Source organism: Sylvia atricapilla, chromosome 16 (genome assembly GCF_009819655.1).
Source record: "Sylvia atricapilla isolate bSylAtr1 chromosome 16, bSylAtr1.pri, whole genome shotgun sequence".
NCBI lineage: Eukaryota > Metazoa > Chordata > Aves > Passeriformes > Sylviidae > Sylvia > Sylvia atricapilla.
Window position 1 is genome coordinate 9,760,532 of NC_089155.1, and position 72,089 is coordinate 9,832,620.

At 46.0% G+C, this 72,089-nt stretch overlaps 1 long non-coding RNA gene across 1 annotated transcript; it reads right to left on the reverse strand.

Moving 5' to 3' along the window:
- Positions 1 to 5,141: 5,141 nt before the first annotated feature.
- LOC136368571 (uncharacterized) lies at positions 5,142 to 25,347 on the reverse strand. The gene is made up of 3 exons (XR_010744866.1): positions 25,310 to 25,347; positions 24,826 to 25,035; positions 5,142 to 5,367 (listed from the first exon to the last, which is right to left on the reverse strand). It is a non-coding gene; the product is annotated as an uncharacterized lncRNA (long non-coding RNA).
- Positions 25,348 to 72,089: the final 46,742 nt, after the last annotated feature.

A 72,089-nucleotide genomic window follows, 5' to 3' on the forward strand; every position in this document is an offset into this window, starting at 1 on the left:
TAACTTCCACCATTTGTGGGACAATTATAGGGAAAACAATACTGTGATCTGTAAAGCAGTTCCTGGAGTGGTTTTATTCACTAACTCAATGCTATGCATAATCATTGCCAGCAACATCACCAGAGGTGTGTGCATAATAGAGAGACATCAAGTCAATGAGTCAAAACATCAGAAAATAAAATTCAGATGAACCTCACATTCAAAAAATTGTATTATCTGTCATTTAACACTGTCTGAAGACCTCCTTATTGAAATAATACGTCTAAACTAAAAGCTACCCCAGACAGTAATACCATATTGCACTGCTGTGTTCAGGAGCTACCAGGGACTGGGGTTTTCTGCACCTTGAGCTGGCTGCTAAAGAAGGGGAGTTAGGGTTATAAGATCTGTGGGGATCTTCAAGCTGAAGCATCCAAATGACTCGTAGAGGGGAAACAGAGGGCACTGGCAGGGTCTTTTCCTCTCCTGTACCCATGTCAAAGCCTGCTAAAGTGAGGAGTGCCCCCCCAGCATCACCCAGGTCCTTTTCTGTGTAGATGTGTACAATAATTTTCCTTTCAACAGCCAAATTTGCCTCTAAAAGAGAGCTTGTATCCAAATGCAAACTTAATTTGCCCTCACTGACATTACACTTCACTGGATTAGATCCTTCATGCCTCCCATTCCAAAACACCCATTGAGATAAGAAGTTACCCTTTTTGAAAATGCAGCCTTGGAAGACCTTTAACTCCCCTAACTAAATTCTTATCGTGCTGTTTTCCCAAAGCACCATGTACAGCATTGTCTCTGCACTGCAGCTTGAAAGCAACAATTCCCTGCAGATGCAGGTGCCTGCAGCCAGGAAAATCTGCTCTGGGATGCTTTGGCAGGGCTATCACAGCATGGGCCGTAAGGCAAGGATATATACATGGATATATAAAATGTATATGGCCGTGTATAAGCTGCACACCGGCAGGTGCAGGCAGCAAGCACCAGTGCTGGATAATGAGTCTGAGCTGCTCCAGGGTGTGAGAATGAGCAATGAGCATCTCTGCTGGAAGCAAAATCAGGAACTTGGGTGAGCTTTGCTACTTAGACAACAAATCACTGGGTGTGCTCGAGGGTTCATTTTTCATTGGGAAACACCAGTGAAACGAGTACTTTGCTGCTTATCTCTTTATTGCTTATCAGTGCTTCTTTGCCCTTCATTTCTTGGAAAAGGCATGGTGCTTAAATGGGTTGAAGGGTGGATGCTGTGAAAGCACTAAGCCACCTCTTTAATCCCAGAGGCTTCATCAAGGGTTCATTTTGCTCTCTGGGAAAATCTCTGTCTTCCCAGATCACTCGCCTCCCTCTCTCTGCCATCCATCTAGGTTGCTTCGTCTGTATCTGAAGTCATGCTTGCCATCCTTTGAAGAGGTAGTCTCCTTTAAAAAATCAATAGTTAACATTGTCTTTAAATAGTCTGACATTTACCTTTACTGCAGTTTTCATTTCTTTCTGGGATTGCTCAGACATTTGTATTACCTATGTACATTCCTTATTTCTCTGCTTGTAGCCATGGACCGGGAGATTGTCAGGGATGGCAATCCTGGTGGGGTAGCTCCCAGCTAAGGAGACTTTTGCAAGATAATTGAGAGGACTGGAGCTTGCTAATAGAAGCCTCTTTAATTTATGGAAGGCATCAACTGAGAATAATTACAAGCAAAAGGGTATCGTAAATCCCTGAAGAAAATACATGCTGAATGCAGTTTTCCCAACAAGCAAATTTGAATGCTAGCCCAAAGGTCAAAATAAAAGACTCTGAGCTTTAACCTCCTGAGCCATCCACCTTTCCTTTGGCTCTTGTCAGGAACTTGTCTGGGGGTTCATTTAGAAAGCTGCCTGTTCAGAGCAGGGCCATTTGCAATCTGGGAAAGTTAAGCAAATTAGCAGAATTATTAGGTAAGAGGCAATTCTCCACAGCCTGCAAAGCAACTGCTTGTTAAATTAGCTCACACGGGAGAATTGCACTGATCGAATGATGGTTGCAGTGTTTGCAGAGGGAAGACTGTGCAGGCATTTCCTTTGAAATAACGCTGCTGTACTCCAGCTAAAGAATAAAAAAAGGAGAGTTTGTGCACATTCCCTTGGCAGGCTCCCTGCACAAATATACCAGAAGATGCCTTTGTCTTTTAAACACAATTCTTCCACCCAGTTCCTTCTGCAACAATCATATTAATAATAATAATAACAAAACTAATAAAGAAGAAAAACCTAACCCCTTCAAACTATCTACTTCTAAATAAAGGGAGGTTTGCAGGAGAACTGATGCCATCAGACCCCTGGAAGCAGGTGGCTCGATGCTCCTGGTCCCCTCTGGGACTTGCAAGGACACCTGGGGTTTTGCAGCCTTGCAGTCCTGGGAAGATTGTGAGAATGTGGCTTTCAGCAGCAGAAACAGAGTCCCCCAAGGAGACAAGGAGAGGGTGGCTCACCCATGGTTTCTCATCTGTCAGTCTCATTTTTATATACTCTTTGGTTATCGATTTAGTATTTTTATACCCTGTATAGTGCACTTAGTACAGGAAAAAATGGATTCACCAAGTAAATGTGCTTTATTAGCAGGTCTCTGATGGAAAATTATGTCAGTTTTCCATTTAAAAGATGCATCAGATTAATTCACTCATGAATCAATCTGTCTATGCTTGAAAATCTGCTCACACCCCACATTAAATCGTCCGGTGTGACACTGCAGGCTGAAGATCACAATGGAAGTTTTTAAATGATGAAAAGGTATTATTGTGAAGTTTTTGGCACTTCCAAGGCAGCTGGGAATGAAATGCTCATCCCCAAAATGAAGTGAGGATGTTACACCAGCTTCCCTCGCAGGAGATGAAGCTACATCAGTTAAAGTCATTTGGTGTTTTGTTCTTTCTTTTTTTTCTTCCTTTCTTTTCCTGCTTGTTTCTCTGACCAACGGATGTCCCAGCTCAAAGGGTTGTCACAGGTTTTGTCCTTCACAGGCTTTTTTTGGCTCACAGAGCCATGATCCTGGCCATGGAAAGATGGATTATGCCTGCACTTTCCAGGTGATCCACAAAAGGGGGATAGAAATTAATTCCTTTCCGTGTGCTGAGCAGAGGCTGCAGAATCATTCATTATTTGTTCCTCTTACTCCTGGCAGGATATCAGCTCATGGCTGGACACTGGAATATTTGGGAAACAGTTTCAAATCTCTCCCTCTGTCATGTTTTTCCTACTACTGTTCCTGTATGCAGGAGAAAGCAGGAATCATCTGTCAGGCATTGCACAAAATGATTTATAGGATGGGAGGGCAGAAGGAGCTGGAGGCAGATTTTATCAGAGATGCTGAGAGATGTGAAGTAACTATCCCATGTGGAACTGGAAAACAAGCCCTCAGTGTTGAGTTTCTTCAAGAGAAAGACTGGCCATGCTCTGCCCCATCACTTGATTACTCAGCTCCTTGTAGCCCCCCTGTAGCAGGTGCTGCTTCTCCTCAGCCCCAGCTCTGTGGTGCAATCCCACCTTTCAGCCCCAGGGCTACATGCAGCATCTCAGTGTTTATTTTCAGTGTTGTAGAATAAAAGACAAGTGCTTAGAGCCAGCTGAGATCCCTGGGTGCACATCAGTACCACAAGCATAAGGCAAGAGCGGTTGAACATTAAAAGAGGGAGTCTCTCTTGGAATCATTCAGGTTGGAAGGGGCTCCTAAGATCATCATCAAGTCCAACCATTAAATCCATATCCAATCCAGGCAGGCCAATTGCCTAATATAATTTACATGGACCAGCGAGCGACAAGCTCTTTTCTGTTGCCCCTCTGCTTGCTGAATACTCCCAAATGAGGGATTTTAGACCTTGGGAGGAAAAGGAGGATGAATCCACACCCCAGGCTGGGTGCTACTACAGCTCAGCACTGCTGCAGGAGCTGAGGTAATGCATGAGGCTGCTATGCCCAGCCACGTGCCTGCTGTCTGGCCACGTCAGACACAAAGGGAAGGACGTCTGCTCCAACCTCAGCCAAAAAAAAGGGCACGTGGACCTGGTTCATCTTCTGGCTGCAAACAGCTCAGGTTGTGCAGGCAGCCCCTATTGTGCAGCTCAGAGGGAAGGGAGGCAAAGGAGCAGCCCACGAGTAGGAGCTGAGGGATCCTTCCTCTGCTCCTGCTTGAGTGTGCAGGAGATCCCATCATCCAACCCTCCCTTGCTTTGGAAAACATGTGCAGCACATCCCACTGTTTGTGTTCAATCCAAACTAATGTCCTACGGCTGTGATACGCGTGATTATGGCAGTCATTTTTAATTAGGGGTTGTGTCAATGTATTGACATTTTTATCGCTTTTGGGGGAAGTAGAGGATATTTTCCTGCAGGTGAACTCCTCTCTTCGTGGTTCTCTATCCCTCCAGCTGCACTGCTTGCTTATTAAAAAATGCAATGTTATTAAGCCCATTGTCTGTGCAAGTTAATTAAGCAACTTTACACAACACCAAATCCAAGGAATGCAGAATTCAAATTCCCTCCATCCTATGGCAAGACTTACGACCTTATCCTCAGTGCAATATTTATCATTAACAAAAGCCCTGAAGAGATGAAGAGAATGCATTCAATGTCTTGCTGGGAAGTGGAGTTAGACAGGAATGGCTCAAGCCACTCAATGCCCTGCAGAAGATATTGTTCACCCAGAAAGAAATGGGAAGGCAGATCATTACATTTATTGGTCATAGCTATTCAAGAGTCAATAGGAACTATTGGAAAAGACATGGTTAGTAGCAGGAATATATTATTTTTTGTCTATCTCAAAAATACCTTTGGCTCAACAGCTTTATGTAACACCAAAAGAGGATCTGACTTCTGCCTGATATGTCAGGATGAATCTTCCTCCTAGATGATAGTCCTGGTGTAGATGGTGCTCACATTGTACAGTTTTTAATGTCTTTAACCATCTTTAGCTTTGCATCCTGATAGCCCCTTCAGGCTATATGTCAATGCCATCTGGGAGGAAAAGAAGAGACTTCTGCTCACTCGCCGCTGTAACGCAGATCTCTTGACTAAAATTGTGCTTCCATCACCTGACAAACTGTCAGCACAAAACAATTATCTGCCTGTTGGCTTGATTGTCCTTTCTTTTCTCCCCTCTCAGAAAAAAAAAACCCAAAAAACAAATAAGTAAAAGAAAAGCAGGTGAAGGGAAAGGATGCACAGATAAAAACTCCACTGGCAGAATCCAGCTGATCTGATCACACCACCTGTGACAATTGAAGATGTATCAAAAGCAGAAGTGGGTCCCTTCTTTGCCACCTCTTTTGCCTCCTCCTCTTCCTATGCTGGTGAGTGCTCTCAGGTCTTTGGGACAGAGAATGTGCCTGGTTTTGTCTGTCTTAAGTCCTGTACAAATATGGATATTAGAATATTAGTGTATTTAGGCTGATGTGTTCAGCAGCTCTAGATTATGAATTGCTCCTCAAAATAACGTTTGCATTTGCCGACAAAGGTCTTTATTACAGAAGAGGGTCAAGCAAAAAGGATTATTCTTGCTAATTATTCGCTGTTATTTAATATTTGCACAAAAGGTTTGCAGGACTGAGTCCTCAGGATTGCCTTGTTTGAGAAGTTAATAGGGTTTCCAGGAAACCAGCAGTGTCTGGTGAGCCATCAGAGCAGCCTCTTAGAGAGTATGGGAAACAATTAGATTTGATGTAGTTAAGGATGATTGGCTAAAGGTTTCTAATGCCTTAGCCAGGACCTGATCCTGAGATTTTTCAAAGTCAGTGGTAAGACTTCCACTCAGAGCTGTGCTTTATGGGAAATGGACTGAAGCAGATCCAGTTTTCAGACCATGGGCAGGTTCAGGATCTGGGCAGCTCCTGGCTGCAAAGGGCAGATATCAGGGAGCTCCAAACCCTGCTGTTGCCTCAGGAAGGATTTGGGAGCGAGCAGGGCTGAAACACAAACTGTTGGGAAGGATATTTACAATGTGTTGGCCCATGCCTTACGTTTGTTCTGACACATTATCAGTCCTGGGAGAGCTCTCCTGAAGTCTACCTGCTGCCTTCTTCTTGGGCCTCATATTTCCTTGACTAGACCATAATGGCTGTATTGTTATAGAAATTCCATGCTAAGTGAACTGAATTTCTCATTCCATAAAGATATAATTAGGCAATAAAAACACAGCCAGAAATCTTCAAGCATGGGTGCCTGAAGGTGGGATCCACATTTAGGCATTTAAATGCATGGCCCAACTTTTGGGATTCCTGTGTATTCATATCTTCTCTTGCTTTCAGAGGACTGGAAGCTTTCCTGCTATTCAAGGTGGCTTTGGGGGTACCAAACTTCTTTAGGGGAAAAATAAATTCATTTACATTCCCTGGTTTTGTTCAAGTTGCAATGCCTCCAGCTTCCCCATTTGACATTTTTTAGTAACTTAATTATCATTACCAAGGAAGAATGTTAATAATGGTGTTGTTTACATTGGATGCAGCCCTGGGGAACATGAGAAAATAACCCAGATTGTGGGAGCAGGCGAGAGGAGCGTGGTATTTTGGAAACCCAGGCCACAACCTGCTGGAAGCATCTGTTTCTATTCAACCTTTTCCTCTAGAGTCCCAACATCATTCACAGCCCAGACTGCCAGCAATTAGGATTTCCCTTCACTTGTGCTTTCATCCCAAGGATGTTCAGGAATCTCAGGACTGGCAGTGACAGTGTTGAGGTGGTTCATGTGGACAGTCATTTCTGCCTCAGCAGATGCCTTTGCTTGATGCTCCTGAGATGGGAATTAGGAACTGGGATTGAGTAGTGCACAGAAACCAGCATGGATAACTACAAAGCAATTAATCACCCAGGGCAGATAATGTGTCAAGGGGTGACTCAGAGTAACAGAGGTGGTGTCACTTGGCTGCTTTGCCAAGGGCAGAGCTGTGCTGTGAGGCTCCAACTGAAAGCATCCTCACTACCCACAACTGCAAACTGGCTCCATGCTAATACAGGGATTTGTTGGAGCTATTCCTTTTCCTCTGTTTGCAGGCAAAAATGTCAACAAATGCATTTTGCATTCACTCGAGTCTTCTATCAGGCCAGGCCAAAGCCCTTTTGGGTGCGCCATTGGATGCTTAGGAAGATGCTGCAGTTACGAAGATAAATAAATTTAAAAATAGAACCTGTAATTTTTTACATGTTCCTAAGAAATTAGTTGATGGCAAAAAGGAAAATGTGCCTGATCTGACTGAAGTATATGGGGGAAAAAAAACCACATGTAGACTTCACTGGGATATCGACATGGATGTTTAGGCACTGTTAAACTACAGAAAAATGAGCCAGCAGGATCGAGTAAGCACTATTTCCCTTTTAGCTGATGAAAGGCAGTCCTGCAGTAACATTGCTCCTCATGTCTTTACCTTTTAAATACCCAGTGGCATAAATATTAGATGCATGTTAAGCCTCAGATCCATCAAACAACTCCTTATCTCGAAGCACATGAATACTCTTGGCCCTAGTAAGAACACTTAAACAGTACCTGAAGGACCATGGATGTGAAATGAAGTAAACCTAATTTCTAGCGTGTGAAAAGAGACAAATCTCTGCACACCCTCATGCCAGGGGTTAACTTAGGCCAGGTGTTGTTAAGAAGTAAAGACATGAATAATCTCCCATCAGACTTTTGCATCCAAATGGCTCATTAAAGCTGCAATATTCATAGCTCGTGAGAGTCCTATAGATTTACGATGGCTAGGAAAGGATGACGCCCAGCTTACTTTCCCACCAATCATTATTACACGGGAAAGTGAGCGATTTTCTTTAACTCCATTAGCATAACATTAGTGCTTATAAGGACCAGACCGGGGTAGAGACTTTACAAGTCTTTTAGGTCAACAAAGCCAAACAGGGAACTCTTTTTTAGGAGCACAGCTTTTATCTCATTAATAAAAAAGCATTGTTGGCTAGTGCAGACCGTGTATATTTGCAGTTTGGGATGGTGAGGAAGCAGTTGGTATTCCCAACCCCTTCCCAGCTCTGATAGCCCTGTAACAGCTCATTTCTTCACTAGAGCTGCTGAAGGAGCATCTCGGTGCGTGGTACAAAACACAAGGAGGGAACTTCAGATCAAAACCTTTATTCTTCCTTGCAGTAGATGAGACACTGAGGCTCGGGGCTCCTGGGTGGACACGAGCAAACACACATGAAAACGCACAGCATTCGCAGGGGGAACACACCGGGTTACAGCTGAGATCAATGGAGGAGGGTGATTCCCATTATCAATCTTGAGTGGTCTCCGTTAGGCAGAATTGACTGGCAACCACATAATGACTCAGGCTCAGCCCACCAGTTTAGAGCCCGAGTGATAGATCTGTAGATGCCAATCATCATCATTTCCTTATCAGCAGTGTTCAAGTGGCCATTTGTCTTCTACCTGAGCCGCCCTGGTCGGGTTCAAGTGTTCCATCCTCCAAGGTCCGTCTGAGAGATCAATGCACAGCTACAGCTGGTTGAAGGGGACCAAATCCATTGAACAGTTGATTTGGTTCCATTTTACCAGCTTTAGCAAAGCATTTGGCCTCATGGGCTGTGGCAGCAGAGAAGAGAATTCCTCGGGGTCTTTTCTTTCCCAGCTGCCTGGACCTCTTCTGAACTTGCTGCCTGATTCCGCACTGGTTCAAATGGCTTCACTTTCAGGCAGTCAGGATTTATTTAAGCTTCTTAGAGGCTATGGCTGAAGAGCGGGTCTGAATTAAAGAGGCAGGTTGAACAACAGTGGAATAGTCTGCAGTGGTAACCATCAGCCTGAAGCATTTTTAAAGTTGATATTTGGCTCTGTCTGTTTTGAGAGCCACGTTGCTATTACAGTGTGACATAAGTAAAGGCTATTGTTTTCATCCAGATGCTTTAATTATCACCTCCTATCGCCTCCTTTCCTTTCAGTATTTTATGGTGTGCTGTCCTCCCCCATGCCCTGTGTTTCGGTGTCTGAAGTGACACCTAACACACATAAGCAGAGTTGTCCTTCTGTCACAACCAGCCCAGCCCACAGCCAAGGAACTCAGGCTGCAGAACTCTTCTCCCCTCAGGGCTCTCCTTGAAAAATGGGAGGGAAAAGGCTGGAACACCTGAAATCTTTTTTTAGAGGTCAGCAAACTTTGCTTCCCTACTGTGAAGCCTCCTGTGTTTTCTCATCTGGCATTAAAATCAGCATTTTCAGGAGGTTTAAGACCTGCTCAAGCAATGGTTGTATTTGCCATCACCAGAAACCAATAGGAAAGTGGTGAAAAGGAACCAAAAGGGAGGAATGAAAGAAAAAAAAAATTAAAAGCTTTCTTTCTTGCAATCTCATAATCTGGCAATTTGTCCCCAAATGGGGAAAGTGAGTCCCTGCTGTCCAAGTCACTCCCGTGATGGTTCCCATCTCAGCACTGGGGTGTTGATTCCTCCTGGAGAGAGCCCTGCAGCATGAACACCCCACTGCTAAAAATAACCCGGTAAATCAAATTTAAAAATCACAGCAGCTCCGATCCTTTCTGCAGTGGGAGCCAATAAAGTCAGGCCTTTCCTTCTTAACCCGGAGCCACGCGCAGATATTGCACATTGCCATGTGCATAACCTATTTAAAGAATTTATATGCGTCATAAGGCAAAGGTGACTTTTCCCCCTTCTCCCTCGCAGCCCACCATGCTGCAAGATGATACCAGGGAAAAGCACCTGTGCTTGGAACCTCTGCACACAGAAAATATTGCAAGTGGGCCACTATTTTATCTCCTGAAGAATTACAGGCTTCGCATTGTCGCGGTAAGCACTGCAGATCACTTAACTGCCCAAACCCGTTACTCTCAGCTGCCTATAAATAAATGGAGAGAGAGATGGAGTGAGAAAGGGAGAGAGAATAGTTTTTCAAAAAGAGCTCTACAATTAATTTGATCAAGTTATCTCATGGTACCTTTTCAAGAGATAATCAAGCCAAGGAACTAAATGGAAACTTAGACAGTGAGGACCTGGAAGTATGAAATTCATCCTTTGGTAACTTATGGGAGGCAAAGGAAAGTAATTATTTACTGGTGATTTGGTACAGGTGGAAGTGCCATAAGTGACTGAGACTGTACAGAGCTAAACCCTGATGGGCACATGAATTTTGGGATAGAATGCATCAGACTGCCTGAGCATCACCACCTCAAACACAGTCTGCTCCCCAGGGATGTGTGCACTGTCCCAGCCCTGCTGATTTGGGGCCAGTACTTTGAAAGTCTGTGGGAGAGATGTGGGGTTACACTGAGCATCTTCTGCTGAGGACCAGAGCACTCCTCCCTGCTTTGCTTTTTGCTTTGGGGAGTGCCTTGGAACATATTTGAAATCAATGTGAGTCGGTGTGGATGTTCTATAGCATTTTGTTTAAATTCTCTGCGGTGAGTTATGGGTAAGGTTTTCCTTTTTAGAAAATTAGGTTTTCTCTTCTGGATGCCATTAATCAAAACTAATGATGTCTCTCTGGTGGTGAGGCTTTCCCAGCAGCTGAGAAAGAGCAACACACGTTATAAAGCTGGAGAGGGCTGCAACCCATGGAGACTTGTAGCCTCCCAGCAGGGAGGGCCCAGGTCTCTGCCAGCCCAGACACTGCCAGGCTGGGCTCTGGGGCTGTACCAGCCATCCTAATAAGATGGATTACAGATGTGGTCAGAGGTCTGAGCTGTGCTGAAGCCCCTGATGCCTTCAGTGAGGCAGTGCTCATTTCCTGTGGGCCCCCTCCACTATGAAATAGGAGGGACAGGTTCACCTCTGCTGAGCACTGCCACATTCAGCAGGCAGGATCTGGCAGCAGAGTTTGCCAATCCTAACAGCCAGGCATGGATTAGTGCTGCTCTCCCTTCCTGCCTGTCCCAATGTTGCAAGTTCAGCCTGCAACAGCACCCCAAACCATGCCCAAAACCTCAACCACCCAACACCAGTGTGGTCAGGTTTGTGTCCAAAGCAAAGCCAGGTCTAATCATCTCCTCGTGAAATAGGGTCTTGCATTGCAAAGGTGTGGAAGGAGCAGGTGTTGGTGCCTCCCTGCACATGGCCCTGCTCCTGCCTCTGCCATCCTGAGCTGGGCAAAGCCTGCAGGAGCTGTGGGATGGCACTGGAGAGCCATGGGCACCCTGAGTGAGAGCCAGGGGCGAGAGATGAGTCAAAGCCTAAAGAGCAGAACAAACAGATGCCTGGCTTTCCCCTCTCTGGTGACCCTTGTGTGGTGCCTGTGCCTGCTGCTGGCTGTGCTGTCCATGGTTATATCCAGGAAAATGGGCAAAAGCCCCCAGTGCTGTGGCGAGTAGGGTCAGTGGTACCCAACACAAGAATCTCCTCTACTGCAGATCTTTCCGCTTCAGCCTCAATATTGTAATAAAGACGTGTTATAGACAGTAGAGAAAAGCCAAAGAATTTATCAGCATTTGTCGATATTCCTAATGAAGCAGAAGATTCAACATGCAATAGAATTAGCCTACAACGAACCCTTGCATGGGGCCCATCCTTCTGAGTCCAGAAATCTCCTGCCTCTTCCAGTCCAATACACTTTTGAGAAATGAGCAGCCCTCCAAGCCATTATCATTATAAGCTAAAAGGCCAAATGAGACAAAGTACTGTTGCTCTTCATCTGAATAAACAAATCATTTTTAGATCAAATGCATGAACAATTTATCATTCTAAAATCCAATCAAAAGGAAAAAACAACAATACAGAACATTGATTTCCTACAGCTTTATCTTAATGAAGTGCACATTCCCTTTGTAATTAGCTTTGGAAGGTTTTTTTTCCCCTTTCTCAAAGCTAATGTGTTATTTGATTTCCATCCAAACATTACTAAATTGGAGGAAATTTCCTCAAAATGAAGTGGCTTTTGATAATTCAGGAAAATGTCTACTCTCTCACATTGCTATTTTTTCCCCCAAACAGCCATACTTATACTGCAGATGATTCAACTTTATTGCATGGTGTCTTTGTGAGGATGTTTAAATCAATGCCACAGTTGCAGGATTCTGCCCAATGTGCCATTTGTAAACCAGAAAATACAAGCTTGCTGCTTTTATCCTTTTCCTTACAGACATGAAATATTAATTGAACTTATATTATTACAGGGGAAAAAGTAGACTGTGTTTTATTAACATTTCTAAAATTAAAGATGTTCAACCCAAAAAGTAGACTCCAGACAAGGCTCAAGAGCCTTCTGCTTGGATTTTATTTGACTTAATTAAAAAGCATTCAGTTCCTTTGTGCACTAAAGCAGTTGCTGACATTGCAGTAGCCACTCAGTCTTTCAAACCAAAACTATTACCTGAACTTAATAAAGTGTCTATTTAATTTATACACCCTCATGAACTCACCTGTCTCCAACAAACACAACGTGGTTCTTGCTAACGAGCAGCAAAGGCAGCAACTTGACAGCAAAAACTCACCAGCACCCTGGGGTAACTCAGCTGCCCCAAAACATTATTTCCATCTCCTTTAATCTGCCTTCTCCACAATTTCCCCTGCTATCCAATATCCCTGATGCATTACTGGGAATGCTCTTTGCCAGGCCACCTCTCCCTTCCTCCCCTAAATCTCTCCTTTAGATCTCTTCTTTAAATGGTGCTGACCAGAGGACTGTTGCTTTCACCCTGCTTCAATGAGTACATGCTGAAATGAAGTGGCTCATTTGATAGTCTGGTTTTATTTGGGTGTATTGCCAAGGTGCACAGCAGTATCTATGACAGGGAATAAAGCCCCAAACCCTACAGCTATCATCTTATGCCTTGGTTATGCAGAGCATCTAAAGTGAACTTATCTCTGTCTTAACCCAAATTTTGGTCCTAGGCCTCCTGTAAAAACGACAGTCAAGCTCAGACCTCCTCTGTTCCAGAGCATCATTACCTGGAGGGAGTTGGCTCCATGTGGGATCAAGGTGGTCCCTCCAAAGCTCATTTCCAGAAGCACAAGACTCTGAGCAGGTCTCTGGGAGCTGCACCTCCTGAAACCGGCTGTGGAAATAGTTGTGGAGTTGGATTTTTTTGTTTTGCTACTCACACTCTCAAAAGAGAACAAAGCCTGCTCCCTAATACAGTTTGTGCATTTCATGGACCTAACAATTAAACAGGTTTTAAAACATGTGCTGACTGCATAATCCCGTACAGGGGAGTGCACTCAGCGTTTTTAAACAGCAACTGATACGAGATACCACTTAATAGTACAAAACACCAGCAGTCCCGTTAAAATCGATAGAAAATTAGATTCTATGAAAATGCAATATATGTCCAATTAGTTATAATTGGAGCAAATGGTGATGCAGATAAACTCCTGGAGGCAGAGGGATTTGTCCAGAACGCTCCCCGCCGGCCACGGGCACGGCGCAGGACGGGTCCTGGCAGGGTGTGCCATGCCCTGGGCAGGAGGGATGAGCCACCTCACACAGGAATGTTAACTCTTGTCTAATTATGGAGCTGCTCCAAGCCAGCAGGACAGGCCTGGTGCACCACTGTGCCTGGTGAAAAACAATCGGCTGTCACACAGAAACCTCCCTGTTGGACTTGACAAATTATGCCAGCAAACCTGTTTAAGGACTAAAAAATCCTTGGAAGCGGTGACAGGCAGAGAAAGATGCTGTGTTATTTATTTATTTGCCCAGCAGAGTTTAAGAACTGTGGCTTAGTCCCACCAATGCACACTTTTTCCCCCCTGCCTGACTGTTGTTATATCAATTTAAACTTCTTCCCACCAATTATTTCTCAGGCTTCTTTCAACTCCTAAAAACTCAGCTGCATGGCAAAACGGGAACTAGGTTATGCAATTCTAACGCTTTATTTTTAACATCTTTGGTGCAACATATTGGCCTCCTCTTTGTTTAATCTTATGACTAAAGAAAAAGAGCAAAGATCCCCTATTGCAGCAGCGCCAAGGGACATCCCCAACCAAACATCACTCCAACCCCTTCCTGATCTCACACTGGATGAAAACACATCACTTACAGTACAACAATTATTAATTTGCAGCAAATTTTTTGATAGAAACACTCTAAAGTAACAGTTATTGTACCAAAACTATTGGCTCAGAGCTAAGCAGAAGGAGGGTAACTTTCTCCAGGGTTCAGATTTTCTTAATTTAAAATAGTTATTCAAATTATTAAAGACTTATGGGCACAAAGAGAAACAAAGCCCCTCATGTTTACGCAGACCTGAAACCTTTTTTGCATTACTGGACACAGTTACATACACTGTTAAAGGAACTGTCTCTCAAGAAAGGGAAAAAAAAAAATAAAAGACGTGGCAGCTTTTATTTGTTACGCTGACTCAGCCAAATGGTGGAACAAGAAACATTAAGCCCCAATCCATAACTTTTGTGGCCGCTCAAAGGACGTATTCTTCCTCGACACTGATAAAAGTTTAATATGTAGTTGCCCAGGTTTTTAATAAACTTGTCAACAAAAGAGCAAGGCAAATTGATGGGGACCTTCCCAGGAATAAATTCAGTTTCAAATAGGCCAAATGAGCGTGGAGGACAGGGAGGGGACGGCGCACGGGCGACTTTTGCTGGGCTTTGCAAAAATGGCACAATAGATTTTAGCGGGTGCATCTTATTGTCTCAAAGACAAGGCTTTAGGACAAAGCAGGCTTAATTTAAAGAAGGCAAAGTGGTGCACCACAGCCCTGACACTGGGAGGGACAGAATGGGCAAAGCCTGGACGTAAATACCCATCTCACCCTGCCTGTACATGCCAGTGCCCATCCCACAGCAGACCTGCTCAGGGACAAGCTGCAGTGTTCCACGATTTTATCCCCAATCTCTCACTGCACACATTTCAGGACGTTCTGCAGGTACCACCTGCACAGCCACCTCTTCTGTTTGGCCAAACCTTCCCTGCTCCATCTTTGCCCTTCAAATGCTCAAGGCTGAGCTTAATTCAAGCACAACACAGTCCTTTTCCCCTGCTCCTTCAGAAGCTGTTTCACTTTCCAAGCACCCCTCATTTTTAGGAACCAGTTACCCTACACCCCCATGGCCATGAGCTCCAGGCACTGCCCACCTCCTGTCAGGTTGGGAGTGAAATGACCTCATGAGATTCATTACCTTCTGCTCTCTTCAATCAAGTTGGTGTCTTAAATTATTAAGACTTGGGGTGTTTTTGTTAATTTGTTTACCCGAAGTAAACACAAATATTAAATCAGAGCTTCCAATAGTCTCGCTGCCAGGAAATTAACAAGCAAATTAACCCGCAGCCTCCCAGAAGGGAACACCAATCTTTTCATCTCAGCAGCTCCTTGCGACACTTTGCTTCCTATGTCACCATCTCCCTCCTGACACCTTCCTTTGCCTGCACCAAACAGCTCGAAAAGCCGAAAGCCAAGTGCTGTCTCCAATGCCAGGTCACAGCTCAGATTGGAAGCGCTGTCCCGGCCGTTGCGGTGAACTTTATTCTCAATTGCTCTTAGGTCACTGGATTCCTGCTCCTGTGGCTTTATCCGACTCCCCAAATGCCAGGGTTGACTTGCCTATGTAAGGTCTTTGCAGGGATGGCTCCTGTCCTTACAGCTGCTGGGTGACTTCTGCGGTTGGTGGTCACGAGTCCCACGCCTCCTGGCTGCCCAGATGCCACCTAATCCTGTCCCTCCAGAAGGGCAGCTGAGAATGAGCACTATTTATAGCAGTTGTTCCCCAGTTCCCCCAGGCTCATCAGTCTGCCCAGGGTGTTTTTAGATAGCGGCACAGGTCCCAGCACAGGCCATATCTGGGCATGGCGAGGCATTTACAGGCTCTGTGCTTCAGGAGGAAAAAAAAAAGGAAAAGGAAAAAAAAAGGAAAACCCTGCATCTGTTGGAGATGTCAGTCGCCTGCTTCCCTTGAGCCTCCTGAGCACCACCAGCAACTGTTCCAACTGCTAAAACCTTTGACTATCAAATCCTGTTTTAGTCAAGACGTATCTGTGTCTGAAAGCCTTCCCCTTGCACACAAGGGGGTCATCCGCCAGCGCTGCTGCTCTGGACAGACTGCTCTGGAAAAATACAGACTAACCCAGGGATGCTCGCTGGTGCTGCTTACACACTGCAAGCAAAAACACCTCAACAGCATCATGGGGTGCTGCAGTGATCAGAAGACAGCAGCCCACAGGGACACTGCTTCACCTGTAGGGGCCCACCAAGGTGCTCAGGGCTGAGCATGTACAGTTGGTTAAGCCTGGCATAGCCCCTCCTGCCGGGATACCCCCCAGGCATGCCCAGCTCCATGGGCTCATGGGTGAGGTCCAACCTCCACACCTGTTCCAAGGTGTGCAGAACACAGATGAGTCTTTGCAAAGACAGCACGAGGGCAGGGGGGCACAGTCCAGGCAGGCTGTGCTGGCTCCCCAAATACACACAAGGGCAGAACTGTGCAAGCCAATGCCAACCAAACCAGAACAACCTTGGCCTCACATTGTTGCCTCCACTCGCCTCGGCCACCTCCACCTTCAGCCTCACAGTGCAAACACAACTTCAACAACTCCTTAGCAAGAACCTACTTTGCCTTGGAGGGAAACTGAGGCAGGCGAGCTACACAACTTGTCTGCAAGCCCAGCGAGGCAGCAGTGGAGTCCACGTTCTCTCTTGGCTCCCATCCTTGGAGCGTTGGGCTGCTCCCAGCATGACCCCCCACATCCCAGGGGGAAGGCAGCTCTCAGCATCTCTGCCCGCTTGGCTGAGGTCAAGAGCAACTTCAGCGTCAGGCGGTGAACATTTAACCCAGCTCCTTCTCTGGGAGGCACCCGCCAGTGCGGCACTGAAATCAGCACTGGGCTTTCCGGGGAGGGATCCGAGCTGAGGAGCGAGGATATTTCTCTTGCTAGGAACACACCACCCCCTCGCCCACAGTCACTGCTAAGTGCAAGATGTGGTGAAAGTCTTTAAAAATAGATATATTCCCAAGCAATTCATGCCGCTTGCATCTGGCAGGGCAAACCTAGCATGGAAGCTCTTTCTTCCTGACTAAAAAGGATTGTTAGCAGCTCAAGGCTCGTGCAACCTTGACTCTCTCCTCCTCTCTTCAGGGCCTTCTCTTGTTCTTGGCCTAAACCAGTCCTGGGAAACACAAGGGAAGCCCTGCCCAGCTAGGCTGGTGTCAAAGGCAGGGAAAGATACTGCAGTGCAGTGCTGATCTCTTCTGCAATCGGACGTGCAGACTAGCCCGAGTGCTGAGTCAGCACAATTTCTTTTTTGATTGGTTGATCTGAGTAACATATTTTCAATGTATGCTAAAGGGGCAGCAATTAATACCTTTTCCCCCTTTCCCCACATTCCCAAACCACTTTGAATCGAATGCACAAATCTCACCCCCAAAGTCACACTCTGGTCCTAAATATTCTGAGGCTCTTTCATTTTTAATTTAGGGCATTAAAAAAAAAAAATTTGCAATCTAAGCGATGCTCACTTTGATCGACTTGTGCTGCTGCAGCTAAAATATCTGTCCTGCAGGTCAATCTAATCATGCTTAATAGCAGTTTATTCTTCAACGCAACATTTTTCACGTTGGGTCGACAGTTTTAAATGAGATTGCTGATGCACCCCTTTACTAATGCTTTTACCAGGGCCAGCACATCCCTTGAAATACTTGTGCAATAAAATGCTTTATTGCTCTTGATGAATGCACTATTAAACTTGAATTGCAAACATGCCCCCCCTTTAAAAAAAAAAAAAATAGAGGGTGCTAGAATTTATGGGACCACCTGTCTTCCAACATTAAGTAATAGTAACAACTGTAATAATGGATCATCAATGTAACAAACACTCAAAAGTACAGAAAAAAGAAAAACCCGCCAGGGAAAACCACCTGGCACAAATTTGTCCCTGTGCTCTCGTGTGCACGTGCGAAATATCCATCTTATACCTGCCGGCAGTTCCGCTTACATGCGGGGAATTCATCTCCAGAACGGCTGGATTTTGTGAGGCATAGAATAGAAAAATTTAACTAATTTGGTCCACTGGATTTATGGCTTTTACAATTCTCAGAGCTCCTGTTTCTGTGCCTGGCGCTGCACAGTCCACGGCTGGCGGGACGGATGGGCGCACCTGAGCATCCCAGCGCTGCAGGTGCAGCACGGGTGCTCCTTGTATCACACCCACCACGGCACTCAAGGCCAGGAGATGCTCACCAGCTTATAAAAAGTTTAAGGGAAGTTTAATTTAGCTGTAAAATAGAGGGGCCCCAGTGAAATATAGCAGCCGCAGTTTTAATCCAAGGAGGTGTAAACGGGATGAAGAGCTGCCATGGAGCAGAAGAACGGCACAAAGTGGTTGGCAAAGGCCTGCAGCCATCATCTGCTTCCACTGGTGTCAACAGCAAGGCTACCATGGCTCTTGGGGGGGCCACATCCATCCCACTTCATTTTTAATATCTTCCAAGGCCAAGTGACACCGTCCATGGCAAAGCCTCCCCCACCACCTCCGCTGCCATGCTGCGAGACAGCGCTCAGAATTATACCTTTGAAAATATTTACATAAAAAATAAATCTGAGCACTTAGCGACTTCCTAAAGTTAGCAATTCCATGTGATTAACAAGCGTATTAATTCAGAGAGGCGAGGGGGAAGGAGATAAAAATTGCATTACAAATGCAGGTATCTGCTGTAAATCAAACCGTGAACACCTTTGCAAGAGCAACATGCAGTGGCACAGAGGGTTTAGTATAACCTGTGCTGAGAAGGGGAAGGAAACAGAGAGAGGGTGAAGAAAAAAGAAAAAGAAAAAGAAAAAGAAAAAGAAAAAGAAAAAGAAAAAGAAAAAGAAAAAGAAAAAGAAAAAGAAAAAGAAAAGAAAAAGAAAAAGAAAAAGAAAAAGAAAAAGAAAAAGAAAAAGAAAAAGAAAAAGAAAAAGAAAAAGAAAAAGAAAAAGAAAAAGAAAAAGAAAAAGAAAAAGAAAAAGAAAAAGAAAAAGAAAAAGAAAAAGAAAAAGAAAAAGAAAAAAGGAAGGAGAAGGGAAATGAGAAGGAGTGGGACAAAGGGTCAGCAAGGAAAGGAGGGGAATTTCATATATAAATTATATATTAGATGTAATGTTATGTTATATTCAGAATGGTGAGAATTGTCCTCATTTTTCATCCGGAGACTCAAGGTAAGATTGCTGATTTATAAAGGAGCGGAATTGCAGTCCTGTGTGGAACCAGTGCCTTCCTGCCTGGGTTCAGTTTCCCAGCATCCACCATTTCCATATTTAAGTCTGACCCCAAAATGAGGCTGGATACCCACAGGACTGATCCTTGTGGGGTCAAGGGGGCCAAGGATTGTGCCCAGGCAGGGTGGCCGCTGGTGGGGCTGAGCCCAGGGGTTGCTGCATCCCTGCAGCTGGGTCCTGAGGGACTGCACTGTGACCAGCCAGGAACACCTTGGCTTTTCAGGGCCCAGCACAACCAGAGCATCTGAAAAAGCCAAGAGGATAATGTGCACACCAGCCATCTTCCAGCGCAAATCCAGCCCTCCCAAAGCCACTTGGCAAAAAAAGCAAAGGCTCCTCCTCTGCTGGGAAGAGGCTCAGCACTGCCCAAGCCTCCATCAGCCATGGTATTTAATTTAAAAAACAACAATAACAACAAAAAGCACCTCGATAAACGCCACAAATCCTACAGGTAGGAAATCTCCCCAAGACCCAATCTGCCTTTTCTCACCCATTACTCACAACCACAGTTCACTTCCCCTTGGCGTACCTGGAACAAGTGAGATGACGGTGCTCACCGTGAACAGAGATGGATAAAGACTCCCCAAAATCCAAACTCAGAGCCTCTCCTGTTCCCCATGCGTGGAGGAGGATGCTTCCACGGGAAAGACTTGACTAACCTCTGCATGATGTGTCCTGGTATCACAGCTACCAAACGGTGCCTGAGGAGCCCGTGAGCAAGGCGAAGACAGAGTTGCGATGGCAGAGAAATCACTCAAAAGCAAAATGCTGCCCTCAGTGGCCCCACAGAGATGGAAAATGGAGTTCAGAAAACTGGGGAGTGGCTTTCTGAGGAGTTCAGCTTTGCACATCATTGCAACTTCACGGAAACATGAGGAAATTTGGGGCTGAAAGCTTTAAAGGCTCGGATGTGACTCTCGCCTATGCAGAACTTTAAACATGTCTTTAAGCCAAATTTCTTTTATCTTGCCACGTTATTGCAGGATCCTGGAAAAATGGCCAACTACTTTACACTGGAAAATGTTACAAAAGAGAAGGCTTTCATAATTAAAGGATCTAATGTTCTTATTTCCCTTTGGGAAAATAAGACCCCTATATTCAGGGCACTCCTCTGGCTTTAGCTGTGATCCGCTGACTCGATGGCTCACCACACTGACAAGGAAGGTCTCCTTCTCACCAGTTTTAAGCTCAAAAAGTTTCAATGTGGGAAAGATTCAAAAAGCGGAATTTGCACACAAATTTCAAGCTAAAACACCGCACACCCTAGTAACAACTGTTGTCTCCTTTTCCTCTCTCTTCTTCTCCCCCCACCCTCCATCTCCTTTTGTTGTTCCTAGATTTAAAGATCAGCCAGCTTTGTTTGCTCCCCAGCCTTATTTTTGGGGTAAAAAGGGTGGATGGGGAAGCAGGAAAAGGGAGCGATTGGCCTGCATCCCTGTTAAAACCCAGGAGCGGACAGCCAGCTTTCCTCTGGCATCGCCTTTCAAAGCCCATGCCGCAGTCAGCATATTGAATATTTAATGTCCTGATGAGCATTTCCACCTGCTGACACAGGCAAAGTGACAGAACAATACACGCGCTGGAACAAGATCATCAATTGACTCCCCAGTCAGTCTGCCGGGTCAGGCAGTTAAAAAAAATAATAATATAAAATAATCTGTCTGTCTTTCTCCCCCGCCTTGCCCGGGGTCACACATTGCTCCTCTGAGAAGGATTCCCACCTGAAATACATACTTCTTTACATTCCATAGCTTGCCAGGTTCATATGGGCATATAAAGAAGTATGTCTCTCAAGCAGGTAGTTTCAATATGCGCATTTATATGGTCACAGGAGGAAAAATAGCGCTGATTTACAATTTACATCCTGAGAGTGAGTTACGGCTCAGTTCAAACCAGCAGACTTTCCTCCTGCCCAGCCCATGTGCAGACAGACACACACCCCAGCTCCCGATCCTTGCCGGTAATGCTGGGCTGAGCCCTCGGCAGATGATGGATTTTGGGAAGGGGAACTGCATAATTCACTGGACACAAAGCAGCAGAGGTCCAGTGGCTGCCCTGGCAGGGGCTCTTTGAAACATAAACGGCACAGAGTAAAAGCCAGCCTCCCACTCCACCTAAAAAGTAGGTGTTTCATTCTAAATCATAAACTTCTAGCCTTTAAAAAAGACCAAAATGTGGTTCAGAGGAAAGCCTTTGCTGTATATGCATGTAGGTTTCATTTCAGACAAAGCCATGTGGGAGAAAGTTAAATATGTATCAATTCCCAATCGCCTCCATCCTACAATTTGGAAACAAAAAGCCAATTTGTTTTCAGAAAGCCAAGAATCGAATGGCCAGCTACTGATTGACAAACCACCACCGGGAAGGGCTGCTCCATTCGCCAGAGTAAGAGAACTCATCAGCCCCAGACACGCGATTGCTTTATCAGTAAGTAGAGATTAAAGCATAGGAAGAAGAAAGCATCTTACCTAGTGAATCCAATGATTTCTCCTCTGCTGGTCACTGGGAGAGAGACACTACCCCGCAGATAAGCAACCCCCAAAAGATAGCACATGCCTTTTGGCGCGTTCAGGGCGTTAAAAATTAAAAAAAAAATTAAAAAAAAAAATTAAAAAAATTAAAAATTGCTTCTAATAACTCATCCGGTTGAGCTCCACGCCAGCTAAGGGGCTTTGAGAAGACCTGCAGACATAAAAGGCAGCCAAAGCGAGGTGCTGGGAGCCCGGGCCAAAGCCTCGCCGAGTTCCTCCCGCAGCCCCCGTGGGCTGGACGGCACCGCGCCGTGCCCCGCCGGGGCTCGGTCCCGCACGCAGCCCTGCCTCTCTGCCCCTCTGCCTCGCCTCCCTCGCTGCCGTGCTGAGCTTTAAAGCTCCCTGAACAATGTGGGCCGAGTGGCAGGGCTGCGCTCGCCGCCCGGGCTGAATGGGAGACTATAATGGGCAGGATTTAGGCAGGAGCGCGGCGGAGGTCACGCCGGGCGCTGCCTGCTCGCTCAGCAGGGCGGGCACGGTGCCTCCTCACCTGCGCCCGCCGCGGCCGCCGATCGATACCAATTTACAGGCAAATGTGCAATGGCTGCCTCGGTGTTAATGAATTTTACCGTTCCTCACAGTCTTCTAATGAACCCTTTAAAGAGGGTTTAAGTAAACTTAGCAAGTGGCAAACTAAGCACTTTGGAATACCTAATTGCATCGATGCTTCTCGCTGCTTTTTGAAATATCACTGCCAGCCGGGGAGCAAGTGTTTCCCTGCGCCCCATCGACTTCCAGCACCACTGAGAAGCAAAGGCCGCATGGAGCCCGGGTGTAAATCCGCTGTGCTCAGCCCTAACACCCAAAATCGCTTCACACCCCTCATGCAACACCGGCACATGCCTCGGTCCTGGCTCTCTGCAGCTTTCCCCTCATTCTCTCAGTTTGTTGGCCCTTTTAACCATCATTATTTGTCTCATTTAAAGGCAAATTTCAACCTTTAGTTTGGATTAAGGGGAAGAGAGATGGAGCTGTGGCACTGGTGTAATGCATGACTGCAGTGAAATTAAAGCAAAGAGAGAGCTGAAGAGTGTGAGGAGGGAAAATCTGGGTGATTCAGATTCAAAAAACGAAAAAAAAAACCAAAAAACAACCAAACAACAAAAACAAAGTGGTGGTGGTAGGGTGCTGCACAGCCAAGCGCTCCATGGTATTGGATTTCCCTCAGACGGGCAGCAGTAGGACAGCTACTGGACTTCTTGGGCTGTTAAACATCTGCACCTTGTATCAAATTTGATTTCCTCAAATGCGTTTGACTTGGGCTGTCCTAAACAGTCCCCAACTTCTGCAGACCAGCGGGACAGCAGCTGCCAGCCACCTAAAGCGAGCCCTGTGTAAGAGCTTTTAAAAAATGACCTTTCAAATCCTTACTAGAACTGAAGACAATGGCACAACCACAGCAGCAGAGTTCATCGTGGCGACTTAAATTTGCTTTGAGGTTCTGGGTGGAATCTTATGCTTTCCAGGTTTGTGCCTTCTGGTGGAGGAGCAGACAAATGGCCGTGATGGTGCCTTTAATGTAACATCAGAGGCACCCTGTGGATCCCATCCTCCTGCTACCACCAGCAGTAGAGTGGTGGTGGGTGAACATCAGCCACTATCCTCAACCCACTTGGGCTCGCTGAGCTCCTACGCTTGCTCTTGGCAGAAAAACATGTGCAATAAAACTGTGGCTGTTCTGGAGAGAAAAATGGATGGAGTCCTGGATCATGCAGAGGCCGAGGGGCAAATAAAAGGGGAGGGAAGAGCCTGAGGTATTGCCTGAAGGCGAAAGGGGAAGGAGCGGGGTGAGAGGGATGGAAAGCAACATGCTGTATATTATATCCCTGCTTTGCCCCTGGCTCAAGGTGCTGCTCAGGTCCAAGTGGCAAAGTCAAACTGAAGCTGTGCAGCACAAACCTCTGGGGACTTTGAAGTCAGCCCCCGTGCAGGGCTGGGCACTGGAGAAGGGACACACCAGTGGGGCCGAGGCGGAGGCAGGCACTTGTCCCAGCACAGCCCATGGCAGAGAGACTGGGCTCAAACCCTGGGAGCCACAGACACAACCATCTGCTCGAGAGGAACCCAGCAATTAAACTGACAGCACAAATCACGGATTTCTGCCTATACAATTACACAGTGCACACTCCCTCGGGCACAGGCACACATATACCTGTATCCACACTCCCCACACAGCCTGGAGATGGGCTGTGTCTGGGTGATACATTACACCTGCTTGTGTGTAGCATTTATATACCTATGCATAAAGATGCGTATAAAATATCCATATGCATGCCGTAAAACGTACCTAAATCTGCGTGAGTGTGTGTGTGTGCAGCACAGCATCCACCTCACCAAACTGGTGTCTATATATTCATGTGATAGGTACCACCACTATCATATAAAATATAATGAACCACAGTCAACTCTGAGTTGCAGAAGCAATAACAGTCAATTGATGCTACACTTCATGTAACCTGAATTCCAAACCCTTGCAGGGAAACCTAACTTCTCCCCATATTCCCTTTCTGATCGTCCACAAACCATGCGCCTGTAATTAATACTCATTTCTCGGCATTTTAACAGTTAATCACCACAGCATTGAGATCATTGCAAGTTAGGCTAAGTTTAACCACATTTCACCCTTTTGCTCTGCCTGATATCAGCTCATAGCACTAGTTTGTTGCAAATAAATAAATAAAGCTCCAATCCCCCCAGGTGTCATTAGCCAGCCTGTGTCTGAATTAGGCATTTAAAGGCCGGTTTAACCTTGCAGAACGGTTGCATGTCAAAGTTCTAACATTTCAGTTCAGATTATTCTAGTGCACTGCTTGCTCTGCAGTTTGTTAGTTTTTGTTTTTTCTTTTCTTTTTTTTTTAAATGCGGAGTATGCCACGGCAGAACAAAAAAAAAAAAAAAAAAAAAAAAAAAAAAAAAAAGGGGGGGGGTGAGGTTTCCTAAGCGATCCGCAGATTAAACACACATCCAGCACATCCCCACACAGCCACACACACACATACATTTGCCGGATGCAGAAGCCCACATTTAAGTCCCCGGGTAAGTTGGATGGGCACTCAGTCCTGCATTGGCCAGGAAAAGTGTTTAAACCAAGCTGAGCTGGTAGCGGTTAAAGGCAAGACAGGGAGCAGAAGAGAGGAAAAAAAAAGAAAAAAAAAAAAAAAAAAAAAAAAAAAGAAGACATACCAGTTAGGAGCTTCTGTTGCAGCAGAGGACTCACCAGAGCACTAGCTGAAAGCTGAATCAGCTTTCGAGAGTTAGGGATGCATAGAGGAGGGTCATGGAATCACAAGGTAATAATGCGCTTCATGCTGCAGCCGTCAGCCTTCTCCTTATAGCCAATCTCTAATGCAGGAAGGGAACAGAGAGCAGGCCCAGGGATGGGATTAGTCCTCACTTGGAGAGAGAGGAAAAAAAAAAAATTAAAAAAAAAAAAAAATCACCAGGCAAACCCTCCCCTCCCACCCACCCTTACCTCGCCCCCGCCGCCCAGCACCGCCACAACTCCATCCCCGCTGCTGCACCGCATCGCAGCGCGGTGCCGCGGGCTGCGGGAGGCAGCGCGGTGCCGCGGGGGCTGCGCGGGGCGGGCGGGGAGCGCGCTGGGGCAGCGCCGCGGCCAGCCGGGGGTTAAGGAGCAGCCACCGTGCCCGCCCGGATTGCAGCACACCTTGATGCGAGAGGCTGCGCCGGCACAAGTGCCTGCGCCCCCCCCTTCCCTTCCCTTCCCTAGCCTTCCCTCCTCCTCCTCCTCCTCCTCCTCCTCGTCACCCCGCCGGGGGTCAGCCCGGGCTGGGGGTCAGGCTGCGGGGGGATGCGCACGCCTTGGGGGTGGGGGGCTGGCGGAGGGAGGGGGGAGCTCTGGTCAGGACGCGAGTCCACCTTTCCAGTGCTTATATACCCAACGAAGCATCCCAAACACGCACCCCCGGGCGCGCGGCCCCTGCTCCTGCTCTTCCCTCCCTGACCATATTTAGTCAACCACGGCAAAAAATAGCCCGTCAGCTGGAGCCTGCCGAGCAGGGCTCGGAGTTCAATCGCTCCTCGCAGCCCATTGACTACTGGTCCTGCAGGGTCCTGACTCTGCCTTTTTTTTTCCCCTCTGCTATTTTTAGATAGGCCAAATAAAGAGGGAGCTCATCTTACTACTCTGTGCCGGGCCGAGGTTTCGCGGGGCCCTGGCTATGTTTGGTAAGTGCCAGTGTGGAGAGACACAGAGCGGAGACCTTGCCCATGCAGGAAAACCTTAGGCTGCCTCCCGCTTTGGGTCTTTTCTTCTCCTTTTCTTTCTTTCATTTGTATTTCTTCCTCCATGGTAGAAAGGTTTCCAGGCGAGAAGGTGGGAAAGAAGCTCAAAAGATGCTGATTTTCACCTTACAGAAGGAAGAACTGCGTTTCAAAAAGCTCCTGCTGGGGCCAAGTCCTTCACCACAATGTCCTGGGCACCTCATTGCCTGGCCACGTCTGTCCTCCTGTGTCTCCAAAGGTGCTGAAGGCTGGGAAGGTGTTGGACTTTCTGCCCTACATGGAGAGCACTGGGGAGCTTCATTCCCAGGCAGGGAAACCCCCCTGTCAGGGTGGGTTAATGTGGATCACCAGCACAGCGGTGTCTTCTGGCTTATGAGGACACAGCATCTTCCCAACTTCCAGTTTCATCCGGCAGTACAGCAAGGAGGGGAGATTTTGGCAGTGCAGGCACTGCCCTTGCCTTGTGCCCAGAGAAGCAGGTGAACATCTCCAGAAATTTGAGTGACACCCAGCTTCAAAATGAAGATGACCAGGGCCCTGGGCAGAGCAGGAAAATGATGACAGACATGGCAATGTCTGCACTCAGCCAACCTGTCCTGCTTGCTTGCAGCAGACCCCCGTATTGGAGCACCCCCCAATCCCATGTCCCTTCTTGCCAAACTGTCTCCAGGTCTCTGCACCTCACTGAGGCTCCCCAGAAGGACCATGACATCCCAGAATCCAAGGGCACCTCATGCTGCTGACAGACCAGCGCTGTGGGTTGGCTTTGGGAGATCAGGGCTGGAGGGACCAGCACCTGGCAAGGGAAGACTGGGTGGTGGTGGCTGGAATGTGGATCTGGGTTGGGAAATTCGCATGAGGTGCTCAACACCCTCTGCTCCTCTCAGCGATCCAGGGATGTGGAGTGGCGTGTGACAGGGACAGCCACTCACAGAGACCTGGCACTGTGATCCCAGCTGACACCTCCACTTAGGACATCCATTTGAGACCTCTGGGCAGCTCACCTGAGGCTGTTAGACTTGTTGGGAGCTGATAGCAAGACATCTAAGGATAGGAAGTGCCTGCAGGAACCGCCCCATAGTGCCACAAGGTGGGAAGGGCTGCCAAAAGGTCCCAGAGGTGCTTCCCTGTGCACCTGGAGGTCCCCAGCTCCAACAACAAGGCCAGAAATAGCCACTACAGGTGATGTGTCTGCTGTCTCTCCTGGGCTGCTTTGGCTTTTTCTCTGTCTCAGCAGGACCATGGGAACCTGGATTCCCTTTTGCTGCCCCCCACTCCCAAGGACAGGCTGTTCCACACTGTCACTGTTCAGACAGCCCAGGACAGGTGTGTGGCAGCAAAACCACAAAGTCACCTGTGGTGCCAGAGCCATCTCTGCAGTGACCACAACACAGAGCAGCCCTCATGCAGCTCTTCTTCCTAAGAGAGGAACCTGCCACCCCACCCTTCAAACCTGCCACCTCTCATGGGACTGGCAGTGGGGACAGAAATTGTAGGAGACCCTCTCCTCCGTCCCCACTCCTCTGCCTCAACACGGTCCTTGTGACCACCACTGTCCCCTGTGCACCCTCAGCTCATTTCCCTCTGGAACAGATGGAAATTTCTTCACAATGACATAAACCACTGTTGGGTTTTTCTGCTACTTTTTCCACTGTAGCAGGGATGTCCAAGCTGCTCCTTCCTGGAGATCAGTGAGGACTTTCAGTGCTTTTCCAGCTCGTGCCCTTTCCATAACTGAAGCCATAGAAGCCCTTCTCCACCCTGCCTCACCTTAAGATCACCCCAGGAAGGCCTTTACCCAAAATGCCAGCGCAGCCAGCACAGGAAAACATTGCTTGGCATTCCCTGGGGAGCATCAGGGGCTTTTCAGAACCTGAGTGCCAGGAGCAACAGGTTCTCATGCTGATTTGGGGTGCATCTGAAATCACAAAGTGCCCGGGATGTGTGACTCCGTGTGCCCCAGCAGGACCCTGCCCTGGCCACAGGGGAGCTCTTAAGAACCACTCACCGTTATAGGCACAACCATGCCCTTCTTTGGGTTGAGTGAGTTGTTATCACATCCCTGACAGGTTCCCGGGGTTGAGAATCCCTCCCAACACCGAGATATGTTGGGAACAGGAGCAAACTATAAAGGGATATGAACCAACAGCAAATCTTTGAGATGTGAATTAAGAGATTGTTTAAAACCCAGACCTGGGTTTTGCACACAGATTTCTTCTCTTCTCTAATTGCTTTAAAAACCACGCTCACCCTTGAGCTCCTAATGGGACTAAAATATCTGTGTTCTCTCCAAAGTACGTGACATCTTTTTATCAGGACTTGGTTTGGGGCTGATAATGCTGGGAGTTTGGGATGCAGGGAGTGCTGGGAGACGTGGGGCCTGGATGTGCAACCACCACTGTCAGACAGGCTTCATATATACGTATATATATATATATATATATATGCATACATATATACACATATGCCTAATAATATATTCATGTGTGCACATAATAATTCTGCATTAAAACTCCTCTAAACGAAGAAATCTGAGGAAGCTGCACGGCAGCCTGTAAAACTGAGCCAGTTCAAAGTGATATGTGAGAGATTGCAACACTCCAAACAAAATGCAAGATGTTACTTTAAAAGAACCAGGCTCGGGCTTTTGAATTTATGTAACCTAAACTGATTTTGTCTGTTTAAAATTGTTGTTGCGTGTTGGGAATCTCAAAGAGGTGAGGAGCAAAGCTGCAGACGTTTCCTTTGGAGTCCAAGATTACAAGCCCCTTTGCTTCTCCCTTCAGCTCCAAAGCTGTTAATGGTTTGCTTCATTTTATTAACAGCAGACAAGAAAAAAAAATTCCTCCTTGGAGCCTGTGTGAGGTGACAAGTTGGATAATAACAGCTCCTTTGGAAGTTTTTATAGTGCATTAGGCAAACATAGTGGATGTTTATAGACTTTTAAAAATGCTGATTATATAAAAATGCATTTATAGCCTTCTAAAATACCAAGCTACTGTAATATAAATATTTCCAATAATAAAAACTAAAAATGCGGATTATTGGCTTGATTGGAGCGTTTTTTTTAATTGATTTCTCCTTTTCTTTGGGCCAAAATCTGATCTCAAACCTTAAGACTGGCCAATACGCTGTGAAATGAGTCAGGTCAGTCAGGTTTTCACATCCTGCAGAAGATGCTGCACTGTCCTGGGATGAAGCCAGACTGACTGAACCATGCACCCCATTCCCCTCTCCAGCACCTCAAGCACCTCTGGCTCCAGGGAGCTCCTGGAAGGCTCATTGCACCTCTCAGCAACCTGCTGGCCCAGCCACCTTCCCACCTCACTGGTGCTGAGGAGCCTCTTGGTCACTCAGTGCTTGGTCTTCCTCTGTTCTCCATAGGAACTTGTATGAATAATTAATTTTTTATTGGCACAGAAGCCTGAGTGTGGCTCTGTCCTGTTCCAAGCTGATAAGGTTGCTGGGGATGTGCCTTCTCCCTTTCTTGTCCTTTTTTTTTTCCTACTTCGACATGAAATTCCATCAGTAGGTGGAATTAGCTTTTGCCAATGGCAGTTGTCTCAACACAGATAAATTCTTTCAAAAAATTAAGCTTCTGACAATTTGGCATGTTCTTACCAAAAACTACTCCAAACACTTAGTGAAAAATGAGTTATTCTTTATTTTATAAAAGCTATTTCTTTTTTTTTTTGCTTTGTCTTTTATTAAAAATTTGGAAAGACCAAGTCTGGACTTTGGAGCTGCCTGCAAAGTCCCTGAAGTCAGGATGAGATCAGGCTTTTACATCATACAGTTTAACCCAAAAGAAAAGGGTTTATTTCAATTTAATCTCCCTGGAGCTAATTTTCTTCCTTCTGGTCATTTAAGTTCTGTTTTTTTAAATAAAAATCACTTTTTTTTAGTGTCTTACCTCTCCAGTAACAGAGCCCATTGCAAAATTTCCCATTACTTAAGAAAATCTCAACCCCACTGGTGAGGAAGGATGGAGGGAAGATGCTGCCTACAGCTCTGCCACCAGATGAAAGCAGCAATTCCATCACCATTTTGCAACATAACAGTGTTTAAAAACACATCTCATAACTTCTCCCAGAGGCCAGCTCCAACCTCCTCTGCTGTACACAGACATAACCCATCTGTGTGACACACACAATTCATGCCATGTAATGAAAAAGGTGAGATAGTTTTTTTTTTTTTTTTCCATGCTTTTTTTCCTTTCATTTAGAGTTTCTAACAACAGAAAGAAAAGAAAATTGTTTTCCAAACTAATGACCAAGGGAAGTGGTGTTCATTGACAGCACAGCAGTGACACCTTTCCCCCTCAAAATCCCTACGTGGGAGGCAGTGCTGTGTTGGTCTCGTTTACTGGGGAAACTGAGGCAGGAGAAGGAGTTGCTTTGCCTGGGAGGGAAAGGAGCAGCTGAGGGGTGCTGGGGCTGTTCTCCAGTCCAGAGCCACCTCCAGGGTTTATCAGCCTCTCACTGTTGGCAGATGAAACAGTGACACTACAGATAACTGAGCCAATTACCCACAGCTGACTTGAGTTCATTCACATATTGGGGCCTTTTTTTTTCTTTTTGTTTTTTTTTTTGCTCAGCAAGATGTGAGGGTTGGGTTTTTCCTGGACTTTTCAGAAGCTGTGGAATCCAGCTGTTGGATGCTCTTGCAAGGATGAAATATGGCTGTTTGAGGGGCTGGCTGGGAAGCTTTGGCTCTCTCTGTATGCACATATATGCAAATCCAGCATGTTGTGCCTGCAGTTTGCATGTGTAATTCAATACCCTTGTTTTGGAAGGTATTTCCCTGAAGACACTATCTACCTCACCTCCCAACACAAATGTTTTTTAATTATTTGAGTGGTTTTTTTTTCCCTTCATTGCTGGGGGAAAATGAACGGCAGGCAAAAATACAGAACAAAATATTTTCACAGTGCACTGCTTGCTTTTAAAGTACCCATCCCTCAGATACTTGGCTCTTACTGTAGTTTTAAAAGATTATTCCATCATACTCTGAGGGAAAGAACAAAGGACCACTCATAAATTTAACCCAGATCCCCATATTTTCCAATCTGTCTGATGTCTCTGAAACCTGGGATCTTCTTTTGTGTCAGGGACATTTATGTCTTCTCCAATGTCTTTCCAACAATACGTGTTCCAGCAACAGGGATTGCATTATATACTGTGGTTTTGTTTGTGGCAGAACAAAATTAAATGAGTACATAAATTACTCTGCTCCTGGAATAAAGAAACAAGCTAAAGAGCGCTGTTGCTTTTTTTTTTTTTTTTTTTTTTTTTTTTTTTTTTTTTTTTTTTTTCCAAAGTGGGGTGGGGTTTTATTTTTTTGATAGGATGAGTTAGATTTCCTGAAACCATGTGCAAATTAAAAAGTTCACAGTTCAGGCTTATTGTGAAGACTAAATCTCAGACTCATTTTGAGAGGCGGCATATTTAGGAAGACACATTTGGATTTATATAAGAACTTGTAATTGGCTTCCTGCATCTTCCTTGAGGAAGCATCCCTCCCTCCTCCCAGATTACCTCTGGTGCTGCTTAACAGCAAAAAAAAGGACACTTGTGGCTGGGTACACTCCACAGAAATATCTCCTGATGGTTGTAGAGCTCTGCAACATTCCTCTGAGAAGACCCACTGCCTCAAATAACTCATTCCTGAAATGCAGAGGTGCACCCCCAGGTGCAGCCTGGTGCAGGGCACTATCCTCGGAGAGGTTTTAAAGCAGCAAGAAGAGCATCCTTGCAGGGATGAGGGCTGCAGCAGGGACACACTAGTGGAGAGGTCCAGGTCCCCTTGAGCACCTCCACACCACCCAGTAAAGCACAAACCTGCTCTGGGTTCTCTTACCACGCTCCTCCTCCACTGCAAATCTCAGACCAGGGGTGCCTGGGGTCACTGCTGGTGGCTGGGCCATGCAGACTGGTTTGGGAGCAGAGGAACTGGGGGAGGATGGGGAGAAAGCAGAAAAGCAGGCTGCTGGAAGGGCTCGGCGCTTTGTTGCTCAAACACATCTTTCCTGTGCGCACAGGCTAAGGTAACAAGATGCATGATTTATTTAGCACAGGGAAAGCAGCTGTTCAGAGGCAGTGCAGGAGTTTTTAGGCAATCATGTTCGGTTCCTGAGGAGTCCCATTTACAAATGCTCACTGCTTCATTTTACCCCCTCCCTGCCTCTGGCTCCCCTGCCGTTATCTCACCGTCGGGCTGTGCTGCGGCTGCCTCAGGCTCTCACTCAACCCTTACGTCTGCCTTCACTTCAATTTCCTCAACTTCTTGAAACTGCCTGGCTCTGAGGGTCACCTCACCACCGTTATCTAATCTAGGAGACTATTTCTGAGTTTCTCACAGTGTCTGAGCCAAGGAACTCCAGTGGTGCTGTGGCATTAAAACCAAGCCACTCACCACAGCCAGGGGCATTGGGAGGCTTTGCTGCTTGCCCAGGAGCAGGTAAGACATCTTTGAGGGACCTGTGCCAGCAGCTTTGTGCCCAGTGCTCAGCTCAAACCCCCTGCAAGCTCACCTTTCCTACAGGGCCTGTGCTCCCACCCAAAATGCATTATACAGGAATTTTATGTGTGGCTATGACTGGGGCTCAACCTCATCCATACAAATAATATCTTCCCCACTTTTGTCCCATTCTAGGGCTGGGAATGAAACCACAGAACTTGTAGACACAGTGTTGGTGGTGCAGGGCTCACCAGCTCACAGGGCTCGAGGTTTGGGAGCCACCTGGGAAGCACAGCACATACCCTCAGCCCTGCCGCAGAATTTCCAAGCGATCTGGAATTAACTGTTCTCCTGCAAGTAACTCACTAATAGACGTGATTAGCAATTAAGAAAAACATTATTATCTGTCACATGGGAATGAGGAAATATTCACTGCAAACCTGTGTGTGACAGCAGTAGGAAAAGGGTCCAGGAAGGCTGAGAAAATATCAGTGAGACAGTGTCATGGCAAAGGTTATCATGGGCAATGACACAGTGATGGGAGAAGAAGCCAACAAGTTGGTCCTTGAAGGATGGGAATGAACAGCAGTGCCACAGCAGAGTGTGCACCATGTTGCACGGAAAGGAGAAAGTATTTTATCACTAAATATGGGGGAAAGTTCTTCTGAAAGATCCAAGAAACCTAAGTAAACCAGGTTTAGTTAGGACCCAGCCCTTGTGAGCCATGAACTTACAGTGGCACTGATGAGATTCTGTCCATTCCTATTGGTCATGCTTCTGTATTTATTTAACATTAACCAATTTATTCAAGTGTAAGCTAAGAACTGGTGGATTATAATAAATATTTATTGAATTTTAACAAATCTGTAGGACCTGTATGTATATTAATCCTCATTAAAAGTGCTGCCACTTGCCACTTAACCTACAGAAGCTGTCTTCCAAATTTATTATATTAAATACATATTTGAGATGACTAATTTACAGCATTAGCAGAATACATTTATGTCACTTTCCATATTTCCTGTTTTTGCCAGCTCCTTCTTCCTGAGAATCTCTCAGGAACCAGCCAACAGGCCCTAAAACTAGAAGAAAGATGAATATTTTGAGAAGTTTACTGACCACTTTGTAAAACAGGAGTCCTGAGAGAAACAAACCCCAGACCTGTGAAGGACAATGCTAAAGCCAAAGGTCTCCTTGGAGGTTGAAGCAGAGAGCAGATGCCCCAACCTTCTCCTTCTGGGGGCATCAGGAGTCTGAGCCTTTTCCTCAGCCACGTTTTGCTGCATAGATAGAAGTCAAAAGTCCTTTTGTCTGTTATTCTTCCCACGAATGTGATTAAATTCAGCTTTCATGTTCAGAATTTAGTGAAATGTCCAGATTGTGAATGCCCAATCCACCTTCCTTTAGGAATCCATGCCAAGAAGCCTGAGGGTCATCATCCAAAACTCACTGCAGTCAATAAATGGCTCATTTTGATGCCAGTGGCACAGACCCAGATTTTCTAAGTCCAGCCTCTGAAAGCATCTGCAGATTTTGCACATATCTGACTTGGGGCTACAACTTTCCAAGCAAGTCCTGGATCTCTCCTTGATTTTTGTCCTGGAATTGAGTGTGTCCCACAGTGAGTGTGCAGTGAGGTGTGTGCCCATTCCATGGCAGGGGTGAGGTGTGTTGTTCTGCAGTAATGGGATGGTAACTCCATTAGAAATAATGGTAATTATATTGTGACTCACCTTAACGCTACCAGATTATATCCTAATGACTGTTCAGTTAATTCATTTTTATTGTCTGTGCCTTGGAATGGAGGTTTTGGAGTGTGCTGCTAATGCATTGGAAATTAAGAGTGTACGTGGGCCGGTGGGGCGATCTGCACCCAGCTGCACTTTTGTGCTCCTAAAGCAAAGAGGCTGTGAAATCAAAAGGGATTTAGTGGAGGAATAGGAAGTGCAGCCCTGCCACGAGTCCATCAGGAATGTCACCCTTGTTGGGAGGCAGTGGGAAGTGCAAACAAGTTCCTGCGGCACAGAGCTCCCCGGGAAACTCAAGTAGGTGTCACTGGATGCAGGAAAAGTGGAGCAGCAGCTGAATCATTGCCTGTTTTGTAGGGGAGATGTTCTGGGACACACACACTGGAAGCTGCACCGAGACAAACTGCCTGGGTCTGCCCAAGCTGCAGCCCCAGCCTAATATTTTCTTCGTTAACCTTTGTGCTAATGAGAGATAAGGACCAGACTCTTGGCTGAGGCTGGAGCTGGAGCTTTCCCTCCTGCTACTTTGTTTACAAGGAAAGGGCTCCTTTTGTCTGGTGTCTTTGTGGCTCATTATGGCCGTAATTTATTTGGGGACACTGTTTCTGTAATGTGCAAATTGCCTTCCTCCGGGGAGCGCCCGGCTTCAGAGCGGAGTCACCACCTCTCGGGTTCGCAGCTCTCCAGCCACCCAGACGGATCACCGCAGGTATTTTTAGAAGGTCATTCCAAAGCAGCAATTTCATCTAGTGATTTTATCTCCTGCCTTTTAGCAAATATTGTCTTGTAAGGGTTTTTTTTTTTGGTGTCTTTTTTTTTTTTTCCTCCCTGCTGTTTTAGATGGTGACAGGTTTTAATGTCAACTTCAAATTACCCCATATTTCTCAGCCCAGTTCCTGCACCAGGACCTCTGCTGACACACAGAGTCACACTAGTTGTCATTCTCAGCAGAGGGACCAAGACCGTGTGAGCCTGGATGAATAAATTTCTTCCCTCCCTTTTAGAGGTGGTCCCTCGAGACCATTTTTTCAGGCAGAGGGATTTTCCACTCTGCAGGACAAACAGTGCCATTCACAGAAAAAATATGTTAATGGAAGCAAGCTTCATGCCAGAATCTCTCTGCATGTGCACCAGGCTCAGCAGCGATGACAGTGCAGCTCCTGCAACAGGCTGCTCCAGCTAGCCAGGCTTGGGAGCTGCTAAAGGAGAAATGCCTGCATTGCTGTGCACCCTAACAAAATAAATCAACATTTTTCTTTCTATTTCGATCGAGACTTTCCCCACTCCCCCCTATGTTTCTTTGATTGCGAGCATCAAATTTAAAAGAGCAAGTTTACTCAAAAAGAACTGCCGACAAAATAATCTTGATTTTAAAGAACTACCACATTTGATAAGAGCTATTTTAAGGTAGGTCAAAGCCATGGTCCAAAAACCCTTGGCAACGTCCCTTGGATATATTTCTGTAGCCAGCAAAGGGTTTGATGTAAACAGACATACATCTTATAAAAAGCAACCTGGATTACGACAGCTGATAATCTCTTTTTGGTGAAGGACTTGTTTCATGTTGCCTTTAGCTGGAGATTGAGGTCTCCAGCAGGAGATGGAGGCAGCAGCAGGTGGCCAAGGCCAGCAGCCACATCCCGAGGGGCAGGAGAATGTAGCCATACATTTGAAATTCCTGCAGAGACAGTCAACCAGTGACCCACCTGGGAGTATTAATTCTCCTTTTATTAGTGAGAGCAGCCCCTGGAGACAGTCACAGCCAACTCAGGTAAGACTGGGTTCAATTCCTTCTGCAAAAGAAACCCAGGCAGGTGAAACCCCCTTCCCCCTCACCACAGTCCCATCCATGATGGAACTCTGGTGCTGGTGCTGTAGGTGGCCAAGAGAGAATGAGCTGATGGAAAATCCACTCCTGCCTGCTCCTGCCATCCGTCTCTCTTCCCAGGGCCACCATGAGCAATGTGTCTTGTCACTGTGTTTGTTCCCCATGCAGGATGGAGGCAGGGAGGACTGGAGGACACTGTTGGTCCTCCCAGAAGTCTCGAAGTCGACAGGTCCCACTCCTAGTAGTGACAGCTCCTTGCTCAGAGCAGGGCCCTGCACCTCCATGAAGTGATTTTCATGCCACTAATGTGACATGTACCTCAGTCCTGGAGCCTTTTCCAGTTCTTGGAGCACTATTAACAGGGAATTTTGTCCAACATGTCCTGGACATTTAGTTACATTTACTGGTCTGCCAAATAGCTATTTCTTTCTGGTTTGGCAGGAAGCATCTCATTCAGGAGGGATATAATTGCCTGGCTCAATAGCTGATCTGTTTTCTACCCAATGATGGTTTCCCTTTCTGAAAATTGATGATCGATCAGTTATGTTAAGGATCGCTAGATGTAATATTTACCACATATTATGTTTATTCCAGTGTGGGAGGAATGCATTAGGCTTCATATCATTCAAAGGGAATATTTCTGATGCAAAACTGTGCTGCATTAATGAGACTACCCATCAAGATGGATGGGTCAAATTAAAGTAGAACAAATTGCAGACTCCTACTTAAAAGTCACATAGGAACCTCCAGCCTACATTATTTGTAAATTTCAAATTGAGCTCATTTTTGGCTCAGACATGTTTACATTCATACTGGAAAATATATTAAACTGTATTTAATTCTATCCATGAGAAAGGTTGTATAATTTTTTTTTTTCTTGATGCCACTCAAGATAACTGAACCTCAAGTTCAGGACTTTAAGATACTACTGTAATTCAAATACTGATATTATCTCTGCAATATGGGTCTGGGCACAGAAGCAAAGCCTTTCCTCTTTTCTGAAGGAATTGCAGTGATTTAGGAATCATTTCACCTTCTTTTGTTGCATTTCAAGCTTTACATTGTATTTTAATAAGTCTGTCATACTGTACAGACAAAAGGACATTCAGCTTCTGCTGTAATTAAAGAAAATCACTGCAACGGATAACATCAACTGAGAAGATTCCAATGATCTTGCTTTCAGCACTCCAAACTCTGCTGCTCTTTGCATACTGAACTGAAAGAGCACCAGTCTCCAGGCTGCTGCTCTCAGGGTTCATCTCTCCCAAATCCAGCTTCTAAAGATGGGCACTGAATCAGTCAGAGTCTCGTTGCAGGATAATTTGGCCCAGGCCAGTTTAGCCTCCTGTGTTCAGCCTGTGAATGTCTCCTGCACCAGCTCTGGGAGCAAACTGGGCAGGAGGCTGGCAGTGTATCACCAGAACTACCACCCTCTAGAGTCCCAAGGAAATCCCACAGGAGAATAATGGTTTTGGTGCTCCCATTAGCATCCCTGGCCAGCATCCAGAATTTCTCCTGGAATTTCAAACCTAAATCAGCTTGCTAGGACCAGAGCCACTCCTGCCTACAGCCACCATCACCTGGTCAGAGCATCCCTCTGCAGATATGGAGGAAATCCTTCCAGTGCCATACTCAACAGATTTAAATAAGCAGTGGAGCTCCCCTTTAAGATTTTATTGCTTCCTCTCCCTTGGATGAGTTAGCTGTGGAAAAAAAATCACCTATAGTTAAAGTTAGTTAATTGGAAACCGTGAATATTTTATTGTCCTTTGTGAGAGAAAGGAATTAAAGAAATGGATTTGGCCTTGATTTTTTCATTTGAACTTCTCTGCTTGAACTGCACTTTTCTATTACCTCTGCAACTCTGCCTTCGTTATGTTATTAAAAGAAAAGTAATTTATGATTGCCAGTCTTGCAGTCTCTAATTATTTCTGGCTGTGCATCACAATTATTAACTTGAGTATCCACCCTCTTCCTAACAGGATAAAAGACTTTCAACCTCTTCTGGATGAGTTACTCATAGGTAGCCATGCATCCATCCTTGCAGACCACTGTCTCCAGCCAATAATCACACTTCTCCAGTTTGATATGTTGCTTAAACTTTGGTGCAAGCCAAAGATTGGATTTACAGTGAAGATGAAACAGTCACAGGTTACTTGTGGCCTGGGTTTAGCACCTGGGTGTCCTAAAGCATCTTGCACTGTTCATAGTCTCCTTCAAGAATAGGCAATAAAGCACCACTCAGCAACAACCAGAATATCAACATATCACTGCTGTTCCCTTTCTTTTCCCTTGGTTGCACTGGTTTTCCATTTACTTCTGGTGGGTAATGAAGACATCTGTTCTCATCCCAATAGCTCTCTGCAACTTGCTTCCTGGGAGATGGAATAGCAGCACTTCGGCAATTTTGATCAACAGAGAAAATACTGCCCTGTATTTATGGAGGTCAGCACAGTCATTATATTCAGGACATTTCCGTGAAAAGTCTCAAGGAATGGATGATGAATGGAAAAATCAGATTTCTGAAACTATTTTGGATACCTCAGAGATGTTTTACAGGTAGATCTCAAGCAGAAATGCCCTGGCCAGGTTTAGTGCTCATGAAAAGCAACAAAATTCCAAAAAAGGCTGAGAAATCCCCCACCTTTCCCAGCAGAAACCCCAGAACCACCAAGGAAACTCATTTTGTGTCAGTGAGTGTGCATTCCCCAGCTCCCACGGCCCCCAGCCCCTCCATTGACTAGTGTTGGAGTAAAAGCCTGGGAAGTGCTCTGCTGAATTCCAGGTTTCATCTGTATCAATCATTTTCCCATGTACCAGTACAAAAAATATGCTCCCTGGCCCAAATACAGCAATCTAAGTGCTGCATGCCAAACCACACATCTCCCTGAGTGAAGCCAGGCTAGACTGCTTTTTGGGTCCAATCTCTCACTTCTCTGTAACAAGACCATTTGTCTATAAAGCACCTCATTTTTATCATCTTTAAGATAGCCTTTATGGTAGGTGTAACTCCATGCAAAGGAAGGAGGGGGGGGGAAACCCTTTAAGCATTTTGCATTTATAGTTATATGCAGCTTTATTGCATAGTCAGTAAAAATCCCTGCTGATTATGTCATTGCTGAGGCAATCAGGTGCCAAAAAAATTTTTTTTTATTTCATCCGAGCAATAATCATTTTCTGCCTGAACAGTAGACCCAGTTATTGTTTCTTCCCTTATGTTTTCATTAATTAGAAGGAAGTGGAAAAGTAACAAACGACTCCCTGGATGCTGAAGTGTACATTTTTCACTGTCAGGTTATAAGAGGCAATGGGCAAAGACAATATATCCTGTCAGATGTGAGAGTACTTATTGTCAGCAGGGCTTGTAAAAATAGAAAGTGAGGTAGCTTTTCTGGATGGAGTTGAAGCTATCTATGGATGGGGTTTAATCTGACTAATTATAACTAAAGACTTTGGCAAACAGCATCATGTAGCTGCGAGAACACTGGACAGTGCTTTTTTTTTCCCCTTATCAAGTCCGTGTGAATGTTAATGTGTGTAAGTGTAAAATCGACTTCTATTAAATCTTCTAAATTGCCAAGCACTCCTTCACCCTCAGTGCCTCGCTCCTTCAGAGCAGCGCCGTGGAGTTACTGGTAAAAGTACTAAAACTCTTTGAAACAGCCATATATCTTCTGGTTTACAGGAAGTGCTTCAAGTGAAGGGGAGAAAAAAAAAATAAAGAATGCTTTCCAAGGAGGAGAGAGGAGAAGGGAGTTTCATCTCCAGCTGAACGTCTGGCCAGGCTCCATTTTATTGATCCCCACCACAAGGAAGGCAGCCTGGCTGGTGCAGATGAGATTCTCTGCTGCAGAGGCATTGAGGAGCAATAATTGGGGCCCATTCCTTGGTGTGGGCATCTCAGGGAGCTCAAGCAGCTTCTTCTGAGCCTCTCTTGCCAAGATTTTGCCCTTGAAGGGTGCAGGAGCCCAAGACAGCCAAGACTCTCCAGCCTGACTCCCAGCTAACTGGGAGCTCATGGAGAGCCTTTGCTGTTGGAATGAGGAGTCAGGGGATTCATGGAGATGAGTACTGGGAGGAGTGAAGGCTACATGGAGGGGAGCACTGTCCTGTGCACCCTGAGCATCACCCCAGCCCCTGTGCCCCCTGCCCCAGGGCCACCCCACCACTCCCCCAAAGCCTTCTCCAAGGTGGGCTACTGCAGATTATGAAAACAGGGAAGAAAAACCAAGCTGAAGCTTTTCTGTAATGCAAACTGTGAGTTAAACTCTGCTTTTTTCTGCACTGGTGAATGCCATCTTAACTGCACCAAGCTGCTTGAGATTCCCAGATGCAGAAACTCCGTAGCCATAACTATCCCCACCTTTCTCAGCCCAGATGTTTTGCTGAAACCACCAGTCACCCTTTGCTTTGGCAAGGTCTGAGCAGGGACAGGCTGTTTTGGTTGGTGTGAGCTTTTTCATTCTCTTCTCAGAGCACTGTGAGAGGGACCCTCTGCGAGACCACCCCAGTGCCCAACACCCCCCAGCCCCCAGTCACAGAGAGCTCCTCTCCTGTACAGACATCAAATCTAACGAGCTGATCATTAGCAATGCAAAGCACCGAGCCACAAACCAGCTCCAGGCCTGAGGAGAGGAGGCAGGAGAGGAAACCTGCCATGCATGACAGATGTGAGCTGCACCACTTAGTGCACACATGGCAAGGAGCACTGTCAAGAACAGAACAGAACAGAACAGAACAGAATAGAATAGAATAGAATAGAATAGAATAGAATAGAATAGAATAGAATAGAATAGAATAGAATAGAATAGAATATGTGCACTTACTGTGTATCAAGCTGTGCTTTGCAGCTTTACAGATACGTCCCCATTTTTAACACACCCTATTTTCTGCTCTAAGAACAGCAGCCATGAAATCCACTCTGTGTGTGTGCCAGGAGAAGGTTGATGTTTAAGCAGATGAAACAAACCTCACTTCATTTTATTCTGAGGGCTCATTTTGCTTGTCTGAGATGGGTCTGAATTTTTTTCTTAGTTTTCTAATTAATAGATAGTTACTTACTTAGTACCAATGTTAATATGCAGGAAACAGCAACCAAGTTACAGCTGAGCTGCTCACTGGTTTAATTTGACTTTTTCTCACTGGCTTCAGTGGGATTAGAGACTAACCCAGCCAAAATCTGGCCCAGCTCTCTTGGCAGTCTCTGTCCATAAATGCTATGGTAATATTTCCAGTGTATAGCTGTGGGTATTTCACAATTTCACATTCCAGAACAACTATGATGACTGCTGAGAGCTTTTGCTTGATGGCATTGCTTCTGCTTGGATAACTTCTGTGGATGTGTGAAAGAAAGAAAGAAAGAAAGAAAGAAAGAAAGAAAGAAAGAAAGAAAGAAAGAAAGAAAGAAAGAAAGAAAGAAAGAAAGAAAGAAAGAAAGAAAGAAAGAAAGAAAGAAAGAAAGAAAGAAAGAAAGAAAGAAAGAAAGAAAGAAAGAAAGAAAGAAAGAAAGAAAGAAAGAAAGAAAGAAAGAAAGAAAGAAAGAAAGAAAGAAAGAAAGAGAAAGAAAGAAAAGCAAAAAAAGAATTAAAATTTATCTGAATTGAATGAAGATTTTATCTTTCATTCTGCCTAATCCTAAATGTGAAAGGTCAGAAAGGACAGCACTATGAAAAGGGAAAGGCTGTGGGGTTGATATTTCACCAGTTGTACATAAAGCTGCAGCTCCAGCATGAGGAATTAGGTGACACCAGCCCGAGGGGAGAGCCATCACTCGATGGCCAGGGACGCCTGGGCTTTATCCTGCTGCAGCCTGAGCCTGGGAATGGAGCCTGTGCCTGGGTCCTCCAGCAGAGGATCCTGCTTCCCCCTTAGAGCATCTCTTTGCCACCATCAGGGCAGCCTGGCACGACCAGAAATACCTCTCCATTCCCAAAACTGTGCTAAAATCACTGAGAGGGACCTGTCCTTGCTGCTATATTGTAAAACACGCCTATAAAATGAAGAAGGAAGAGAGAGAATAAAACGCGGAGAGCGGCATCGTGCACAGTCGAGCCTTTTGCCTGTCTGAGAAACAGTCTTGGGGTTGCCTTTGCACCGTGTGTGATGGGTTTGGAAATGAGGGATGAGGACTGAGCAAAGCTGTGGCCATCAGAGTGCTCTTTGCCCAAGGACATCCCTCCTCAAGCCCACGCACGCCGCTGGCAGCTGCCAGTCACTGTGAGGAAGATGTTTTACAGCCTCAAAAGGATGAAGTCCCTTGCGACACTCTGCAGTTTTATTCCCCCTGCCTGCTAAACACGATGGACATTGAGGGCCTTTCCCAGTGCATGCTCAGCACTGCAGCTCCCAGAGCCAGCACTGCCCGCAGTAATAAAAGGTGATTGCTTCCAAAACTGAATATCCCCTTCCTTCGGGTCATTCTTTTAATTGACTTCATTAATAAAGGAAAGGCCCTGCTTAAACATAACTTCATCTTGCTGGCAGAATATAAGCAGATGTCATAAAGAAAACAACACACACTGTTTTTAACTCAAAACTTTAATACTAAATTGCATTAACTAATAACATAAAAACACCAACCATCTGGCTTTTTGGTGGGAGGACTCTAATTCCATTAGGACTTTAATAAATGTACTGCACTGTAGAGACATTTTGCTCTGATAGCCTGGGCAAAAATGAGGAGCGTTTACAAGATTAGTTTACGCAGCAGCCCCAGGATCTCTCTCTTGGAAAAGCTTTAGATGGAGCCAAGGGGACATCACTGAAGGACAGAGATGATGTAAAAAGTACCTGCACTGAGTGGGTGTATTTGGGTCTCCTGGGTGCCCTTGGGTGCAATGCCCTGGCATGTGGATGTGCTGCAGGGGAAAGAGCTGGTGGCTTTGGCACTAGTGGGGCATCCAGGCTTTTGGTGGAGTCAGCAGCAAAGATGCAGGGAAGGAGGGGATTGCTCCAAATCCTGACACTTTTGTCTCTCTGGGGTGACCACTGTCATACCCAGCACAAAGCCTTGGCCGTGCCACAGCGGCTCTCTTGTGCATCACTCTGCCAGCCCTCTGTGTCTACCCTCCTGATACACCCCAAACTCTCCTGCCCCAAGCCCATCACAGCAGCAGACAATGGTTTGGGGTGGAAGGGACCTTGATGGTCGTCTCATTCCATCCCCTGCCATAGGCAGGGACACTTTCCACTACCCCAGGTTGCTCTGAGCCCCATCCAACCTGGCACTGAACACTTTCAGAGATGGGGTAGCCACAGCCTCTCTGGGCACCCTATGCCAGAGCCTCACCATCCTCACAGCCAAGAATTCCTTCCCCAAATTTGATCCAACCCTGCTCTCTGTCAGTTTGAAGCCATTCCCCCTCGTCCTATCCCCCCATGCCCTTGTGGAGTCCCTCTGCAGTTCTCTGGAGCCCCTTTATGTTCTGCTCCCTCTCTGCCTCTCCCTGGGCCCACATGAGTCACTTCTTCCCTTTAGGAAAAGGAAACACAACAAACGTCGCATGGATTGCAGGAAAGGTGGAGCCTGAAACACACCCAGTCACCAGCAAACTGAATTTCTGAGCTGGGTAATCACTAGCAGCATTCATTTCCCTGCTGCTCTGGCACGACCCAGGAGGCAGAGTCCCGTTTTGCTCTTAGGATGTTATTTAGCTGAATTAATCTGAGTGTGCTGTGAGACATAAGGGCAACTCTGTGTCCTTCAGTGGGGTTGATCAACAAGCCCTGACTAATGCAACGTGCGTGTTCCTGGCATGCTGAACTTCCCTGGATGAGTACCAAATGGGAATCAGTGAGGGTAAAACCTGACAGCATTATTTTTCACTGAGATTAACCTGTGACACAGAATTATAGGTCTTCCTTCACGTCAGTTTTGTTTTCCCTGGCTCTATTTTCTTTCAACACATTCGGAGCAGATCCTCACCTCTCCTTGTCGCCCAGTTCACGCCACATTAAGGAGTAAGCAAACAAGGCTAAGAACATCAAAGTGTATTATCATTAAATTTTTTAACAGAATTCGTTAATGATGGGCATATTTGGGTCATTTTGAATAAATTCCAAACTGGTCGTAGTGTAACTCGACCCTTGTGATCACCTCATCAGAGTAATTACTGGTGCTTTTGTTAAAATGTGTCCAGAAATATTTGTGAGTAAAAGTGCATTTCCATGTCGGTATCTTTGGAACACAAAGTCGATTTGCAAGGAGTTGCAGTGTCAGACGAAGCTTTTAAAAAGTTGGCTGCCTTCCAGATTTTAATTTACATGATCATTAATACTGTCTTACTCCAAATATATCAATCAGTTTAAAAAACACCATGTCTCACTCCTCTTTCAGGGAAGAATCCTTAACCAGGTGAATGCTTGAGCATTTGCTTAGCTCTAAGCAAGTGCTTAAGTCATATTGAATGGCTCAGTGTTAAGCACATTTTTCCACTGAGAGAGAGCTGGAATTAAGTCGTCAAAATGCAGCATCCAGATGTGGTGTGAGAACAGAATCCCTGGGAAACCCCTGCATGGGGGACGGGTGATGGTCTGCACACCACAGCCCCCAAAATCTGATGCTGAGCCCTCCGGAGGCAAAGGTGAAGTTTTCCAAGAGCCTGTTTGCATTTAGACACGCTGCTACAACCGAGCAGATGTAGCTCTTTCCATTAATGCTCCTTATTATCAGCTGAAATAATATTTCCTCAGCTGCCAGCACTTGCACAGCACGGCATTACCATCAGCCGGGAAACCCCGCAATCCCTTTAACCTGGCGAAGGATCAACCTGGGGTTTTTTCAGATAGGGAAAGCTATAATAAAGCCATCCAGAAAATGACAGGTTACAGGGCTCTGTGATTTGGAAACTGCTTCTATTAAGTTGCCTTCTTGTCTGGTGGCGGCGGGAGGGATGGTGATAGTGGGCCCCAGCCGAGCCCTCGAACGCGCTGCTGCGAGAGCGGCTAATGCCATCCTTGTACCCCTGGCTGTTAGTGTCATTTCTCTGTAATACACTGCAAAATAAACACCCTTTGGGTTTTCTACCTAAATCCACCACACAAAAGGGGAGTTGACTTGAATTGCCCGGCTGAATCATTAGAAAATGAATGCTTTGGGGGAGAGAGAGGAAAAAAAAAAAAAGAGAAAAGAATTACATTAGTGATCCCCTAGCTTGCCTTTGTGCCTTTTCTCTTTCAGAAATCTCTCATGTTGCTGCTCTCTGCATTTTTCTCACAGTATTGATACATGAAATAAAGCATAAATAACCTCCCTTTCTATTCTTAAGCCTTCGATCCCAGATCACCCTGAGCCTCTTGCCGATAAGACCATTTTCAGCATCCGCTGGCCTGGAAGCAGCCAGCGACGGTCAATGAGCTTAGGAAATTTGTCCTGTCACCATCCGGGGTGTGCTGTCATCCCATCAGGCACCTCTTTGGTCTTCTTCCAGGTGTACTGTGGGGATTTTTTTTTTTTTCTTTTTTTAATCCACAGATGAGCAGTCACGGGATGTGCTCAACATTTTGGGGCCATTTCAAGGGTATGGGCCACGCTGACATGCTGCCAGTGGGTTTCAGGACAGGGGCTGCCCTGCTGGTGCTCTGGTGATGGGTGCATTTTGGTGAACAGGCTTAAATTAACCCAGAACTGCCCACATAACCAGCTGGTTTTACATTAATTGCACTTTATCCTGCTCTTACACACAAAGGTTTCCATTGTCAAGAAATTGCCATTTCATTGGCAAGGTCGCTGGTAAGGGTGTAAAACTGATGATATATGGAAGAGGGAAAGGGGATTACTTGGTCCAGGCCCATCCTGATTTTACTGCTGTCCACCCTTTTTGGTGTTTATGTGGAGCTTCCAGAGATGCTGTTAGCTCTTCCAATGAGGTGATTGCAGAATGATTGCTTTTCAAGGTCAACAATTTAAGTTTTACCACCCTTTCTCCAAAAGGACAAAAGAACAGCAGCAGGTAGGCAGAGATGCATAGATTAAGCAACATGATCAGCTGTTAATTAAAGTCCTTCAGGAGGAGGAAGAAATGACTTAACCCTTCCCATCACTGTGTGAAGCCTCTTATTAGGGGCAGTGTGAAATTTTCCTTGCTTGCCTGTCAAAACCTTCTCTTCCCATGCAGTCCCCATCACTGCCTCGTGTGCTTTGCTCCTCAGTTCTCATTAGAAGTTATCAGACAGAAACTTCATTTTTACTCAATATTTCCTGACCAGTTCAGTGTGTAATTGGTTCTCCTCTTCCATTTTGGTGATTGAACAAGAAACACTACGTATTACATATATATATTTGGGTGATGGGGTGTATATTTTATTATTTTATATATTTTTTAAAATATTTCATATATCCTCCTTGTAAAGCCCATAGGAAACTCATATCGTGGGCTATGTTCAATGGCACTGAGAAACCAGTTCAAACCACTGTGATTTATATGCTGGCTTAACTAACATTGGGGCAGTAAATTAATTCTGCAAGGGTCCTGTCCAAAATAACATTGATTCTGATTTTCTTGAAAATCGTCCATTAGCCAAGAATTACTACCAGTGTTAGTGGAAATGCTGTAGTGTCATTAATTGGAATTAATGGATGGGTAGTTTTTATAGGAGATTTGAATGAAGGCAATATTCCTTTCAAAAACCATTTTATTAGAAATTTGCTTCCCAGCTGTAAAAGGCAATGCCACAACAAGCCATTCCACAATGTTTTATCCATGGCTTGATGTGTTTTTAATTAAGGGAAAGCAAAGCAGTTTGAAGTGTTTTTATTAAAAAAATAGCCATATAACAGATAGTTATTTATTTACTGCATAATGGGGAACTCAGACCAAGAGAGGCTGGGAAGGGTCACAGCAACACTGTCCCTTTTTATTTACTGGATCCTCAGTGGTTCTTCTGGGTGTTTGAAAGGACTGCAGGCAATTATTGGTGCCTTGTAAATTGCTCCATTCACACACTTCTCAGGAGGGAAAAAAAAAATAAAAAGAAATGGAGAGGATAGTCTGCTCTAGCTCTGTCCTCTGTCCTAAGAACTGTTTATAACCCTGGAGGATTAATACTGGAACTGCTGGAATAGCCCCAGCCCTGACTGAACTGGGTCAAGCCCAGCTGAGAATGACCCATTTTCTGCCCTTTCCAAGGTGGGCATAAAACGGGAGAAGAGACAGACTGGTGATGCTCCACTGAAGGCAGGGGAGCTTTCCTGATCTGCCGTGTGTGAAGATCTTCTGCCCTGCCCTTCTCATCTCATGGGGATACAAGAAGCTCTTTTATACACCATTTCCATGGCATTTGAAGCTTTTTACCAAGGCAGGGTGAGTTGGTGTTCTCTCTTTATGCTGAGAAGGCAGACGTGGAGGAGGTTAAAGGTTTTGCTTTAGACCACAGAGCAGGAGCTCACCAAGCTTGTTATAAAATATCACCCTCTCACCAGGAGAATATGTGAAGGTTTCCTACAACACTTACTTTAGCTTTTAAACAAAACCAGATTATTTTTTAACCGTTTCAGTGCTACCAGCACACAGCCACTTGCTGTCTCTTCTTGCCTCTCCTTTCAACTGGGGCTTATTGATCTGGTTGCATTTCCCCTGGGAAAAAAAAAAAACAAAACAACCCTCCAGTGGTGCAGCATCAGCATCCTGTACCTGACTCTGGCAGCAGGAAGGCACATGTGCTTTGTATGACCTGTGTGCAAGGATGCTGCTTCTTTTAAATGTGTGTTTGAAACAGCAAAGCCTGAGGTGAGTCCGTGTGCCAGGGTCTCACAGAACCACGGCGTTTATGCAGAGGAAAGGACGGGCTGTATTAAGCCATGTGTGCATAAACAGGGGAATTGCACTTGAAAGCAGCTAAAGGCAGTAGTTTGCTCATCCCTCAGGTGGGTGGCTCATGCAAACCCTCACCTCGAGTGGCTGACCTGGCCTGCTCACCTGGAGCAGCAGTCCCCAGGCTCCTGCCCACGGGGACGGCTGCGCCACATCAGCGCTGGCAGAAACCCTTCACAGTCACCCTCAAGGACACTCACACAGCCCAGCCCACTTGGAAATGATCTGATTCTCTTTCCCTCATCGCTCCAGTGTTGCTCTCCAAACAGCCTCATTCTCCCCTAAACCAGTACATCACATTTTAGCAAACAGCGAGGGACACATGACAGGCTTCAGCTCACAGAAACTTCCCGTTCTGGTGTTAGAAAAAGGGGCTATGACAGCCTTCAGCTCACAGAAACTTCTCGTTCTGGTGTTAAAAGCAGGGGCTGGGGCCCTTTTCTGCTGCCTCAGGGCTCCACACACAGGAGGGATGCAAGAGACACGGTGACTGTCCTTGGGTGCTGGGGTGGGCACAGGGTGCTGGGGGCTCTGGTGGGCACAGTGAGGTGAGGAACCTCTGCCTGCTCCTGTCCTGTGCCACCAACCATGACCCTTCACATCAGAGCTGAGCACGTTTCAGAAAGCCAGGGCTAAGCACCAAGGGAATAAAATGGGGTTGCATGATCAGAATCCTAATTAAGGGCAAAATATTGGAAATATGCCATATTAGAAACGCTATTACGATTAATAGTGACAATACCACTCTTGGGAAATAGGCAAATTTACACAGTAGCTATACATAAAATTTACTTAAGCATATTCCCCTCTCTACCTTGTTTGCACACTGTGATAACAAATTGCTTGTATACTGTATGGTGGTGGTTTTTTTATATTTAAATATTTGAGCCAGCAATTCGTTTTGTGAGGAAGGAAAGGCATGTGGAGGTCTCGGAGCTGCAGAGCAAAGTAAATGATGGGTTGTGATATATTTAGCAAGTGATAATGTGAAAAACATCAAAAAAAAACCAAACCCAAAAACAACCCAAGTATATTGGACAAGAAGGTAAACACAGCGAGAAAGAGCTTAGTTAGGGATTTCCCTAGCAAGAAAGAAGAATTATTCTGCGGGTAAGATGTGAATCTGTCAACCGTTGTACCTTGTTTGCAAAGTTACTTTATCCTTCAATTCTTCATTTCCTTATTAAAAAAAAAGAAAAAAAAAGAAGAGGAGATGGATCATCAGTGAAGTCTTTGTATAGTGTTTCCATGTCTACTAATGAAAATATTTTTTGGTGATAAAAACGACAAAATTATTTACTGTTGCTAGCTCTTCATGTCACTTGACTGCACAATCACCCTGTCAGACAGAACATTTATATGATACATTTATACACAGATATATATGTTTATACACCTATACAACATGTGCCAGGCATATATACCTGTCTCCCACTTGCTCCTCTCCATAGATACCCTGAGGTTCAGAGAGGAAAGTGGTGTGGAGGATGACACTCGGTCATAATTAGTATGGGATAGCTGTGGATCTCTCTCCTTCGTGGGTAATTAAGAGCTGCTCTGTGCTCTGAGCTGCAGGAGCCAGGAAAGATTCTCATTGACATGCATTCCTGAGAGCTGGAGGGCAGCGAGGAGCCCTCATCCCATCCCATTCCATCCCAGGATGTGCCAGGAAGGATATTCATCCCCACTCTGGGCTGAGCTGCAGGGCTGGATTTGTCACTGTGCTGCCCTGGCAGGGTTATGAGGACCCTCAGCTACAGATCCTGCTCCAGACTGATCCTGGAGTAATCAGTTTTCTTCCAACTGGTGATATCAGTTGAGAAAGAAAAGGGAAAGAAGGATTTCTCCTTGCACAGAAAAAGAAGTCAAAGGAGAAAAGGGTACACTGGAAGCTGTGCCATGGTGGAGACAACAGGCAAACAGGCTGCCTTGGGATTAGTGCCAGGATGTGGCTTTGTTCCATGGAGTCAGCTTCATAGGTGAAGTTGATCTCACCTGGGAAGGAGACAAGATGGGCTCCAAAAGAATCAAAAGCTTCTCTGTTTCATCCCAAGGTCCTGAAGAGGCAGTGACTTGTTCCTGGCACATTCCAGGGCTAGTCCACACGAACCCTTTTCCAGTCTCACATGAGGGGCAGGCCCATCAGACCCAGAGTGGTCATGATGCTGCATTCACACCCCAAGGAATTCCTCATACCAAAATTTGTTTCCCATTGGTCTCTTAGGGGACATCCTCTTACCCAAACACAGCCAAAACTGCAGCTCTGTACTAATCCTCATTGGAAATGCAGGACAGATCCCCAGCTGGTGAGAGCTGTCAGAGCTCCCTGAAGCCTGCAAAGGTTTTTTCATTTGGATCAACTATAGATTGCCCCAAAGGCTTTAAAACCAACAATTCGCAACACTGACACAATGCCTATAACTGATCGCTCTTAAGACTCCCACCTTCTTATTTAATAAAGCCTTTCAAGTCGCTTTGTATTTTATTCATAGGAGCTGTAAAAAATCCAAGAACCTGGTATAAAGACTCATTTATTCTCTTCTACATAGCACTATAAATTTACACTGCATTTGCAAACTAAGAGCCCATATCTTAGGGCAAAGCAGAGCTCCGAAGTGAGAGCAGGAATGGGTTTCAAAAGGCCAATCTGTCCCAACTAGAGATTGTGTCAAGAACTCAGATTTACAGCCACAAACCCTGAAAATGGGAAATTAGATATAGAATTTAGTTACATTGTTAGAACTGCCTTGGCTATTTAAAATAAAACTAACACCAGCTTTTACCAGTTTGCAAATGCAGAGCATTGATCCCTCTCATGTGTAGATATACACTGTGGGGCAATGGGGCTGGAAATGTATTGTATGGGGCAGAGACACTGAATGCCCAGTGCCACTGGGGTAAATCCCACTGGAGGTTGTTTTGCAACCTGTGCAGGATAGTGACACACAGGTCTAGCTAGTGGAGAAGGAGAGATGCTCTTCATGCTGTAAATACCATGAGGTGGCTTAAAACACTCCTTTACCCTTCCTAGAGGTCTCTTTGTCCCCTCTCACTTCAAGTCACCAGAAAGGGTGACCCAGGAGCCACATGCACCAGCACTGGGCTCTCCAAACCGAGGCACCTCCAGCACCCTGCCCTGCTCTGCTCCCTCCTCTCCACCTCCTGAGCAGGCACTGGGGCTGTTTCCAGCTGGCCTGAGCGATGGAGCCGCTGGAACCTCAGTCCTGGCTGCCCTTTCTGTGCATCAGCAACCTGTTGCACCCGTGAAATTCCCCAGGCTCTGCTGCTCCCAGCTCCTGCCTTCAGCTCATTCAAGTAAGCCGCAAAATGGCACAAATCCAATGTGATCAAATGCTTCCTTAGTGTCAGTCTTTTCTTTCAAAGGACAGAAAGGAAAGGGGATGCGGGGGGATATTTATGAGCCTGTCAAGCTCGCTGCTCTCACCAGAAAGTGCTCTCAGGTTTCCTTCCTCGTCAGGGAAGGGACAGAGCAAGTGCTGGGGAAGGGCAGCCGTGTCTGTGGGGGCTGAGCTGCCAACCATGAGGCATCTCCTCAGTTGTCACAGGCACGGTGGCATCACACAGAGTCACTCCAGCTGCAAGCCTGGCCCCAGCACTGACAGGCTACAAATGTGGGAGTTTTTGAGCAGGAGGGATTTGGGGACACAAGTGCCGCTCCTTCTCTGAGTTCAATCATGGCATCCAAGCAACTGTCTGCAGGACACAAGGAGACAGGTTTGAATATTGCTCTGCCCAGTTTATTTTCCCCACTTCCTTAGAGGACAAGTGTATTGTGGAATGCTCCTATTGCCTTTGGTTTTGAGTGTAAAGTGCCACATATAACGGAGAAAACATGAGCAGGGGCTGTGCTCTGTGCTCTGGTGGGAGGGTGGCACAGTTTGTGTTGGACTGCACCTCCTAACTTGCCCTTGCTTTAAACAAACATGCTTAAATCTGTTCAGAATTGGGAAAACACTGTTTGCTTCTCATCTGTGTGCAGATAGTTTGCCATGTTGCTCCCCTGCAGGAAAAAATGATAGAAGCAAATTATAAGTGGTGCCTCTAAAACTGAAGGGCAGATCCTCATCGGCTGCACATCAGCGCAATTCCTTTGATTTAAACACACGTTTATAACTGCTGAGGAGCCTCCAAAATGAGAGGACTGTAATTACAGCTGTATGATAATGCCTTCTGCCACATCAAGTGGAGGACTATTGACAGCGAGCAAAGACCTGAGAAGCACTGATAAGAATGAACTGCAAGCCCAGTTCTCCAATGTGACTCCCCACCACCTGTGATTTATGAGCCCAAATTAGCTGCCTTGTCTTCAGGAGGAATTGGCCAAGGGTGGTTTTCCTTGGAGCACCGTGCCAGGAAGGTGCCAATATCATACATGTTTCTGAGTGGTATCTGACCTGCCATTGATCTGTCGGGGTCACAGATGTCCTCTGAAAGATTTCCTTTAGGCTCAAGGAGAGCAGCATAATTTGCTACAGTGATGGTTGTCCTGCTGGCTCCTCATCTGAGGAAAAACAGCTACTCCTTTAGGGCCACTGCCAGGAGACATCAGAGCCTCCTCCTGACCCTTCTGACCCATCATCTGCTTTCCATGCCCTCAGGGAAGGTGGAAGGAGTAGGTTTGTGAGCAATTATGCTGGGATTTTTTTTTTTTTTCTAAGAGCTTGTAAGCGTGCTGATGTCTTGGCCAGCTAAGGTCTAGGGCATGTTGATCTGACATTTCACAAGGAGAAGATCAGATCACTCCTCTGGTTCCTGCTGGGAGCTCACAGTTCCTCTCCTCAGGTTTGAAGCAATGCTGGGTCTCCTCAGTCAATTATTAGGGCACATAAGGTCTTCTCAGACAATCAACTTACCACTTCTTTAGTTTGAATCAAGAGACTTGCAAGACATTTTTGATGAGTGGTGGCCTAGGACACTGAAATTTTCCTCTCTTTTCATCCAAAACCATCTGAAATGCTTGGCCTTGGTTTACCCCTCAAAGTTTTTCTTTTCCCCTCCATTTTTAAGAAAAAGGGCAGCCAAGCCTTACTTCTTACAGGCCAGGGAAGTAATAGCTTGTCATTTGAAAAAGGTTTATGAGCTCTGATTAGTGACCCTTTCTCTCTTGTACATGTGCTTAGGGGGAAAGGAAGGAATTCATGCAATGGCAGAGAAAAGGCTCACATTCATTTCAACAGAGCTGGCACTGTGTTGTTAAAAGGAAAACCCCAAAACGTATAAAGAGGCCCTAATCAGTTATTCAGCATGTGACCAGTTGAGAATACAGTCAGAAACACAAAGAGTAAAATTCCAAGATTTATTAATGCTATCATGCTTTCCCTAAAAGGATAATCGATGTACCCAAAGTCTCTGAATCAATATTTGTCCTTCTCAGGCAGGGTATGGTAAAGAAATATTCCCAAAAGCACTCACTTCTGAGATTTTTGTCTGTTGCATAACATTTCAGTCAACTGCAGAATGTCTCCGATAATGATGATAAATAAGTATAAAGCTTACAGTGGTCTGTCTTATAGAGGAAGTAAAATAGACACTTATGGGCTTAGTAACAAAAGTTCAGCCCCAAGTAGACCTGACCTCGTGATCTTTTAAATGTATGGCAAAGATTTTATCCACTAGATTTAGGTTAACAGCTCTGGGAATTTGCAGGTGTTAAATTAACCACAAGAGACAGTTTCCTAAGTGCAGCAGAAACACACTGAGCATGATAAGGAACAATAATTAAAAATTGGATTAGAGGGCTGTAGAGTTTAAGGAAAAATATGTGGCTTTGTTTGTACAAAAGTGGCACATACCCAGGAAATAGGTCTGATGCTGTGTGATACTCCAGGGCAGTAGTTCAGGTACAGCTCCACCACCTTCAGCAGAGATGTGGCCATGGCAGAGACCTGCTTCACCCAGTCTGTGAAATCTGGACACCCCATAAAGCCCAGCGTGCCCCAGGTGCTGCACTGGCAGCTCCCTTGGGAAGGGGTCTGGGCTCTCCAAGCAGTATGGACTCCATCCCACAGTGCAATTTTGCTGCAGTTCTGGCAGAGCCAAAGCTTTAACTCTTGCCTCCTTTCTCTGAGTCCTAATGCAGAGCAGGGCACGCACCCAAATGCCTCTTAGCTATTTCCTTGCTGACCCATTGACCTGGTTTCTAGGTTCACTAAACACACGAGTAATCAAACACTGTTTCATTCCAGGCACAAAACCTGAAGTATATGAAGCCCTACAAATCATTATTCATTTCTTTTTCTCACCCACACACGGCCTCCTCATTTTCCAGGTGTGCCTCTTCCTGCAAGCATGCTCAGCATGACAGATTATACATTTCTGCAAGTTTGGCCAAGATTTAGGCTTACAGATAGTGCCCAGTGCTATCAGCTGAGCTGAGTTCTGCATAGGTAATTATTGCTTTAGCAGGGCTCTGAGAAAGGCTCCACAGAGATTTTCCTGCTCTTGGCTCCGTGCTTGGCTCCTTCAAAGCCATCAGACTCAGGCACTCTCAGGAGGCTGATCCAGGAGCCAGGGTGGTTGTTAGCCGTGAGTGTGGGGCACAAATAGCCAGCTACAGGGATGAAGGCCAGCATTTCTCCTCCTGATGGGCAGCAGCATCTCCCAGGGCTGGTTGTGGAAAACCTCCTCTGAGGTGCTTAAAAATACACTGGACCAAAGTGGAAAATGAATTGGTGGGATTGGTGCTTGGAGCTGCCAGGTCACTCATTCTCCAGTATCCATGATTCATGTATCCCAGAATGTGACAGTCTCCCTGGCAATCACTTGGTGATGATATTAGAAGTTGCCTGGTTATTGAAGCCATAATTACTACATAATTTGCAGCTGTAAGATCTCATGATAATCCTCTCCCTTACAGACAGGAAAAAATAACCTGCTATTTTATTTACCCTGTCAACATGTGGACCTTGCCTTACAGTGTAATTACATGGTCAGTAGTTACATGGCTCTCTGGTTGATGGTGTCCTGTAAACAAATAAAGACCCACAAATTCCACCTGTGGGGATTCAGGCCCTCCATAAAAACGACAGGATTTTTAAAGCCTCCTCAGTGTGTGCAATACTGCACTGAGCAAACTGTGTGCCCTGTTCTTGCCCTTCGCTCCTGGTGTTTGCCATGCAAACAGCTTCTCCCTGCAGCACCACCTGATCCACCTGGTCTGCACCTCAGTGTTCAGTCAGTGTCACAGCGTCTCCCTCAGACCCCAAATTTCGGTCAGCATCCCTCTCTCTGACACATCTGGGCTATAGAATTGAACCATAAAACCATTTAGATTGGAAAAGACCCTTAAGGTCATCAAGTCCAGAATTTTGTGTTTGTGTTCACAGCCTCCTCCCCTGCAAGGCAACGTCCTACAAGTTTATCTAATTTACTGATGGAGAAGGAAGTAGCTTCCTCATGGCCCCCAAGGACTCACAGGAGACTTGAGATAAGAACCTGGGTTTCTAGAAGCCAAATCCAACCTCTTGACCCCCCAAATTCAATCTTTTTCTCTGCTGGGATATTGCTTTTGGTGACTCTGCTCCCCTGCTTTTGAAATGTGCTTCGTTGCACATCCTGGGAGTGTGCAGAGAGTGGCAGGGGGGGGAGCTGGGATAAATCTGAGGAGCTTTCCTGCTTTGTTTATTTATATGACCTTAAAGATGATGTCTGTGCATAATGCTGAACATGACGGAGGGAAGCTGACAGGGCAGTAAGTTCTGGCTACCGCAGAGCGAAAACAAAATTACATAAAAATATCAATTGTAAAATTGCTCAAATCCATTAGCTTAATTAGCATCATTAATCAAGGCGAAACGTTTGATACGTCATGTACTTTCACAAGAGATAAATGAGCCTTTGATGGAAGCCCAGCAGGTTGCCCTGCTCTTGGATGTGCCTGTGGCTGCCTGGACGTGGAGGTGAGGCTCAGCAGGCGTGGGGCACGCTGGCAGCTCCGAGCAAACCCTGTCCTCTGAGTGGGATTCCAGCTCAGTGAGGGGCTGGCAACACACTGGGCCAAACCTGGCCAGGGTTTCGTACTGTCAGGCCCATCTGCAAGAGTGTGAAACTGCCTAACGGGCTGCACTCATGCAGTATCATCCCCTGGCTGATATTTGACTGGTTTCAAGGCAAGGCTAGCAAGGATACAGCAAGGATATCAGTAATTCCTGTAGCAGTTGCAATAATACATCCAAGGACTGTGCTACACTCTTTTACTTACGGAAGGGAGGCTCACTGAGCTCTTGCTTTTGTTTGCTAGGGGGATCTCTGGGGAGAGCAATATTTCTCTATCTGTAAACCCTTCCAAGGAGAAACACTAGAGAGATCTTGATAGCATGCAACAGCATATCTGCAGATTCCCAAGATCATATCTGTCTTGGAGGGCATTCCAGGCTCTCATCTTTCCTTTTCTCTCTGGGATCACGCTGTTGTGGTCAATCAGGTTTCCTTGTGTGCAGTTCAGGGCATTGCTGATTGCTGCATGACTTTCTTCCCTTTGCATCAGCACTCAGTTGTTGCTCATTCCCTTTCCCCATGCCAGGGCACATAATTGAATCTTTTCTCCTGCTCCTTGTAACAAGACCCAGCTACAAAGGCTAAATGCTTTATTCCCAAGAAAAGCCTTAGAGATAAGATTCACCAGCTGTGGCAGCACGGTGCGGGTCTCAGTAAGAGAAATAAATGTCCCTTCACTCCACCACTATCTCCCCAGCACTTTATCTGCAATGAGCCCAAACACAGTTCTCAGCTATTTGTATTGCTAAATATAATAAAGGAGAAGTCAGCAGTTTCTGAGGGATACACTTCCATAAAAAACAGTTCGATGGCATTTTTCTGCATTAAACACATTATTCAAGGGCTTTTCTCCTTCCCAATATCCAGTTTCTGCTGGATGTACAGCTGGTATGAAGCTTCCTTTAACATGTCAGACACCCAGACTGCCACTGAACTGCAGAAAGCGTGGTCCAGTTTTGGAGATGAAGTTGGATTTGTAAACTCTCTTTGAGGATATTTGGGCAGTAGCCGGTGGAACAGTGATGGGGAAAGGATGAACTGATTGGGAGCACTTCTGGCTCTTTGATGTTTGCCTTTTCATTTTCCTGAGCCGATCAGATGGGCCTGGCTGGAACCAGCAAAGAAGTCAGATGTGAGGAATGCAGGGGTTTTAAAGAACTCTGCTGCAGACTTGCAAGCAAAAGACACACACACAGCCTGTCATCCCAAGAAGAGCTGTTCTGACCACCTCTGTCGTCTTCCCAAGGCTCAAAGGCAATGCAGCTTTTCTCCCTTGCTTTTCTCCCTTGCTCATCCTGAACAGCACTCAGAGACAGATGAATTTTTGGATCTGCTTTGCACCTTCATGTAAACACTGTGATGATAAAGTAATCAAAAATGGGTATACTTGACTGTAAGCCTTAATTAACTATTAATTAAATTTTATTAACCCACTAGTAAAACTGATGATAGCAAGCAGTGACTAAAAGGCTGCAGTCAAAGCAGTTAATGTATCACTCATTTTTATGTGGAAAGAGGGCTCATCGTTTTCCTCAGATGGCCAATACATAAGGATCCCTCCTTGCTAAATCAGTCTGGTCGTTTTCCTACATGCCACTGATAAGGAAGTATTTACGAATTTATTCCTAAATTCAAAGTATACTTCAGGCCTTAATTTACTGTCGTAATTATATCACTGGCTCAATTAGTCCCCAATAAAAACGTTATGCTATTGTATCAAAGAAATGTAGTACCTTTGAAGTAAATGGATTCACTTGCAGAGTAAGAAATCTTCCCTTTTATTGTGTTTTCTCATCTGCTACTTACAGCCACCCTTGTCTTAAATTGCCCCTTTTTATTCCTCTCCTTGCCAGCGTGGTTTGTGCCTGAGCTCCGGATGCTCGGATGCTCGTGTGCAGTGAAATACTCCTCTTAGCCTTGGGGCTGCATCGGGAAGCTTGGTGGTAACTTTTTCTCGTTAGAGCCTTGCCAGCCTCATTTGCATGCTGATTTACATGCAATGTTTGCTCTGCCACACAAAGGCTACAGGGTCTGTGGGTTGTTTTTTGGGTTTTTTTCCTTGACTTCCCTGCTTTGTTTCCTTCTTGGCAGTGATGGGGCCGTGTTAGGAGCTGCAAGGAAACGTGGCTGTGCCTTCTGTCCTATGGATTTTCTCCTACTGCATTTGAAAAGCCCTGGCAGTTCTCCCCACCTCACTCTACCCCAAACCAACTAAGACTGACACGAGAGAAGAGTCTCTTTTGTGTCCTTGCAGAGAAATCACTGCGTGACCCATCCACAATGTTTGGGGATGGATGCAAAGTCCTTGTCTCAGAGTATTCACCCTCCAGACAGGGCAGGAAAAAAAGGTGGAACTGGACAAACGGTGTGTCAGAGGGATGAGGTAATAGCACAGCAAGGAGGATTTGGCAGGAAATCTATGCTCTGGCTAGACAGCACAGGACACAGATCCGTCTAAGAAATGGGAACGCGTGAGCAGGGTTCTTGTGGACATGGAGCTCTTTCAGACATCATTTGGCATCACTGCCTGTCCTCACTTCAGCAAGCCTCTGGAGGCCTCTTTGATTTTCAGACTCAGGGACTAAAGAGCCATCCAACTATTCATCCAAAGTGTTGTTCAATGTATCTTTGATGGACTTCTGAATTCGCGATAACAAGATCACCTCCAGACCAGAACTGGGCTCAAAACCAACAATAAAATTAGCATTTCCTGAGAACCTTCTACCAATCCAGAGCTCTGAACTAGTTGACCTTGGAGGGGCATGTCCCTCAGCAGCCACCAGCCTGAGATTTGCTACCTTCCAGTTGCAGTATATAAAGAGGCTTTGCAATGAGCCCATTAAAAGATGTATTCTCCCCCACAAAATCATTTCTCAGTTCTGGCCAGTGCTCTTTGCACAGCCCCAAAGTGTGACAAGGACCAAATTGTGTCTTAACTGCACCTCTAGCAAAAGCCTCAACCTGTGGTTCAATGTGTTTCAGCTGCTAATGTTGATGTCCCCAGTTTCTCCCAGCCCTGGGCAGGGAATGCAATGGGAACACCGAACACAAATTCCTTTTTCTCCCCATCTAATCAATCCAGTTATATTCCCAGGATGAGCTGAGTGTCTGGTTTATCTTTCTCTGGATATGACTTGCCAGTGAGTATCAGAGGTCTGTTCTCCCAGTCAGGTTGGTGATTTTCAGCCAACTTCTGCTGTTCAACAAAAAGTCACCCCTGAACTCCTGCAGCAAATAATTCCAAATATCCCTGTTTATCCCTAAGAAGATCCATGAGAAATGTCCCCAGGTTTGTCCACTGGCAGTGAAGCTATAATGAGGGAATAGCCCTGTGTCCAAGTGCACAGCATGTAAGATTAATACTTCCTTTATTGTATTTATCAAAACAAATGTATTTGGCATTAAACATTAAAACCTCTAAATATTTTAAACCCAGAGGACATTCTTCATCTTCTTTTCACATCTTTATGGTATATGAAATTATTGAAGCCTACCATTTTCCCCCACCTCACACATACACACACACACACACACACACACACACACACACACAAAAAAAAAAAAAAAAAAAAAAAAAAAAAAAAAAAAAAAGTAAAAAAGTAAAAAGAAAGTGAAATTTCTCTGCATATACTGTTTCCTTAATTTCCTTAATGTCTGACTTATTTATTTTAGTTGACAGTGTCTCTGCCCAGGTCCATGGCTGCTCTCTCTGTGCTACCTGTATTTATCCAGGTGGCTTTGTGCCTATTAAAAAAGGGAATGTAGCAAAATTAATGTATCTTTTACAGCAGGAGAGCTGAATTTATTGGTCCCACCACAGAAATTAATTTAGCACTCCCAGCTCCCCCTCGCTGGACAATAAAGACACAAAATGAAACTGCCACACAAAGTTTTGACAAAATTCACAGTCATATGAAAAAAAAGAGAAAGCTACGGGTAATTTACCAGCAAATCTGAATCAGCCTTTTATGCCAGTGATGCACCAGTGACACCAGGAAGGCAATTTCTACCCAGTGGCAAAAAAAACCTTCCTAGGGGCTATATGCATGCACAGGGTGGAAAACAAACTGATTTATCTTAATTTTTTTCAGATTGATGACTAGATTTGGGAAATAAAGCAGACTGTGGGGCTTATGGAAAGCAGCATCCATCAGCCTCATGCACCCACTGGTGTGTGACCAGGGAGATGGTGGGTGTGTGGGGCCAAAGGATGCTGCGCATGGAGGTCCAGCAGTGGTGGAAAACACAGCTCAGAAGAAGCAGAGGTTGTCCTGCCTCTCATCTGGTCCCCCACCAGGAAGAATCAAGCCAGCAGATCCTCTGGATCAATACAGAATTTGCATGTTGGTCCCCACCTCTCTCTCTGCACCTTTGTTTTAATGTTTCCTAAATATAAAAATCAAATATCTACTGAGGGAAGAAAAAAAAAAAAACAGAAACAATAACCAACCAACCAAACAAAAAAACCCCAACGGAACAAACAACTTTTTTGTATTGAGGTTGATTGGGCAGTGGGTGGTGAAAGATTTATCCTGGCAGTAAAGCTGGAAAATGGCTATAAACCTCAGCAGAGTGTCTGTGTGCTGGGTCCGAGGGAGGCTAATTGTTTGTTTGTTCTCCGTGTTTATGGTTTATCTGCAGCTCAGCTGACAGGAAACCTAAAGCTGAAGGAAGCAGAGCATCAATCACCATTCTGTGCCTTCTGTGCACACACTCCAGACAGAGCCAGGCAAAGGGGCAGCTCCACACCCGACCCATGGAGAGGCCAGCCGGGCCATGCTGTGCTCTGGGGTGCACCAGGGATGCAGGAGAAGCAGGGGTGGAAGAGCAGGGACTCCCCAGCATCAAATTCACCTCCCTCCTGAGCCCTGTGCCCCGGTGAGGACAACGGTGCTGGTTGCATAGGAAAAAGGTAATGGGAATTTTTCCTGCAGTGCTGCCCCCCAAAAGAGAGGAGATTGTTCTGAAATCGATGTGCAAGTGCCACCAGCTTTGAAATTCCCTTGGGATTTCACTTCAGTGATATCCTTCACCCAGAAGGTTCTTGGGTGGTGGGGTGAGTTTCATAATTCAATGTTTTTAGAGCATGATAAGCATTGGTGCAAGTCAGAGCAGTGCTGATCGCTGTCCTTGTCACCTCCCAACCTTGATGGGATCTGTGGTGTCCCTGTCAGGATGTTTTGTACAGGTGTGGCACACAAGCCCACCTTGGTGAAACCAGCCCTAGCCACCACTGTGGGGCTTCAGCCCCTCCAAGAGAGGAACATCCCACTGGAAGGAACACGATCTCCCTTGCCTTGCCCTGCCTGCAGGCATGGAGGATGGAAGCAGGAGGGGCTAAAGGAGCTGACCCTAAAGGAGCATGGCACATAAGCCTGTCCTAAAATGTTCCAGAGCACAGCTGCATCATCTGAGCACGTTTATATCCCTGCCAGAAACACACATCTCCCAAAACATCAGCCCCACACCGCATTGCACTGGTCCTGTGCCTCTTGCCCTGCTGCAGAGATGCTCCCACAGGCTGGGACACCCACGCTCCCTGCCAGGGCCCTTGGGCAGTGAGGATAGAGAAGTTCTGCTGCACCAACAATTTCTCTTTGGAAACAATTCTCTGCCTCAGTTTCCCTGTTTCCTCCTTTCCTTCCCCCACTGCATCACTGCCAATGTGGCTGCAAATGCTTTGAGCAGGGGCTGGATCCTGGAGCAGGGATGTGCAGTGCCCCACACACCTGAGACCCGGAGACACTGTAATAATAATTATTGATTTTCCAGTTTCCTTCATGTTTCATAGGGTGTTTTGCTGGAAATGATATAAATAGCTGTCTCTGTCCCTATCCCAATACAGCAATGTATTTTTTTTCACAGTCTGAGGAAATAAAATGCAAAGTTCATTTCGCAACGATTTAAAAGTTATATTAAGGTCCAGGGGCTGGATGAAGCAGGAGCAACATGCCTGTAACTAGATAACTCCAGAGCTGGAGTGACTGCTGGGGTAAGTCACAGCTGTTACATCTGATTTATCCCAGCCCAGGGGCTCCAGCCCTGCACCCCAGGTTTCGGTTTACAGCAACTCTGTGCTCAGCATCCTGCAGCACAACCCACCCCAGTAACACACCCGGGGAGATCCAGCTGCTCTGCAGCCACTCCTGGTCCTAAAAAGTGCTCTTTGGGGAGAGCAGCTCCATGCAGGAATGCACTTACTGTATCCGTGCTAAATATAGCAACAGAGCACACAGGGAGTGTGGTCCCTCGCCCCTGAGAATTGCAGGAGAGATTATTCATTTTCACTCTGTTGTACCTTCACACTGGCAGGAATTACTTCAGCCAAGGGGATTTAATAAATGATCTGTTCATAAAAAACTGATCATTTTTCCAGCCCCATCGCTGCTCGCATCCCAAATTTCTAGAGGGAAAGGGGATGAGAGCCCAAGCACAAGCAGTGCCTGCAAGCCCAGAGAGCCAGGCATTGGCACAACCTTGCTCATTATACTTCCAAGGCATTAAAAACTCTGGGTGTGATAAGGAAAAAGGAGGCTGTAAAACTTCATCCTTACCTTCCAGATAGTGGAACTGATCTTGCTTTTATTTATGCTGGTGTAAAGCAAAAGTAATTCCATCAGTGCTGCTGGTGCAGAACCCGAGCAGGTGATCTCAGAAGCGTGCCCGGACTCTCGGCTGGGGTTTTCTACTTTTAAATCTATTAATTTGACAAAGATTTTCTTGAGCTGCTGGAACTGCAGATCCAGCCTGCAGGGCTCAGAGTGAAGGGGGGTGAGAATGAAGCCACGTGTGCATCTTTTCTGCATCTTTTATCATCTCCACTTGCATTGTTCTGTTTGATATGATTTTAAAGACAGCTGACTAGGTTTTCCAGGTGGGAAATACAGATGGAGTGGACATGCACAGCCCCAGCATCCTGCATGGGAACACGGGTATTTGCTGGGGGTTACCCTGCCAGCAGTGGATTAAGGTCTGGGGGTAACCAGAGTTAAATATGCCCAGATAAATGCATGTTCCCTGCTTGTGGACTTACTCTTCTCTCACACTTTTTCCCTCTGGTGACAAGAGGAAAATGAGTCCAGATTTGCATGTGCACAAAGGAAAACAAAATCATGTCCTTAACTCAATGCAGGCAATCCTAATTATTAGTCCTTGTTGTTATGTTAATTATTATTACTGCTGCACAAAAGGATTGTAAATAGATAACATCACCTTCTCTTTTGTACCACGTAGTGGGTTGTTTTTTCTTTTTTCTTTTTTCTTTTTTTTTTTTTTTTTCTCCTCCGGCATTTTTTCCTTGATGGTACCAATTAAGAAACCACAAGACAAATGTTGGGGAATCAGCTCGCGGGTGGTAATTTCCTTGCCAGCGAGGACGCAGCGCAGAGCCCGCAGCCTGCTGCTCTGCAGGTACCGCACGCTGCAGTGCTGACAGCAGTAAAAACTTGTCTCTGACAGTAAACTAAGCATGTATGACCCGGAAGACATAGAGAGCAGATAAGGGCAGGAACACAGACTCCATTTAGTGCTATTAAAATGGTTAAGTAGACTTACGATCAGAGATGCCAGGCTGAAATTGGAGACGCTCGGAAAGTGAGGAGTGGCAGATGCATGGCTGGCAAGTCAGGCTGCAACTTGGGTCCCTGCAGCACAGACGACTTGTGCCATGCAGCCAGGCGAGGAAATTTAAAAAAATAAGAACATTCCACTAGGAGAAAGTGGTTTTTGCAAAGCGGTGTTTTTGGGAATCTTACACAGGAAAGGTGAAGCAGCTTGAGCATCACTTTGTGGGACTCTGACAGTCATTGCAGTGAGAGAAAAGGTTTATTCTCATTAAATCACACCGAGGCACTCACAGGTACAAACCCACACTCTGCAGCACCATTGACCAGGACGGGACACCCAGAATTTTAAACAATTCTGTTTGGATCTGGGTTGCCTGGGGAGGTCTGCAGTGAGCACTGGCCCAGGACTCACTCAGCTGTGACCTTTGTGACACCAGTGATGCTTGGAACAGTCCGTGACTCTTCCCCCTACTCCTTCCAGTGCCACGGAGCTGTGCTGCCCTCCCAGGACCATCAGGGCAAGGACCACCGAGGCTGACATCTGAGCAGAGCTACAACCATGCTGCAAAACCCACTTGTGTGGTGTTCGAGAGAACAAACACCTCTTGTTTTATTACCATTTACGTGACGAATTGATTTATGGTCGATAGTGACAGAAAGAGCCTGACACAGAAAAAATATTTTTTTTAATCAAGGAATGATCGCCATAAAGAATGTGCTATATCAGTCAAATCTATCCAGCTGCAAATGCCCTATATGGTAGCATTAAGAAGATGTATTTATTATAAACAACTTTTTAAGGCAGCTGAGGCTTGGAGGATTTTGACACAGGAAAGGATGAGAAGTATCATAATTCCATATGTGTCCAGGCATTGTGGGCTTCTTAATGAAATTTCCAGGGTTTGTGGGAGCTCTTGATATACGCCCGTTACAGCTGTCAGGAGTAGTGCAGGTCCTAAAATATTTATTATTGTTTATTTTTTTACCCATATCCCTCTTGTTTCCCTTGTGCTCCATAACACTGAGGTTCCCTGACACTCCACTGTGTCCCCATCTGATGTTTTCTGTCCCTTCTCTTCTTACCCTTCCTTCTTTCCAGGAAACTCCAAGGTTCCTTCAGAAGGAATCTCATGTCTCGCAGCTTAGCAGCCTCCTCTCCTTGGGTCTTCAGTCTCATTTTCCCATCCCATTCCTCCATTACCTTCCATCCCGTTCTGTGGATGCCCAGAACCCTGGCAACTCCATCAGGACAGCAACAAGACAGGAAAAAATGAAGGAATAACGTTCTTCAAAGGGTAACTCAGCAGGTGGATTTTCCTGCCTCTACCAGCATCTCCCTCCTACTCCTCCCATCCACGGGAGTGTGTTGCCTGCCTGCCATCCCTTCCCCTCCATCCTATTACAAACACAGCAGTGCATCATTTGTTTCCTGTCCTTGAGGCATTGCCAGTGTGTGACCTGCCGAGCTGGCTCCAATTCTTCACTCTCTTCCTTGTGGCTGGTTGTTTCCCCATCTCTCTGTGCAACAGCAAACACACGTCATCCACGCCTTCGCTCCGTGTCTTTTATCTTCCACTCTGTCTTCTGAAAGTGTGTTCACTTTTAAATTCACATTTATGCTGGTTTGGAAGGTGGTCTGTAGAAAAACAAGCTGGGCTTAGTTAATGTCAGGGAGGTTTGCTCTGTAAATGTACAGAAGTAAATGAAGCCACCAGGTAACAGTAAGAATCTAGACTAAGGTAAGGAAAGAGGAGCAGGAAAAGTGCTTCCTGCTTGGGAAATTTGATCCAAGAAGTTCTTTTTGATCTCTCACCCCTCATAATTTTGGGGAACTTGTCCTAAACAAAAATATCCTAATTTATTAGAACAGTTCATGTTCATGAAAGGCTGCTGATTCCTCACTTACAGTGTTTCTTTTTTTTCCTCTCCTTGTTTTATATTGAAAACAGTGGGGGTGATAAATAAGAAAGAGAAAGAAAACTGCTTTACTCTATTTTATTTTTTTTTCTCTTTTCGGAAGATTTTTTAAGAATTTTGGCTCAGTGTGTTCCTGATGGTGCATTTTCCCAGTGCCCAGCAGAATTACTGCTACCTCCCTGAAAAGCAAAGCAGGAGGGAGGCGAGGTGACTCTCCCCAGACATTATCTGGCAAAGGCAGAGGCTGTTTGGGGGATAAACAATGATGAATTGGCTCCAGCTTCTTGCCAGAGCATTAGATAAGCAGTGTAGGACCGTACAAATCAGCCCTGCCTATTCCTGGTTGCATTTGTGCCCCTTCACCTCCTAAATTTGCCAGTGCCCGAAGTGCCCTTTGCTGGCTGCTTGGGTGTGGATGGTGTTGGCTTAAAATGGACGGAGCCAAAGGCAGGCAGATGGGGAGGAGAACACAGCACCAGGCTGGGCTCTGATCCTCCCCTCCAGCCTCTGGACCTGGTTCTGCAGTGTCTGTGTGTCCTTCGTTTTCTGCAACCTGCACTGAGCCCTGCATTGCAGCAGCAGAGCAGTCCCCTCACTGCGCGGCTCCTGGAGCTCGGCGGGGGCTGCAGCGACCTGCAGCTCACCCTGACGAGGGGGGACAGGGCAGGGAAAGGTCCCAGGGCCCCCACAGCCTCGTGTCTCCAGTAGAGGATTCCCCCACCCACTCCTGAAGGCTGTGCAAGGGCGTAGGGAAGCCCCTGTGTACCAAAGTGACCTCATCGAGTAAAGAACTCCATATTTTTCCAACAGTCCTGGAGTGAGACAGTCTCTGTCAATGCTTTAGGATATAGATTTAAATTTATTTAGGGTCATCTGTATTTCTGCGTGCTGCAAAGCTCCTCTGGACAGACAAAGAGATACTCATCTGACAAAGTCACTCCAGCAAGGAGATCCCAGGCTGACTGGATTAAAACCTCTCATCCCAGGTTTGGGGGGTTTTCTTTCCAATGTCCTTCCTCCACACATGCACCCCCTGAATGGAAGAGGGAAACCAGCACAGTCAAACCTTTGGAACAGCCTCTCTGATGTGGCTCGAAGTAGAAAACGTTAGGTGCCAAATTTTTTACTGCAGTGTAAATTAAAATGCCTGGACGAAGATGATAGACACATTGCATGGAGATCAGCACAGCCTCCTGCCTGGTCAGAGGCATATTAGAATAGAGAGCAAACGGTTCCCAGAGGCATTGTCTGATTGGGAGAAAAAAAAATAAAATAAACCGCAACCCAGGGGGATCAGGACTCTGGTGCCAAGGCCTCTCAAAGCCTTTGGGTGGTTTGAAGGAGCTAGAGGAGGCTCCTGAGCATGAATCCTGCCCATGCAGACATGCTGCAGATATTTGTCTCTCCCAGTGTGATTACACTCCAAAAAGTGACTCGCCATTACTACCCTTGTGGGATTCTGGGCTTACAGGCTCTAGTTAATTTTCCACATTAATAAAAAACCCACATGAAAAACGTGAAGGGGTTTTGTTTCTTTTTTTTATTGTTGTTAGTTTGGATTTTTTTTTTCTTGCTTGTTTTCTGGCTGGAAGCTCAATAAAGTCACCCCAGGCTCTAGGGGTGAAGAGGAGCCAGAACTCTTCCTGTCAGTGGGACAGAGTGATGGGAAGGGAGGCAATCCTGAAATCACTGCTGGGTGGCTATGCCCTGCTAACAGGGGCAGAAGGTAGTGAGAGATATTTTCTATCCCTAAAGTCAGCAGATCTGAGGATGAACACGCAGATCTGTAGGAAGCTGTTGGTTTTGAGGGCACCTTTGATGTGTGACCACACTTCAACCTGATTGGGTTCAACAGCAGGACGTGGCAGGGACCAGCTTTTCTGTGGGCATTTGCAGCGGATGCTGATGGCACAAACCTGCATTAACACTTTCCCAGAGTAGACAAGTTCCTGCTCAGCAGGGAAAGAGCCTTTCTTCCAGACAGGAGAGGAAGTATCGAGAGTTTCCAGGCTTTGTGCATGAGTGTATCACAGAGTTTGGGTTGTTTGGGTCATTTCTTTGATTAAGTTGTTCGGGGATGATGTTCAACTCCTCTAAAACAGAAAGATTTTCTATTACTTTGCTTCAGGTCCTTGAGTTCTGTATGATCCCTGCAACTCCCAGACCTCACTGAACCCCTGAGCTGGTCTGAGAGCAGGAGCTGTCCCCACCAGTTCTGGGCACAGCAACTCATCATCCCTTAATCACTGTTTCTGCCCTGGGCATGGTTTCTGCCTGGCACTTTTGGGACCAAAGCCCCATCTTTCAGCGTTGCACACCCGTGGGATTCACAAAACCAAAGCAAAGAATTTAGCAGGAGTTCTTTACAGCCAGGCTGCATACACCTGTGTATTTTTTCGTGTTTGCATACAGTGTGCTCTCTGCTGACAAATAAATGTATTTATTAACTCACACCTGGCTTGGTCCCTGCTCTCTGCTGCCAGCCCCAGCCATGTGGGTCAGCAGCAGGGATCAGTTTTTTGTATTATTTCCCCCAGTTGTGTGCGAGCAGCACTGGCTATAGAGGCTGCAGCCTCACACTCCCAGTGAACTGTAAAACCAATTTAAAAAAGACATTTCAGGAATTAATGCAATGCCCACTGCAATCACACGTTGGGCTGCTGAGGAGGCATATTCCAGCCTGGAATTTGTTACCCGGCCAGACCATTCGTCACTGCACAAGAAGAGAAAACTTCCACACCTTGTAGCCCCTCTGTGCAAGGACAAGGTAGAAATACAGACAGGCTGGGATGTGTTGTAATTCTTCTCCCACTTCTCTGGAGTCAGTACCATGCTGTGCTCTAGTTTTGCTGGTAAGAGGGTTTTTATTAACTTCTTTAGCAGTGATCCGCCCTTTGGTACCACCTCACCCTCCCACCGTGGCTTATCTGTGAGAGATCACAGTGTGTTTCACAATGTGTGTGAATAACTCAGCTGTTGCATGAGGAAACTGAGGCAGGGAGAAGCTGCCAGGACCCAGGGTGTTGGGATGGGGCCAAGGGCTGTGTCTCCCATGGGAGCTGTGCTGCAGAGCAGCCAGCTCGGCACCAGCCGGCTCCAGGGTGCCTCTGGCAGGAGCATCCCAGCTCCCAGGAGCCAGCTTTCAGAGGCCATTAGGTGCCTAATGATGCAGGCAGACACCTGGTGGCATTTGCACTGGGAATGAGGTGCTTTACATGCCTCGGCACCTCTGAAAATCCCACTGGGCACCTACCTGCAGCTCTGAGCGTCTGCAAAAGCCAGAGTGTTTTCAGGCTGCTGCCTGGGAGGCTGCCCTGGGCTGTACAAAAGGCTGTTTTGGCTGCAGACCTGGGTCTTCAGCAGAGGAGGGAAGGGCTGGAGGGCACCACATGTCAACCAGTTCCTTACAAGAAACACCCATCGCCCCAAGCATCCCCCTGGCCACCACCCACGGGGTCCCCGAGCCCAGCACTGCACACAGAGCTGTCACCACATCTCACCCACTCCTCCAACACTGCCTTTGGGTGAGTTTAATAGTTTTTGAAGAAGAGTTTAGCACAGTCTCCATCTCGTTAGCACAGTTGTGCCTGTATCTGCTCATACCTCCTGTACCACCAGGCGTGAGGTCCGCTTCACAGTGATCCCTGTGGATGGGAGGCTGCAAGGATGAGCTGGCTGGATGTCTGGACATCCTTCACATGCCCATAAACATCTCCTTGGGTTTACAACCATTGTGGGCAGCAATTTTGCCAGAGGCTCTCAGGAGACCTCAGCTGGAGTAGGGTTTGGATAACAAATGCTTGTAGCTTGGGGGATCAAATGGCTCAGGAAGGCGATGAGTGGGGAAGTTTCATAAAAGCTCTGATGGTCCCATATTCCAGCAACAAACAAAACCTGGATGCCCCACCCCAGCTTTGAAAAGCCTCTCACAGCTTTGTACTTACTCTGAGCCCCACTCATATCTCAGCCCAAACCTGCCTTGCTGGAGATCCTCCAGCAAATCATCCCATAATTTATTGTTAAACCAAATACTCTTAGGTGGCTCCCTTAATAAGGAATTTATTTCCATGCTATTTGGCAAAAAGTAGAAGTCACACCTCCTGGTACAAGGTTAATTTTCCAAGTTTGTGGAAAACAAGCAGAGGAACAAATGGCTTCAGTAGCTCTAAAATAATCTACAAGGCAGAGTGTGTCTCCTCATCTTCTTTCAGAAGGTTTTATTCAGCTCAGGCTTTCTATACAATCCAGTGATAAATGAAATACCTGGAAGCAGCACGAAGTAACATTATTTATGAAGAATAGTAAAAGAGCATCCCCTTTCTTCCATGCAGTTTTGGTAACAGCAGATTTTTGAGATTTAAATTAGGTTCCTCTCACCTAATTTCATCCCAGACTTAGAAACAGGTCTAGTGCAGAAGTTTTCTCTTGGTCTTCCCAATGTTCCTGACATTTTTCAAACATCCATCCCTTGGTAAAGATACAAACACCGACTGACCACCCTGGTTGTCTTCTCCTCTACACAGGTTTTCTCCTCAATGAGCACTGATCACCCATAAAGTCACACCCCACCATCATCTGGGACATTGAAAAGTAAACTGAGTGAAGAACTGGCCTTTATCACAACTCCGTAATTAGGTAAGCCCAAATTTGATCCTTCTAACAGCTGCCAGAGCTCCAAAGACAATTTGACCCATCACTGCAAGGATCCCATGCTCAGGGTGGGCACCTGCCTTACAGAACTGCTCCTTCTGCCTCCAAATTCATGAAGTCCTTTGCAAACATGCAAAAAGTTTGAGCTGAGTGGTGCCAGCTGACTTTGGTGGAACGTGTCTTGGTACCTTGCTGAATCAAGGCCCCCACTTGGAAGGGCTTTATTTAGAAAATCATAAAACCGTAGAATGTTTTGGGATTGGAGAAGTCCTTTAAAGGTCACATAGTCCAATTCCCCTGCAATGATCAGGGAGACCTTCCACACTCCTCACACTTGCTAAGCCTGGGATGAAAAACTCTTTGCTTTTTTTTTTTTTTTTTTCTTTTTTTTTTTTTCTTTTTTTTTTTTTTTTTTTTTTTTTTTTCTTTTTTCCTTTTGGTTTGAAACGGTTTGTTTGCTAGTAAATTCACAGTACGGCTGAGGTAGCACATTTGTGTTGTTAGGTACAAAGATAATGGAGGATTAAAATGCTGACAAGTGTGTAGAGAGGAAAATTATTTGGTTACCTCTTAGCAATGCAGCAGCAGCTGGAGTGAGCCCTGCATCTGTGGCTGCTTCCAGGCAATTACTGCTTCCCTCCCAGCGCTCCTGACAAATGCTGCTGCTCTCCCGCTTTGAACTGTCAAATGCGAAACTTGCCATGAGAAGTGGCTTCCCTCCTTTCGCCTTCCTTTTAGCTCTGCTGTGATCCGTTTGGAGCATTTCCACAGGGGAAAAATCCCGGCGTTTTTGTGGTGGAAATTCCCCAGGCGGGGAGGGTGAGGCGAGCCTCGGCACCCGGCGCTTTTGTGAACCTCACAGGTTTTCTCGTAAAACACACCAAAGTGACTTCAATACAAGCTGTAACTCGGCTTTAACAATATCTGCAATTCCAGAGCGTGGCTTTTGGAACACTTTTTCCCGGTGCTCCCCATGGCTGTGCCAGGATCCCATTACCCGGGTGAACGAACTCCCCTTTGGGCCAACCATCGCCTTCCTTCTGCCACCTCCAACTCTTGTAAAAACAAACACGGGCTCCCTAAGTGCAATTAGCATCCGAGGAATGCCGAGAGAGGGAGATTAATCATTCATAAACTAAACAAATACTGTTCTGATCCCATTAGCCAAGAGACAGCGTCTCCCGTTAATTTACTTCTGTTTGAGGTGTATCTATTAACCCCTTTTAATCAGCTATTATTCTAGTTAAACTCTTAGCTGGGCTTGGTTATCAGAGGATGGGACCCTTCTGACATGAGATCAAGTTAAGATTATGGAAAACTTGTCAGGAATGAAGAGCCTTGCATCCGTAATTAAGTTATAACCTAATTAAAAAGAATGAAGTCTTGCTTCTGAGGAGGACCCCGCAGCACTGCTTCTCTCGAGCATCCTCTTCCCTCCACGGAGGTCTCTCTGCTGAATTTTGTCAGCCTAAACTCAACCAGACAGGTGTCACCATCGTCTGCCTTGATGTGCTCACCCCCTGACACGTGCAGCTCTTCTCTGTGGCTCCCTTTGTACCTACGACAGAGCTGAAAATTTAATTTTTTTTTAAATGTCAAAGAGGCACCTGAAGTTAATACATTTACCACTTTGCAGCCCTGCACTTAAAGTCAATTCCTGGCAGTGGACCTGTGTGTCCCAGCAGTGGGAATGTCTGTGGAGGGATGAGCTCTCCCATTTAGTGAGCACACGATGGAGGGAAAATTTAATATTTGAGACTGCTGGTAGCAGTGTATTAAATCTCCAAGTTTCTGAGGTCACCCTCAGTGAGCAGCTTCCTTCTGCCAACACCCATGAGCAGCTGGGAGCTGGGAGGAGAAGTGTGTGCCCTGGAGATGCTGCTGGCATCCCATGTGATGTCACCCAGTTGTGGCATTGCTGGGCCAGATGGAGCAGCCAGGCTGGGCAGGGCAGGGCACCAGGAGGTGTCTCCTGCTTTGGGATCACTGTGCTGTGTTTAATGCCATGAGGGATGCCAGAGGAGCAGGGGTCCCAGCCTGGGAGCAGGGAGTGGCAGGGTGCTGGTGCTGCTCCAGTTATTCAGCCCAAAAGTGAGAGGCTGCAGACCTGAGAGGAAAAGGTTGTGTCCTGTGTCTCCAAAAGCATTGCTCACCCAGCACCCAAATTTTCCACTTTTTGGGTGTATGGCACTGCCAAAGCAGAGCTGAC